The sequence below is a fragment of the Stegostoma tigrinum genome, chromosome 8 (assembly GCF_030684315.1).
Source record: "Stegostoma tigrinum isolate sSteTig4 chromosome 8, sSteTig4.hap1, whole genome shotgun sequence".
Lineage (NCBI taxonomy): Eukaryota > Metazoa > Chordata > Chondrichthyes > Orectolobiformes > Stegostomatidae > Stegostoma > Stegostoma tigrinum.
Genome location: NC_081361.1, coordinates 65,451,636 through 65,523,724, shown reverse-complemented (window position 1 = coordinate 65,523,724; position 72,089 = coordinate 65,451,636). Strand labels below are relative to the sequence as shown.

Sequence of the window (72,089 nt, the reverse complement as noted above, 5' to 3'; positions counted from 1 at the left end):
CCGCAGGAGGCCCATGATTGACATGTCATCTAAAGAATGGGAGGGGGAGTGGAAATGGTTTGCGACTGGGAGGTGCATTTGTTTATTGCGAACCGAGCGGAGGTGTTCTGCAAAGCGGTCCCCAAGCCTCCGCTTGATTTCCCCAATGTAGAGGAAGCCACACCGGGTACAGTGGATGCAGTATACCACATTGGCAGATGTGCAGGTGAACCTCTGCTTAATGTGGAAAGTCATCTTGGGGCCTGGGATAGGGGTGAGGGAGGAGGTGTGGGGGCAAGTGTAGCATTTCCTGCGGTTACAGGGGAAGGCGCCGGGAGTGTGGAGCGAACAAGGGAGTCACGGAGAGAGTCGTCTCTCCGGAAAGCAGACAGGGGTGGGGATGGAAAAATGCCTTGGGTGGTGGGGTCGGATTGTAGATGGCGGAAGTTTCGGAGGATGATGCGTTGTATCCGGAGGTTGGTGGGGTGGTGTGTGAGAACGAGTGGGATCCTCTTTGGGCGGTTGTGGCAGGGGCGGGGAGTGAGGGATGTGTTGTGGGAAATGCAGGAGATGCGGTCAAGGGTGTTCTCGACCACTGTGGGGGAAAGTTGCGATCCTTGAAGAACTTGGACATCTGGGATGTGCGGGAGTGGAATGCCTCATCGTGGGAGCAGATGCGGCGGAGGCGGAGGAATTGGGAATAGGGGATGAAATTTTTTCAGGAGGGTGGGTGGGAAGAGGTGTATTCTAGGTAGCTGTGGGAGTCGGTGGGCTTGAAATGGACATCAGTTACAAGCTGGTTGCCTGAGATGGAGACTGAGAGATCCAGGAAGGTGAGGGATGTGCTGGAGATGGCCCAGGTGAACTGAAGGTTGGGGTGGAAGGTGTTGGTGAAGTGGATGAACTGTTCGAGCTCTGGGGAGCAAGAGACGGCGCCGATACAGTCATCAATGTAACGGAGGAAGAGGTGGGGTTTGGGGCCTGTGTAGGTGCGGAAGAGGGACTGTTCCACGTAACCTACAAAGAGGCAGGCCACGTAACCTACAAAGAGGCCATTATCACTCCGCCTATCTGGAATCCATTTTCTCCCCCTTGGCCCAGGATCTCCCTACCTATGTCTGTGACACCACCCATGCCCTCCACCTCCTCCAGAACTTCCAATTCCCCAGTCCCCAACGCCTCATTTTCACCACGGATGTCCAGTCCCTATACACCTGCGTTCCTCAAGCAGATGGCCTAAAGGCCCTCTGCTTCTTCCTGTCCTGCAGACCCGACCATTCCCCCTCCACTGACACCCTCATCTGCTTAGCCGAACTCGTCCTCATCCTCAACAACTTCTCTTTCAATTCCTCCCACTTCCTACAGACAAAGGGGGTGGCCATGGGTACCCGCATGGGCCCCAGCTATGCCTGCCTCTCTGTAGGTTACGTGGAACAGTCCCTCTTCCATTCCTAACTGGCCCTAAGCCCCACCTCTTCCTCTGTTACATTGATGACTGTATCGGGGCCACCTCATGCTCCCAAGAGGAGCTCGAACAGTTCATCCATTTCACCAACACCTTCCACCCCAACCTCAAATTTCCATCCTATAGGGGAGAATCCAAACTCATACTTTTGATACAAAAACAGAAATTGTTGATGAAACTCAGCAGGACTGGTGGCCTCTGTGGAAAGAAAGCAGAGCGAAAATTTTGAGCACACAGTTTCCTTTTCAGAACATACTTCTGATACTGTTGTCAGCAAGGAGGATAAGTGAAACCCTTTAGCTTATCATCCTTTACTGGAATATTGGAGAACTGTTGTTACATTAGAAGGCACAATGACACAGTTATGTTCCTGGACAAGAAATCCAGAGGCCTGGATTAATGAGCTGATGTCAGGAGTTCAAATCCAACACAGCAGCCGGGGAAGTTAGATTCAGTTGCCTAAATAAAGCTAGAGTAAGTTAATACCATTTTGTTACCATAAAGCTACTGACTTATTGTAAAAACCTTGCCTAGTCAACTAATGTCTCATATCCAAGTAACTTCAGCCCCACTGCAATGCCATTGACTTTTAGCTGCCCTCTGACATGGATGGAACAAGCTGGTTAACAAAGGGTAAACAGGGCAGAGAAATAACTGTGGGTTTTGGTAGTGGACATCCATATTTTGAGAAAAACAATCAAAACAAACCAAATATGAAAGCTAAAGATTTCTATATAAATCTTTCTGCTGATTTTCTACCGAAGTTAGAGCAGAACACAGATGGAATTCTTTGAGATCTCTAATAGCCAATCTGAATGTTCTTCCATTTTTGCTCAGATTTCACCCTGCCATGAGAATGGCTAACCCATCCAATTCTATCATCAATATGAAATGCCTTTGTTGAAAAGAATTGTGAGCTGGATTATAGAAATAAACTAAATCCCTCCATGAAATAAATATTGAGGCAGAGGTTTTCTCTGAAATCCTTACAGAATTATCTGTGACATTTCACAGACTACTTCCATGGAAATATAAAATAACTATTTTGTTTCCTCAAACCCGCATTTGTACTAGGCTTACTCAATGGGATAGAGATAATCACGGGTAAATTAGACAAATGCAATACCTGTTCAGTAAAATAAACACAAATTTTTACTTGGCTACTCAGAAATTGACGACTGAACAGAACAACAAAAACATGCATTTTGATGTCAAATATCCCTCATCAGCCAGCAATCCCTAAACCTGCAAACTTTTCGCTTCACCCTAACAGGGACATACAGTCCCTGGACTCTTGACGTCACCCTTTTAAAAGCCTCCCATTTGCCAATCATTCCTTTTCCTTCAAACAGACTCACCCAATCGACCTCTGCTAGATCTTGCCTGATGGCCCCAAAATTGGCCCTGCTCCAGTTTATCAACTTAACCTGTGGGTCTATCCTATCTTTTCCCATAACTATGTTAAAACTAAGAGCATTATGGTCATGGGACCCAAAGTGCTCTCCAACTGACACTTCAGTCACTTGCCCAACCTTGTTTCCTAACAGGAGGTCTGGTAATGCACTGTCCCAGGTAGGTCCCTCCACATATTGATTTAAGAAACCTTCTTGAACACATTTGACAATTTCCACCTCGTCTGGGCCTTTTACATTCTGGGTGGTCCAGTCAGTACAGGGGAAATTAAAATCTCCAACCAATCCAACTCTATTATTCCCATAGCGATCTGCAATCTCTCTACAAATCTGCTCCTCTAGTACCCCCTGGCTACTTGGGAGTCTATAATACAGTCCCAACAGAGAGACCACCCCCTTCTTGTTTCTAAGTTCTAAGAATATGGCCTCATTTGATGTACATTTATATTGTACTTGGATTTCCAGAAGGCATTTGACAAGATGCTACGTAGAAGGACATTACACATAATAGGAGTTTGTGGTGCAGGGGTAATATTTTAGAATGGATGGAATATTGACAACTAAATTTTCAGATGACACACAGATAATTTTTTTAAAGTATATTTTGAAGAAGAGAATGAGGAGGATTCCTATCGAAGATAGATATTGTTCAAAGGCACTTTATATTTAATATTGCTTGGAGGACTTTGTTTTGACAGATTGTGAAAAAAAGATGGACTGATATTAAGTTTGGTGAAACACTTTAGACTGTAATGCTGAAATGATATTAAGTGACATGGAAAGGTCTGAGATTATTTTTTGCAGTGTGCTAAATGGACATTCCAAAGGAAGCGGCAGAAGGTATGCTACTATTGACCTTGACATCAACGAATCATGCAGTCATAGAGATATACAGCACGGAAACAGACCCTTCAGTTCAAATCATCAATACCAACCAAACATCCTAAATAAATCTAGTCCCATTTGCCAGCATTTGGCTCATATCTCTCTAAATTCTTTCTATTCATGTCCCACCCAGATGCCTTTTAAATGTTGTAACAGCCTCCACCACTTCCTCTGGCAGTTCATTTCAAAGAAGCACCACTCACTGCGTGAAAACATTGCACCTTAGGTCCCTTTTACATCTTTTCTTCCTCGGTAATATGGACATTTTTCAAGATGTTTCTATTTATTTCCCCACATTCTATATCTTCCATATCCTCCTCCACAGTGAACACTGATGCAAAATACTCATTTAGTATCTCCCTCAGCTCCTCGAAGTATCTAGGTTAGGGTGAACTAAGTTACCACTTTAGCTTGCAATTCAGTGATCTCTGTTGAGTAGTATGTGTACATACATTTCAACAAAGATAGGAATGTTGTTAGCTCTCCTTAGTATTCCCTGACTCAGTCCACACATTGAGATACATCACTTGGGACTGACGACATCATTAGAAATATGAGGAAACTTTAATAGTTCCCATCGGAAAACAAAGTTCAGATGGAACACAAATCAGAAATTGACACATCACAAGGGTATTCACAATCCACTGCCTGAATCAACAGCCACAGCTAACATAATTCACTACCTGGTTTTGAGTGAGTGGAACTGGGTTTCCAAGAGAAGGGTGTTGGTAAATTTTAACATCCTGTGGTCACCCAGGACAGAATCAACTTACCATAACAAACAGTTTATAAAACTGGAAATTTCCTGTTATGTATTGCTGAACTATCTGCTGTAATCAAATCTATCAGGCACTAGCCTATTATGTGTTCATGGAACAGGAACACTTACTGTGGACCTGGATTAGTCATCCTCTAAACATTTCCTGTATCCAGAGTTGGCGTCCATGTCACAATGTGCAAATTTGTTTTCTAGCTATCAGACCTTTCTTAGTCATTGGAAACCACATCAATCAACAACGTGACCAAACTAAGTACTGAGCATTAGCAAGACAAATAAGGAGTCTGTTACCAATGGACTCAAGTGTTTCTTCTGTTGCCCCAGCTTTACTACTTCCAGTTACATGGAAATCATTGTTGGATTTCAGGACCTCGGAACCAGCAGCACTATCTCATAGCACTGCTACAGGATTCTGTAATACATCCCCATAGATATAAAGCAGAGATGTTTACCAACAAATTAGGATCTTACTGTTCTTAACAAATTTACTTTTAAAACAAATTGTATTTGGAATGTTTTCATTTCCTCTGAAGAATAAAGGGTTAAAATAATAGAGGTTTAATCTGTGGCAAATTATCAGATCACTAATGATTAAAACATTTTATTTGTGTGACTATCAGCTTAATGGATTTATTCAATCATGTTGGCTTCAGGTGCTATTTAAGACCATCTTGGTAAAACTGAGTGTGTTATATAGTATGATACTGCTCTGTTTATTTAACCGATGAAAAAGTTTCCAAATAAAAAGAACACAAGACTTTATTGCTGTGGATAGCTATTGATCTGGATGTGGAAAAATGAGCACTCCTGATTGTGCTTCTGTGCACAATGTAAGCAAAAGAGTAATATGATATTGCAGGCTTATACATTTACCATTGTAGGTGACTACGTCCTTTTTAAATACAAGTACCATGACCCCTGCTGGAAAGTGAGCACATGCAATTACAAGAAAACGATGGAACGAACAGCTGTAATTCAATTAAATATTAATATCAAATGCTTCCCAAATGTACACATGAATTATTTTGTAAGGGGAATGTATAAATCTCAATATTAGAAGAACTTATTTCCAGGATATGTCTCAGGGATTAAAGGCTATGGGCTAAAAGCAGGAACAGGATATACAGGGAGTTGGATGATCAGCCATGACTGCTGGACTAGGCTCAAAGGGTATGTAGTGATTAGAACCGTGGCCAGGTAGATCTCATTGAATATGAGATTCTTGATTGGGGTTGTTAACCTAGGCCAATCAGGGAGTCCTGGCTGATAGATACAACAGGAGATTGAGAAGGTACAGTGCACATCTAAATAAACGTGGCAATGGATTACAGCCTCTTTGTAGTTATTTCAGGGCCTAATGGTCCACTTAGGAACAGGAAGAGGACATTGGTCCCCCTGACCGCGCTTTGAAATTCTGTTTCCCACATGTCTAATCTGACTCCACCTTCTCCCTCCAAAAACCACAACGGAGTTCCACCTTCCAACAAACGTCACGTTTAAAAGATTATTTTCCATCACCTCCATCATGACGTCATTAACCCCTTTCCCTTTCACCAAGCCAAATAAATTGTGCCCTCTAAATTAGAAGATAGAACCTACATGTTGATTACTCCTGGAATGCGGGCGTGCTGTATTGGTAATGTCACTGGGTTAATAACACCATGCTCACACTCTGGGGGTATGTCTTCTGATCCCACCATTGCAAAGGATGAAATTTGAATTACAGGCAGGAGGTTTAGAGAGAATTTGAGAAAAAAACGTCTTTGTCAGGAGGGTGGTGATGCTCTGGAATACATTGCCTGGGAGGGTAGTTGACGAAAGTAATCTCACAACCTTTGACAAGTGTTTGGTTGAACAATTTAAGTCTCATAACATTCAGGGCTGTGGGCTCAGTGTAGGACTAGCATAAGTAGAAGGGTAATTTTTGGCAGTACAGACTCAATTGGCCAATTGGTCTCTTCTGTACTGTATGATTCGCTGATCCTTTGTTCTTCTCACCGCAACTTTTCTTACAACGGCAGGACATACAACACCCATTATTTTGTCTCCTTCCTTTATCAATGGCCGAAGCCCTAAATAGTTCTTTCTGGTAAAACACCCACTTACATCTTTTAAAGTTGTAGTCTATACTGTATTTAGTGCTCATGACACAAACTCCAATATATTGATGAAACCAAAAACCCTACCTTATGAACAGCTCTATTCATCCACATGTGTGACACTGAGGTGCCAGTCACTTGTCACTCCACTGCAACCTCTGTGTCCTGAGCATTCAACATTGTTCCAATGAAGTTTAATTTTCATTTAAGAAATAAGAACTCTTTCTTCGACAGGATTTTTAAGGATTCCTGGATTTAGCACCAAACTCACAGATTTCAGATTATAATCACAGCACAATTTCTTTTCTTTCCTTTTTGAATAACATCTGCTGGTGATGGTTCGATTTCTCATTTAAACCTCTTCTAGATGTATATTTTCTTCCCTTACTTGTGACATTAGTAGTTCCTTTTGGTTGCACCATTATCCCTTTTGTTGTTTAATCTCCCCTGCCCTCAACCCGATCAGATGTGTCATGATAGTAGTAAAATTTAGACTATCAATTTTCAACTCCATCATCTGATTTGGGATTGCTGTGAACTGAAATGGATCTAAAAAAGAAAAAAAAATATATAAAATACTGACGGCAATACTTACTTCACATCTGGTTGAGCCAAACTTTATTAATAAACGAAAGCACAGACTGAACATTAGCAAATGGGCTGAAACCAGTCAACCACACTTGGATTTCTTGCTTAATTTTACACTTTATAGAAAGTAGTTATGCCAGTGGTAAAAATGGACTATCAATTTCGGCTTCTGTCATCTGATTTTAATACCTGGACACTTTTATGGATTAAAATTATTTTTAGAAGGGAAGAAGCATCTTAAGATGGCCATGGTGGCCACCTGACCAGGCTGAACACAGAAAACCATCAATAAACATGACCCAGTCAGAACTGAAATTAATGTACCATTGAAACCAATAATTCAGATCTGTATTGTTTGTTTGATGTAGGATTTTTTGGAAGTTTCATATATTGGGATAAAAGACTCTGAAGAAGTAAATTGCATTTTTAAAAAGTGTAACATAGCTGTATGCCAAAAAGAATTATAAATCTTTGATATGGCCAACCTAGGGGATTAAGAGAACTAATTTGCCCCTCCTCAATGGGTCACAAAGTTTGTAAGTTGAAGATAAAATGCACCACCTACAATTATCCAGTTTGTAGATAATAAACCCAGGTATGAGACGACTCACATGCGCTGTATTTCAAGTAACTGCTTTAGCAAAGCTTAGGTGACATGGATTTGCAACTGGAACTCTCAACCTCTTGAAGGACAATGCAGCTGATAATATTGCAAACTACAGAGAATCAGCTGATCAGCAAGAACTCTGCAATTATCTTCAATTTCATATCTGATATTGATCCAGGACCATGGTTCCATTGATTCCTAAACAACCATGTTCTCAGGTTAAAATATAATAGCTAAACAATGCTCTCAAGACTTTTAACTACAAATTCTTTTGTCGTCTTTTTGGTACTGGACATTATCCTCTTTTAAGCATTTCACCTACTGTTGTGTGTGCTTGATGTTCCATTTTTATCACTTTTCTCAGCATTACACAAGAGTAAAATAATTGGGTCCTTAATTGTTTCTGGCGAACGGGTAAACAATTTGACTGAAGTCAGGTATTGTTACATGCCAAATATAATATCTCTTCATTCATGGGAGGTGAGCATCACTACCTGGGCCAGCATTTATTACATGTCCCTAGTTACCCTTAATAAAGTGGTGATGAGCTGTCTTCTTGAACCACTACTTATTTGAGTCCCCTTCCCCTCTCTCATTTTCTGAAGAAGGGTCCAAATCCAAAATGTCAGCTTTTCTGCACCTCTGATGCTGCTTGGCCTGCTGTGTTCATCCAGCTCTACACCTTGTTTTCTCAGACTCCAGCATCTGCAGTTCCTACTGTCTTCTTGAACCGCTGTAGTGTTTCCATCTAATATGGCTTAACTCACAATACCATTCGAGAGGGAATTCCAGGATTTTGATCCAGCAACAGTGAAGGAACAGTGATATAATCAGGATGGTGAGTGGCTTGGAAGGGAACTTGTGGGTGGCGGTGTTCACATCTATCAGCTTCCCTTGTCCTTCTAGATGGAAGTTGCTGTCTAAGGATCTTTGATGAATTTCTGCAGCACATCTTGTAGCGAGTCCACACTATTACAACTGAGTATCAGTGGTGGAAGGAGTGGATATTTGTCGATATGGTGCCAATTAAGTGGGTTACTTTCACATGAATGGTATCAAACTTCTTGAGTGTTGTTGAAGCTGTACCCATTCAAGCAATCAGGGAGTATTCTATCACAATCCTAGACTTGTACCTGATATGAAGTCGAGAGGTGAGCTGCAGCATTTCTAACCTCTGACCTACTCTTGTAACATTGCATTTATGTAGTGGGTCCAGTTGAATTTCATGTCATTTGAAATCCCAAAGATGTTAATAGGGGGATTCAGTGATGGTAATGCCAAAGAATGCCAAGAGGTGGTGATTAGATTGTCTCTTATTGGTGATGGTCATAGCCTGGCATTTGTGAGGTTTTGAATGTTAATTGCGTCTAGTCAGGCCAAGCTTGGATATTGTCCAGATCTTGCAGCATTTTGAACATGGACTGCTTTAGTATCTGAGGAGTCGTGAATGTTGCTGAACATTGTACAATCATCAGCGAACATCCCTCACTTCTGACCTTACAATGAAGGGTAGGTCATTGATGAAACAACTAAAGATAGTTGAGCTAAGGACACTTTTACATGAATGTAGCTGAAAATAGTGATGATAGAGACTCCAATTTTCTTTTCAGCATGTGGCGACCAAATATCTCTCCCAAACTTAGCACCTGCCATTGGCAGATGTTGGGAGGAATTGTGGATAGACACTTTTCTTGTTTGGGTGCATTATGAAAGCATCTTATTTAGTTATCAAATCTTGGGTGGGATTCAAAGCTGGAGCTTCTGCCACAGAGGAAATGATGCCGTCCACTAAGCCTGCAATGGATCAAATAGCATGCTCCTGCGTTGCATACATAAAGTCTTACAGAGTTGGAGGCCATCATCCATCCTACTGTTTCTGTGCCAGCTATACGATTTCACCGCATAAGTATACTAACAGACTGTAACAGCTTGGGTAAGTAGGCCAGCCATCAGTTTGCAATTGAGGACTGTAGCGGACATAATCTGATGATTAGTCTCAGTCATCCTTGTGACGATAGATAAAGCAAACAAAAATAGAAACAGAACTCAGGAAGGGTCACTGGACCCAAACCATTAAGTCTAATTTCCCTCCACAGATACTGCCAGACTTGCTGAGCTTTTTCAGCAATTTCTAATTTTGTTTCTCATTTCCAGCATTCGCAATTCCTTGGTTTTTATTTAGATAATGTAAAACCTATCTCGCAGACAAATTGAGGCTTGTTGCTGTATTCTTTGTGTAAATTTTAACTGTTCAGAGAAAAGGCAAGTATTCCTGCCAAGCATAACAAATTCACTTTCATCTGCAAGTACTGGGTGAGATTAAAGGTTTGAGTCTATAAAGATATCCTTTATCAGGTATGTGGGTATTGTTCTATGCAATGGAACAAATTAAATTCAAAACAACTATGTCAAATCATACCATACCCAACATTCTATACGACAATGCATCAAACTTTGCCACAATAGTCCATTAAACTTGGCAGCACTGAGCATTATCTACCACCTGATCCAACCCATCATCTGCCTTTACTAATTGTCTTTCAAGAAAACTGAAAAGCACTGGCCCAGCTACATTGATGACAGCAATAATTTATCGAGAACAGTCAAAACCTGTGACATTCACTCAAATTGTAAATGCATTTGACTAAAAGTTGAAATGGTCAATGGGAAAATAAATGATTTTAAAACAGAAATTGCTGGAATAACTCAATTGGTCGAAGTAGCTTTGCTAGAGACACAAACAATATTCAAGTTTCAGCCTGGTGATCTGTCCGTCTAAAGATATGCAGGTTAAGTGAGTTATAGGGGGATAGATTTGGGTGGTTGCTCTGAGGGTCATTGTGGACTTGTTGGGCCGAAGGGCCTGTTTCCACGCCATAGGGATTCTATGATTATGATCTATGAACAGGTTTTTAACCAGCAGGGATAAACAAGCGAGGGCAGAGCAGAAGGAAGGTCTGTGATAGGGTGGAAGGCAGCAGAGATTAAACAACAAAAGAGATGATTCTGAAAGGTAAATGAAAAGCGAGTGATAGAACCACCACCTCAGTCAGAACTCATCTGTACTTGGACTGTCCCAGCTGATGGTTACACAGGGCAAGTCGGATAGTAGAGTGAAATTAGGCTTGAGGGATGGTAAGTTTAAATTTTTACAGTTGATTACTGTGGTGGTTGGTCACAAACATATTCACATAGGCCATGTAGGAATTTAACTTTAACAAAAAACACAAGCTCATTACACAAAAGAAATTAAACAAGTGATTTTTAAAAAAAAATTATATGACAGTTTAGGAAGATCTTAACAGAAACTTTATTTTCTGTTTCAACTTGTTTTTGAGACCAGAACAAGATCAGCCATGACCTTAGCAAGCATGAAGGGCTGAATTGCTTACTCCCGCTCCTAATTCCTGTGTTCCCAAACTGTTTCCCAGCAATATCAACAACAGGTACTACAACCCCGGAGAAATACTACTTATTAAAATCCTTTAATTTCTTATTTCTGTCACTGTTCAGTTGTCCTTCTTGCACTGCTGGCATAATCCTTGTTTCAGTTCAGACAATTTAAACTTCTCCAGACTCCCACAGCTTGGCAACCTCACAGGCTCAAAGATTTTTATAAGGATGATTGTTCTCCTAGACAAGTGGATTCTCCTGCGAGGAGATAACTTCTCTTCTGAAATGAACTCCTGATTCTGGGCGTAAGACAAACAGAAACAAAGAGCATTTGATATGTTTACTTTTTTGGTCATTAATTCAGCTGAGAAGCTTTGCATCAATTAACATCACGTGTCCTTTGTGATACTTGAATAAACATGTTTTCTTGGAAATTACGTATTTAGGCCACTGCTCCAAATAAATAAACATCTTAAAAATAATATCTTCATAGAACAAAAAAATCATAAGTCACCTCCCTTTAAAAAGTTAAATTTCCAAAACGATAACAAAATACACATTTATCACTGACTTCACGCGTCAAAAACAGCTGCACGCACCAACCTGAACTGGACCAAGTGGTTGCACAAAGGTGAGCTTGGTGTTGGAGCACTCCTCACAAGGAAGACTGTTATAGGCACAGATCAACACAAATATTTCTAAATCCTCCCTGCTTTAAGACTCAAATTAAAGCAGCAGGTGCCATTCACTTGTATGGTTCTTGTACCCTGATCTCCTGGGATGTTTTAATTCCTGTTGTTTCAAATATTTATCTTATTTCCTTTTAAAGAACATTCTAGACTCCTACAATTGACAATTTTCCACCAGTGGAGACATTGTGCCATTGTTAACCTGAAGTAAATTCCCCACATTTCACATTCCTTTGCTGGTCACACAGCCTCACTCCTGCAGCCTCACTCACCATGTTGCTGTTGTTCTGTTGAAATTACTTATGTCTGAGTCCACTCCATTTACCAGTACCTCTTTCTTTCTTCCAAGCTTTGTACACCCCTCTCTTCCTTGTTGCCATTCCCTTGTGATTCCTCAATACTCACTGTCCACCCTCCAAAGTGCTAATCTCCACAACACCATCCCTCTTTCCATCCCCAATCTGAAACCATTTCTATTTCAGTGACAAATCGCTATTCATTCATTTCACCATCCTAGCTCCCACACCAATGCCTGAATAACTGGTGCAAATTATTAGTCAGCTACACATTTCATTTCCAATGCTTCTGTTGCACAGTTAGCTTTTCTTCATTACTGATGGACGTATGAAAATCTTCAAAAATGCAAGAAAACGTATTAATGGACCTTGGTGATAAGGTCCACCAACAATTTTAAAGTCAAATTGATCAGCAACTTCACACCTTAATGTAAGTCATTTCTGTAATGCTGAACTTTGTGATCTCAATTAGTTAATGAAACTGGATATTAAGAATTCATTGTAATGGCCATTGTTGAATGGCATTGTTAATAAGAACATTAGCCATTGACGTGAAGCAAAATATTTACATTCCAGCCGTTTCTCAGAGTACCCAAGTGGATTTTCTGATTGTTAGTATGATTAAATGTTTCTATTTTAAAATGTAACATTGTATTTAACTCTGGAGTTTTTTTCATATTCATCACATCCTTCTAATAGTAATTTTAATCTGCCCTAATGCACTATTCACAGAAACTGGTAGGGAGGTCATGTTGCAGCTGTACAGGACGTTGGTTAGACCACTTTTGGAATACTGCATGCAATTCTGGCCTCCCTGCTAGAGAAAGATATTGTGAAACTTGAAAGGGTTCAGGAAAGACTTACAAGGATGTTTCCAGGGTGGGAGTGTTTGAACTACAGGGAAGAGGCTGAATAGCCTGGGGCTACTTTCCCTGGAGCACCAGAAGCTGAGCAGTGACCTAAAAGAGGTTCATAGAATCACGAGGGGCATAGATAGGATGAATAGTCAAGGTCTTTTCTCCGAGTCAGGGGCAGTCCAAAATTAGAAGGCATAGGTTTAAAGTGAGAGGGGAAATATTTAAAAGGGACTGAAGTAGCAACTTTTTCCATGCAGAGGGTGTTGTGTGTTGGAATGAGCTGCCAGCGGAAGTAGTGGATGCCGGTACAATTATATAATTTCAAAGGGTATATGAATGGGTATGCATGGGTATATGAATAAGGGTTTAGAAGGATATGGGGCAAATGGGACGAGATTATTTTAGTATATCTGGTCAGCACGGACGAGTTGGACTGAAGGGCCTGACTGCATGATGTACAGCTCGATGATTCTAATCCTGGCTTATTAATAATATCTATCTGACTTGATGTAGAGTGCATCCCATTCTATTCTGTACTCTATACCTGCAAAACTACAAGCATCACTACAATACTGCATTATGACATGATAGGTATAACCAATTTGACTATTAAAGCAGATGTAGCTAAAATCAATTTAATAATTAATTCAGCATTCGGCTTGAAGGGCTATAATGTGTCATTTTCAGTTGCAGATTTTACGAGCTGATTTTACTTTGAGAACATAAAACTTCAAACTGCTTTGCTCCAGTTGTAACTTATGATTCCACAGAGCTGATTCTACTTGCACAGCAAACATTAAGGCAAGAGTTATGTTTCTATTAATTCTTCCAATTAACCCTCATATAAAGTGTGTCAAATTTCTGTTTGTGTTTTAGCTATCACACCTCATTTTTAAGAGTGTTTTACCAAGTTAAATATACATAGCAGTACTTATTCAAGTATGCAAATATTCACAAGGGACTGGATATTTTATTTTAGAAAGAATCAATGATCTACAAGAAACATTTCTGGGTCTTTTTTGCTCTAGGACATACATATTACATTTATCATTTAAAAACTTTTAAAAAGAACATTCAAAATCTCTGGCAAAGGTTCTTTAATCTTACAGTCAGATACCAATTTTAACTCCAGCCAGTTTTTGTCATACACATTTAAAACTCAAGAGTGCTACCTTAAAATGCACTTACAGCAGTCAGAAACGGGCTTGGTTACTATTTTAACTTCCCAGACTCAAAGGAATCATATGGGCTGGATTTCACCAATCCACTGGCAAACCCACACGTGTAGCATATAGTAGATAGTGACCCAAGAGCCTATTTAGAGTGGGAAAGCAAAACTTAAGGCAAGGCTGCAAAAGCTGGTGTCAGGCTTTGTTAACTGAGTGAGATACTGCATTAACTACATAAGATCAAGAAAAGCAGGCACCTGTGTTTTTTTAAAAAGAGAGTTTGCAGCTAAGTGCCACTTCAGATTAAGCTTTGAGTCACCTTGCTTCATTTTGTAAAGCCAATGCCATTATGTTTTACACAGTTGGACAAGTGAGCAGCCTACACATTTAAAGTGGTACAGTGATACAAATTATTTTAGCAGAAATGTCTGTGACTGGCTGTTTCTGGCAGAATCAGGCTGACTCACAATGATTGTCACAATTACATCTACAAATTGGAAATTTAAACACCAGTGTGTTCAAGATCCAGCTGACTCCCTGCAGGAAAAGATTTTTCTCACGTCACTGTTGTTTCTTGTATCATTCACCGCTCAATCCTTGGTTCTTCAGCTTCCTGTCAATGAGGAGAGTTTCTCCTATTTACTTTGCCCATACCGCTTATGATTTTGAACACTTTTATTCAATTTACTTTAAACTTGCTCTTTCATAAGGACAACAGACCCAGCTTCTCCAATTCATCTGACTTTAGTAACAGAATTGCCATACCCAAAGAACTATTATCATAAGAGATAACAAAGTGTGGAGCTGGATAAACACAGCAGGCCAAGCAGCATCTAAGGAGCACAAACGCTGACATTTCGAGCCTAGACCCTTCTGATGCTGCTTGTCTTGCTGTGTTCATCCAGCTCCACACTGTGTTATCTCGGATTCACCAGCATCTGCAGTTCCCATTATCTCATACAATTTTAACCGTTATCATAATCCTTTTTCAGTCCTTTAAACTTCCACAACCTTTCTAAGGTGCCTAGAATTGGGTACAATACTTCAGTTGATGCTGAACCAGTGTATTGTGAAGAAGGTTACTTATAATATCTGTGGTCTTCAATAGCCTATACCTCTAGCTATAAAGCTTAAAATACCAAATGCCTTTTTGGCTGCTTTTTCAATCTGTTCTGTCGCCTTCAATGATTTGTGTGCAGAACCTCCCCCACTCTCTGTTCCTACATCCCATCAGAACTGAAGTTTACACTACCAAACACACATCTGCATTCAATTTTATCTGGCATCTGAACTCCAATATTCTCCTGAAATCTATCACCATTTTCCTCACTGTTCTGCAAAACTTGTAATTTAGCCCATCATAGCCAAGTCTAGGTCATTAATATAATTGAAGAAGAACAGCAGTCCTTATACGGATTCCTGAAGCGCCTTACCGGGCACATTCCTCCAATCCAATAACAACTATTGTTTCCTTTCACTCAACCAGCTTCAGATCTAGGGTGTCAGTATCCCTTTTATTTCACGAGCCTTAACTTTGCTGGCAGTTAGGCTGTGGTATGAAAATTTGTGTATAGCACTGCATTATTCTTATCAACTCTATCCTTTATCCCGAGAAAAATGAAACTTAGTCAAGTTAAACAGGGTTTTCTGTTAACAAGTCCATGCTGGCTTTCCTTAATTAATGCAAAATTTGTCAAGATTATCACTCACAAAAGCATTTCCCCCAAGAGGTTAAACTGGCTGCTCTGCATTTGCTCATTTTACCTGTACACCTTTGGTGTTATAATTCTCTGAACTGAACAGGAATAGACATTTGTTGCCTATGCCCCCAGAATATCCTCCCTCACTGCCATTCATACCCTTGGATACATTCTAGACATGGAGCTGCATTGAGGTGGCAGTAGACTCTCCGGAATAACAAAACTTAAAAATCCTAATACTAAAACAACAATTACATGCAGTCACGCCGATTTTCAACCATGCTAGTCTGAACCAATAGCTTATTTCATTTTGTGAAGGCCTATAGAAAACCATTTGACATCTACTGGACACTAGCACTGTGCAAAAGCACGAACTGGAAAATGCACAGATTCAAAAAGGGAATTAACTTTCCCCATAGTACAGTACTTGCAAAACCAGCAATCTTCTGGTTACTTTATCTAACATGGATTGATAGTAGATAAGTGTTTTTTTGGGATATGCTCGACTGGCTGAGAGGGTAACACAATCAAGCCGTGCAGGTGCAGGGGTTCGTAAATGGCAGTGAGAGCCCTCTTGTGATACAGCAGGAATATCACTACTCCAGGAGACCTAGGTTTAAATCCCACCTGCTCCAGTGGTGTCCAATAACATCCCTGAACAGGTTGATTAGAAAAATAGGTTTTTAAAAAAAAAAACACAATTGAACGGCAGTCTGAAATAGGTTCAGTTAACTGAAAACATATCTGGATGCTCCAGTCTGTTAAGGATTGGTGTTACATTGTACAGAATCCTTACATTCAAAAAGATAGTATTTGTGGCATCCGGCTAGATAGCTGCAAGATAGCTACATGCACCACGAAGCTGAGTGGCAAAAAAAAGTGCGACCACAAGTTCAACTTCAATATTCCAGTTTTATATCAAAGGTTACATAAACTAACAGTGTATTCGTAGTGGTTTATTCACATCCAGAATTCTATATGGTAACACAACTTTGCGTTAAAATTCAAATCATCACTCAATTAAACAGTACAAAATTCAAATATGTGCAAAAGAGTTACTGTATAAAAGACAAATTCATGATACAAGGAAATAAAACAGCAGTTTGAAGGAGTCTCATTTTGTCAAATTGTCCACGTATTATTGTAGTGATATTTTGTAATGATGAATTAGAGCTCACCACAATTTCTGGAGTTCGCTAGTTCAACTTTCTAACATGATTGATGTCGCCAGTATTTCAAAGAAAAATGCACACATTTTCCACAAAATAAATATTTGAAACCATAAGTTACAAACTATGTATATAGTAGTTTTACACATCATCAAGTATTAGCTGTAGATACAAATTTGCTTTCTTTAGTTTAAGCAGACAGTTATAAACCAACATGTAAACACCATGATAAATAGTACATTAAATATAGTGGTTTAAAATTGCCATGCTCTCCACAGTGGGTTTTCTGGTTTGTTCACCTTCAATTCAACTCCACATCTTCCTTTGGAGGTGGTTCAAGGTATATGGGGGTAATGGAAACTGATTTCTTTGACCTATCAAAAAGCAAACAGAAAAATACAAATCAATAATTGTCCTTTGATTTACAATAGAACACTTAATACTTATATTGTTCAGTTTTAGTCTGCTAAAAGCTTGAATCCTATCATATTAGAAGGACAAAATTAATGTGCCCCCTCCCACTACATCTACCGTTCCTGAATAATTAAACGTAAAATTGATGCATTTAGTTCTTGAAGGATGCTGACTAATCAATTTATTTGTTACGAAGTTGTGTAGCGTACTCATGAATTCAAAGGCAGGAAGCTAGAACTTGTTTGTAAAAATGATAGGGGAGAAAGAGTACATGCCTCCTTTAAGACATAGTGATTTTCCAAGCTAAGAGATTTATACAGGGGAAAAAACCGTCTGTATTGAACTGAAGATGCACAGCCAGCTCTGAATTTGAAAACTGTATCAATTGGTTGTGTGATTGGAAACCTTAGGCTTGTTGAGACGTTTTGGCAACTAGCTAGAATCAGCTAATTGATATAAGCCAAGCACTTAGCAACTGAAAGTCAATTGTATTTAAATCTGATTGTCTTGGCAACCTCAAACAAATGATATTGTTAGAAAATTGATACGTCATCCAAGGTATATAAGGAGAGGGCTTTTGAAAATTGGTGTGAAAGCGAACCACCATCTGAGAAATAAGCATCTAGCTCTCACAAGAAATCATTAAGCTCTCCAAGAAAGCACCATCTATTCATAAGACATACCACGGTACTTCTTGCTAAGGGTCCTCACAAAAAACTACACAGAGAAAATGTCCCAGCTGGATCAGCAGAAGAAATGCATTTATGACTTGAGAACTACAGAAGAAAGACACGTAGACTTTGAGAGACTAAGATTTATTTTCTTATTACTTGGGTTTATAAGTGGGAATTGTGTTTATTGGAACATTTAGGGAACAGGTTAGTAGTTCAGGTGGAATTGTTCGGTTTGTTAGTAATTCTGGTAAGTTGTTCACTGTTAGGGTTAAATAAATAAAGTTACTTGCCAGTAATAAAGGGAATATCAGGGATTTTCTTTCAATTAATCACTCTTCATAGATTAAGGAAGTGAGGTGAGGGCTACAGGGAGAGTGCAGGGAAATGGAGGTGAAATGCCCATCAGCCACGATTAAATGGGGAAGTGGATGTGATAGGCCGAATGGCCTTACTTCCACTCCTATGTCTTATTGTCTTATGGTGAGCTTCTCTGGGTGTTTCCGGTTTAATTATTAAAAACAGGCCTCTACTCCCACCGTAACAGACTGGGGCTTGCTTTGTGCTTCGATTTTAATTATCAGAGGGGTTCGACCTCCCCACTGCGTAACAAAAGAATATTCTACTGGATCAACTAAGTGCTAAACAGACAAAATACCAAAGAATGAGTTGAAGTAGTATTCTCTTCATTATGAGTAACTGATTCATCGGTAATCAGTACTTACGAATAAGGAGAGAAAGGTGTTCCCACAACAAGCAAGTGGTTCTTCTTTCTGAATAGCCGCCACATGCCTTTGTGATTACCTCGGACATCTAGATCCCAAATGTGCAGGCACTTGAAAACATAATGTGAGTTTTTTTTAAATTAAAGGGCCTTAAGATTCACTACCAACAAAGCATGAAATATGTATTGAATCTCACAGCTGATGTCAAGTTTGATGTAAAATAATTATTTTCAGTTTTTATCATACATGTTTTCTTACTTGCAGAGAGCAGTGTAAGTTGTTGCATAGCAACTGTCACAGCCTCAGCCTTACATAACTTACTAAGAGTCAAAGTGGGAACAATTTGTCACTTCTACTTTTTTTTAAAATCAGGCTTCCATGTGTGATCACATCTACTGCATTGCCCTTAATAAGCTTATTTGTAATGCAAATCAAGTTTGTCAGACATGATAACACCTTGTGGAGCTCGAGGAACACAGCAGGCCAGGCAGCATCAGAGGAAATTTTTGAAGAAGGGTCCCGACCTGAAAAGTCAACTTTCCTGCCCGGCCTGCTGTGCGTCTTCAGCTCTACGCTGTATTATCTCTGACACCAGCGTCAACAGTTCTTACTTACTATGTCTTGTCAGACATGATCCTCCCTCATGAAATCCATGTTGCCTTTCTCCAATTGATTTTCTAAGTGAAGATATATACTGTGCCTCAGAATTGATTCCAATAATTTGCAGGCAACAAAAAAACCAAGTTAAGGGCTTTTTACTTTGATTATACAGTCTTCTCTTTCTGAAAAAACACTGGCTTATCATTTGTACTCCTCAAATCTCGGTGTGGTATGCACATAAATCTTCAAAAGTGGCAACTCAAGATGAGAAACCATAAGAAATCCTGCATTGCATTATTAATTTATTAAATAGAGCATTAAAGCAAGGAAATTCACTGAAGCTTTATTAAGAGAATGGTTAGACCTCAGCTAGATTACTGTGTTTAATTGTGAGCACCATGAAGGAGGATATCAAAGCCTTGTACAGGGTCCAGAAAGATTTACTAGTATGGTAACAAAGACAAGGAATTTCAGTAATACTGAGAAGTGGAAAAACCAGGGATGTCATGCCCAGAATAAAAAAAATTGAAGTGATTTGATAGAAGTATTCAATATCACAAATAAAGGAGAAACTAGAGGACAGAAATGCAATAATCAATAACAAGTACAACAGTGAAGTACCTGAAAGCCAACTTAACAGTAATTTACAAGAGTGATCTCATAAATCCTTGGAAGGGAAACTACACAGCCGCAGGGAGGAGCAGAGAAGAGAGGGGCAAATTGGGTTGCGCTCTCAAAAAGTTAGCAGAAATATGATGGCCCACTTCTGTCCTCTCTCACCCAAAAGTTTTACAGAAGTCTTAATCTCACATGAGATACTTCCATTCATTGCCAAAATTTAAAAACCAGACTTAAGGTTACTTTTATTGAAAAGATATACGGTGCAGTGATGAAGATTGTCCCAGAGTACAGTGGGGCCTTGATCACATGGGTCAATGGGTTGAGGAGTGGCAAGTGGAGTTTAGAGTAGATAAATGTGCGGTGATGCATTTTGGTAAGGCACAACAGGAAGAACTTATGCACTTAACAGAAGGGCCCTGGGGAGTGTTGCTGAACAAAGAGCCTAAGGGTGCAGGCACACAGTCCCTTGAATGTGGAGTTGCAAGTAAACAAGGTGTTAAGGAAGGCATTCATTGGTTGTAACACTGAGTATAGGATTTGGGATGTCATGACATGGCTATACAGGTCATTGATGAGGCCACTTTTGGAATACTGTGTACAATTCAGGTAGCCCTTTTATAGGAAGGTGTGAAACCTGACAGGATGCAGACAAGATATCCAAGGATGTTACCGGGATTGCAGGAATGAGCTGTAGGGACAGGTTGAATAGGCTGGGGCTTCTTTTCCTGCAGTGGCGGAGGCTGAGGGACCACCTGAAATGATTTTATAAAACAGAGGGGCAAGGATAAGGTGAAGAGCCAAGGTCTTTCCTAGGGTGGGAGACATGGCTTTGAGGTGAGGGGACAAGATTTAAAAAGGACTGCAGAGCATCCTGCATGTCTGGAATGAGCTGCCAGGGGAAGTAGTGGAGGCAAGTACAATTACAACATTTAAAAGGCATCTGGATGGGTGTATGAATAGCAAAGGTTTCAGAGGGATATGGGACGAATGTTGGCAAATGGGACTAGTCTGGTTGGAATGTCTGCACAGCATGAATGAATGAGTTGGACCCAAGGGTCTGTTTCCATGTTGTATGGCTCTAGGTCAAGCATGAGCACTGAACCATTGCAATATTACCCCATAATTCAATGGCATTTACAACTGGTGACTTAATATAGCCTTGACTAACATTCCTACGAGTTTGATATCTGATAAGTTTAAATTGAAGGTATTTTAGCATTGTTCCTAAAACAACAGATAAACCGGTATTCCTTCAACTATTAGGCAGAAGAATCTGCCAAAAATCTGGGGGAGCTTTCTCAATTTCTTGCAACGATAATGTGGGCTTTTACTGACAAGAGACTATACACAACTTCTAAATTTGGATTATTAATATCACTTAACCTTCTCCTTCATCTACTTTACAAAACCACTCTGCTACTCATGCTGGAAACTACCCTGGAGGATTGTCTGGCCTAGGGTCACCTACTTTTTTTGTTAAAATTATAATTCTATGCTTACCTTGGCTAATTGTGTCCATGTTGTAAAATCAGCCTCCTGTTCCATTTTAATGTACATTATATAGACTTTTCCTTCAGTGTCTGGAATAAAACTATCTTCACAGGGGTTTTTGCTGTGGTCTAGAACCTTGGCTTCACTGTGGGAGTAATAATTAATTAGTAGCAGTAATCTGAATGGTCTACAGAAATAGAAGAAACATATGAGCAAGGGTAAATCAGTTTTCAGATGCGTTTTCCAGGACACATTGAGCAACACCAGCTTCTGGAGTTAAAAATCTTTTAAGCAATACCTTTTAAATTTGATAAGAAAATGTGAGGCTGGATGAACATAGCAGGCCCAGCAGCATCTCAGGAGCACAAAAGCTGGCGTTTCGGGCCTAGACCCTTCATCAGAGAGGAGGATGGGGTGAGGGTTCTGGAATAAATAGGGAGAGAGGGGGAGGCGGACCGAAGATGGAGAGAAAAGAAGATAGGTGGAGAGGAGAGTATAGGTGGGGAAGTAGGGAGGGGATAGGTCAGTCCAGAGAAGACGGACAGGTCAAGGAGGTGGGATGAGGCGGTAGGTAGGAGATGGAGGTGCAGCATGGCGTGGGAGGAAGGGATGGGTGAGAGGAAGAACAGGTCAAGGAAGCAGAGACAGGTTGGACTGGTTTTGGGATGCAGTGGGTGGAGGGGAAGAGCTGGGCTGGTTGTGTGGTGCAGTGGGGGGAGGGGATGAACTGGGCTGGTTTTGGGATGCGGTCGGGGAAGGGGGGATTTTGAAGCTTGTGAAGTCCACATTGATACCATTGGGCTGCAAGGTTCCCAAGCGAAATATGAGTTGCTGTTCCTGCAACCTTCGGGTAGCATCACTGTGGCACTGCAGGAGGCCCATGATGGACATGCCATCTAAAGAATGGGAGGGGGAGTAGAAATGGTTTGCGACTGGGAGGTGCAGTTGTTTATTGCGAATTGAGCGGAGGTGTTCTGCAAAGCGGTCCCCAAGCCTCCGCTTGGTTTCCCCAATGTAGAGGAAGGCACACCGGGTACAATGGATGCAGTATACCACATTGGCAGATGTGCAGGTGAAGCTCTGCTTAATATGGAAAGTCATCCTGTTCTTCCTCTCACCCATCCCTTCCTCCCACCCCAAGCCGCACTTCCATCTCCTACCTACTAACCTCATCCCACCTCCTCGACCTGTCCGTCTTCCCTGGACTGACCTATCCCCTCCCTACCTCCCCACCTATACTCTCTCCACCTATCTTCTTTTCTCTCCATCTTCGGTCCGCCTCCCCCTCTCTCCCTATTTATTCCAGAACCCTCACCCCATCCCCATCTCTGAAGAAGGGTCTCGGCCCGAAACGTCAGCTTTTGTCCTCCCGAGATGCTGCTGGGCCTGCTGTGTTCATCCAGCCTCACATTTTATTGTCTTGGATTCTCCAGCATCTGCAGTTCCCATTATCACCCTATTAAATTTGATGTCTGCTTAATAACATTGTTACACTAACGACAATAATGTTCACTTTTCTAGCACAATTTCTAGAATGTTTGAAAATGCACAAAACAAATTTCTCCACTAAAACAGTAGAAGACTAGAATATGCGCTCTTATTCCCTACAAAGACAGCTTGAAACACGAACATAAACACAAAGGAAAGATAGCTTTGCATTAAGTCAAATCACAATCTTACCTTATCAGTTGGTGAATTTCAATTTCATAGGCATCCTTTTTCAGACTGTGGAAGGTGTTAAAAATGGAGTTCATTAGCACATGTAACAAAGTTTAAAAATGTTTACATTCTGAAAGATTGCAAAAATCGTCATAAAAGCTTAATGTACTTCAAATCTAGAAAGTTTAGAAAGAAAGAAAGTTAAACTCAAAAATTCATTAACAAGACCCATTAGGGCATGCAGAGATGTATCCAGCATACATGAAAAAGAAACAAGCAAAGAAACAGGGAGATGGATAGTTTCACACATACCTGTCCACGTTTTTGAGTTGCACATTCGGAACAGTGTTGAATTTATGCTTCTTAAAGTAGGCTTCCTTAAACAAGTAGTTAGAATATATTTAAAAATCATTACGTTCTGCTTATTATGTCATTCAAAACTGCATAAATTTTGTTTCATATATATTTGGAATGTATGTAACAGAGCTACTGGTTCAAAAGTACAATGAATAGTAAATTATTCAACAAGAAGTCCCTTAAAGTTACAGAAGTTTATTTTAAAAGCTCTAATCTATGAATGAAGTAATTATTGATTTTAAATTCCATACTGTTAACAGCATTCATATGTGCAAACCCAACACAGCAGAAAAAGCAAAGCTTTTATCTGCAGATATATCATAATCAAAATAATTGGTCTTATTTTTCCTAAAGTGTCCAGTCATTAATGCAATCAGAAACTAAATCTTATCCATTACTCACATGGAAATAGCCATTCATATTGAGTCCAACAATGCCAAAATGATAAGATCTCGAAACATCAGGGATTATACACTCCCGACCTTTTCTTTGCTCAGGCATTCTCACCCACATGTCCCAGTCCCAGAGCTGTAAAGAAGTCATTAATTAATTAAATCTGTCTTAATCTCAGTAGTAATGGTTTTATTTGCTCCTTTTTGTCACGATATGGCTAGGCCAATCAATGAAGAATCTCCAAGATATTGACGGCAATCAGACTAATGGAAGATTTGGATTTCTTTTTAACCATAGAAGCATTGAAAACAGGAACAGGAGTAGGTTATTTGCCACTTCAATCCAGCTCCTCCATTCAATCTGATGATGGTTGATCATGCAACTGTTCTCACTTCTACCCCATACCTTTTGATCCCTTTAGGCCCAAGAACAAGACATAAATATTCTACAGTAGAGAATTCCACAGACTCACCACTCTCAGGGTTAAAAAATAAATTCTCACCCAAGCCCTAAAATGGCTTACTCAGTCTCCTGGCACTGGCTCCTTGTACTGGACTCCCATCATTGGGAACACCCTTCCTGTGTTTACCCTGTCTAGTCCCATTAGAATTTCATCAGTTTCATTTTTCTGGACGCCAATGAAACTAGTCTTAACTGATCTGGTCTCTCCATTTGTCAGTCCTGCCATCCCAGAGAAATCAGTCTGGTAAACCTTCATTGCACTCCGTCTATAGTCAGAGCATCCATAGTTTTCTAGGAACCATCAGCTCTAGGGGTCATTGGGCTCCAAATGTTAATCCATTTTCTCCCCACAGATGCTGCCAAACTTGCTGAGTTTCTCCAGCAATTTCTGTTTTTGTTTCGTGAGTAAAATCCAAGTCTGAAATCTAGGAGGAAGTTAAAGGTGGAGAGTAGTGAGGTCATGGCATGGTTGGAACGCAAAATTATTAATGAGGTATGGGGAACTGAGATACCAGGACAAAGTGTGACATAGGATATGAGCAGCAGAATTTCAACAGCAGAAGACACCAAGTGTGCTGACTGGGGGTTACAGAAAAGAAAATGCAATGAGAAAAAAACTCATGGGGCTTGGGGGTTGTTTGGGGCGGGGGGGGGGGGTCGTGGTGGGGAGAAAAATGTTCTTCGTTGATTTTCTCCAATTCTACTTTCTCTATCAAATGTGCTGTCTATTCTGGGTTGTATGTTTCTGTCGTGAATAAAGCCTTTTTTTAGAAAAAAGGTCCACTTGAGATTTGAGGGTTTTTACATGATTTTTAGTATGGCATTTTGGTTTTCAGGGGCTTCTTTTTCAATCCGACCAACTCCTTTATTAGGTGATGAAGTTATGCAGCAATAATACCTTCTGTATTTGTGCTGGTACATGGGGTATTTGGATTCACGAAGATGCAGACTGCATTCCAGAATGCTGCCATTTACCTCATTAAGTTGTTGTGACTCAAAGCAAGATACAGCTCGACGAACGTTTTGAATTACTGAAAGTAAATCCCTTTAAGGTATGAGATGTGAATGCTGCTGCACTACAAGAACTTCAGGCTGCCTTTGAAATGTTCTTTGTCCTCCTCAGGAACGCTGACCATTTCAGGAGTAACGCAGTGCCCGGCAAGGGAGATGCTTTTCAACCGTCCAGCCATCATGTCCAAGTGCATCAAAATTGATTCAGCAAGAGTTTTGTCTGAATGCTTGCAGACCTAGCTTTGAGTATTTGTTCAACAATCTCCACTTGAATCTGGAAAATGTGGTGGAAGCACAGCTGAAGGAATTACTCTTAAGTGTTGCTAATACACTGTCCGGTCCCATTGGAGTACAGGTATGGTGGTGACAACCGCTCTGTACAGCAGAACTTTCATTACCTTACAGAAGCCTTTGTTATCAAATACTTTCTGTCATAGGTTGTATGAGTAGCACAGCTGATCCAGTGTTGGAATTCCTTATCAACGGCGGCCTTCTGAGAGAGATGGTTGTCAAACTATAGGAAGTGTTAAACACAGTTTAGAGTAGCACATTCAAAACTTATGGAGGTGGAATGTTTGGCTGATTAGCTGCAGGTAAATGAGAGTTCTGTTTTGTCATCATTCAACAGTAAGTCAAATTTTTTATTGGAAATATGAACAAGTATAATCGCTACACACCTCCGAGATAAAGTTCTGGCTTATATGACAATGTAACCCTTGGAGTCAACCACACACAAATCAACTGTGCTCAACAGGTTCTTTCGTTTCATAAAGTATAGGGAGACTTAACTGTACCATCCCTTAAACCCAGATCTCACTTCAGCAGGTAAAGGACAGTGCTGTCAGAGTCGTGAAGAAAACAATGGTGTACAATTTCTAGGCCAGCAGATCATACCAGTGGCACATATCACTTCAAACTTTTCACAGTCCACCATTAATCACTGTTTCATAGAGGTAACAAAATCCTGCACAGCATGCGAGCAGGGGGACTACTGCATCCTCTTCCGTACCAGTAAGAAGCAGAAATGTTTTATATGGCTTTGCCAGACCAGGGGGATGCCATCAATTGCTCACATCAGGCTCTGTGCGTTACATGCATTAACAAAATCCTAAATTGGAGTTATGGTTAATATAGCTAATGTGTGAGGAGATTCCCATCTGTCATCCCTGATTGGATAGAAGAACCAGAGGCTGGCTGCTGTGTGACAAGGATCGCAAGCTGTATCCCTGGCTCAATGATTCCCTTCCACCCGCTGACAAAGGAGTAAACAGCACATCTACAATGCAAGCCACAGAGATTACATTAAATGTCACGGAATAGAGTGCCAACTTTCTGTAGTATTAGTTCCACTGCCTGGACCACTTAGAGTCAAGTCCTTTAGTTTTCACCATAAAGCACTCGAAGTTCTGGGTGATCTATTATGGCCACCACAACCATTTCACAAGAGCAATTCATCGGAAAGGTGAAGACTGTAATGTGATTCCGTGCCAGATTTCAGGTCGAAGCAGTCTTCTTCCCCTCAAATAGCCTTTAGCTTCAATAACACTAATTTCTCTCTAGATCACAAGGTGGATATAGTTAATTAATTTTAATCAATCTGTTCAGATGTGTTGTGTGATAGGTCTGGGCAGGTGGGTCTTGAATATATACTGTCTGGCTCAGAGATAGGGACATTACCACTGTGCCATTAGCACATATATAAACTAGGTACAAACAACAATCCATAAACAGTATGAACAAGCTGATTAAGTCACTATGGTTTCTCATCAATTATGAGTAATTAACTGTAAGGTAACGGTTTCAAAAGGAACACATTTATTTAACAGAAACGTCAATTAATGATTTGATCCAGATAAAACTCCAGTGTGCAGATTATTTCTGACTGAAAATCCACTTAATGGTCTATTCTGAGGAACAGCCTAAAATCAATAACACAAAAACAGAGGAAGACTTCCTCTCTGCTGTGTTGTGTCTGCATTCTTTCCTGTTTGTGTCTCATCCCAACTAGACAACAGGACTTGACTTTGTCCCTTAAATTTGGCCAGTTACACTGTCTGACAAATGTCTGAAAGGAAATCTGTTAACTTGAAGACAAATATTCTGCAGCTAAAGCTTGTCTTCACTTTTTTCCTCACCATAAACCTGTAACACGAAGAACGAAGACAGAATTCTTCCAGTGCTCGTCACTGCTGTTGGCCAGATTATCACTCAGGAATGGAAAATCTGAAATATAACCATTGATAGAGAACAATCATAGTTTAAAGACTTCCAAAATGTTAAATTGTACTTTATCACTCTACCTTCTCTGGTGTTGGCCATTTTGGTTCCAGCTCATCTTTATAAAGGCTCTTCTTTAAAACCCAGCCAAGGCCAGGCATGCTTTCTACTCGATAGAGCAAACTAATATCTTCAGCTGTGTGCTCGTAACCCTGAGTTTTACAAAGGCAAAAAAGGAGAAACAAAAATCATACAATATAATTACTTCTCATTCTCAGCTATGGAGAGTTAAGAGCTTAAATAGTAAACTATATTTCTGTCAGACAATAATATATTTTTAACCTGCACAGCAGCAAGAAAAAGAATAGTATACAAGAAGGGAATGCATTCCTGTGTGTATCAATAATTATCAAAACTTAGGTTTTAGCAAGCATTTTTTCATTCTGTTTTCCAAAACCTCTAAAACATCTTAAAACTTTGATTGAAGAGATATCTTCATCAGAAGGGTGGACACAGACCACACATGGCATCAAGGATCATTAGCACAATTAAGCCCACGTAAAATTGGGGGAAAACAGGAATTTGCAGTTATATCTAACAGGTGAAAAAGGATGGGTGTGGGACATTAGAGGTCAACTATTTCAATTCTAGACATCTCATTGAGTTCTTCAAGCAAGATGATACTTTCGAATCAACCTGCTGAGAGATTTTATTGCACACCCCTTCAGCAGGTGGGCTGAACCCAGGTCTCCTGGCTCAGAGGCAAGTATACTACTATGGCACTACAAACACTCAAGTTCCCCAGGATAATGTCTTAGGCCTAACCACCTTCAGTAGCTTCATCAGGGACATTCCCACCACCAGAAGGTCAGGGGTGTCGGGATGTTTGCTGATGATTGATCATAGACCATTGATCGTAGAATCATAGATCATAGAAACCCTACAGTGTGGAAACAGGCCCTTCAACCCAACAAGTCCACACGGACCTACAGACCATCCCAACCCCAGTGTCATCCGCCTATAACCCATCTAATCGACACATCCCTGAACACTACAGGCAATTAAGCAGGCCAATCCACCTAACCTGCACATCCTTGGACTGTGAGAGGAAGCCAGAGCACCGGGGGAAACCCACGCAGACAGCTGCCCAAGAGTGGAATTGAACCCAGGTTCCTGACGCTGAGGGGCAGTGATGCTAACAACTAAGCCACTGTGCCGGGGTACTGAACAAGAGTACATTCACAATTCTGTAGATACTAAAGCAGTCCACATCCAAATGCAACATCTTGGCACAGACTGATGAATGACAAGGAACATTTTTGTCACATACAGCAGGCAATGATCATCGCCAATTATCACGATTCTCAGAAAAGGTAATCGTCCTTGACTTCTAATGGCGTTGCCTTCATGGAATCCCCCACTATCAACATTCCGGGGTATACCACTAACCAGAAATCAAACTGAATCAGGCCTACAAACACTGTGGCAACAAGAGCAGATCAAGAATCAGAATTTTGTAACGTGTAATTCGTCTCCTGTCGGTCTCTAGACTATCTACAAGACACTATACAGAGGTGCAATGGAGTATGCTCCAATTGATTAGATGACTACAGCTGCAAAAATACTGAAGCAGCTTGAATCTGTCAAGGACAAAGTAGTCTACATTATTGGAATGCAATCCACTCTCTTCCATATTCACTCCCTCCAGTGACTCATAGTGGCAACAGCACAAGTCAGCCCCAAGATTCTGTGAAGTAACTCAAAAAGATCCTTAGATACCAACCTCCTAGCCCATGGCCACTACCATAGAGAAGAGCAAGGGCAGCAGATACAAAGGAACATCAATTTAGGGGGGTTGGTTAGCTCAGATGGCTGGATGGCTAGTTTGTGATAAAGAGTGACACCAACAATGCAGGTTCAATTCCTGCAGTGACCAAGATTATCAGGAAGCATTCTCCTTCTCAACTTCTATACCCTACTACACATGGTGACCTTCATGCTAAACCACTACCAGTTGTGTCTCACTAATGACAGCAGCCCTATGGTCTGGTAAGACTATGGTGACTTAACCTTTACTATCTACAAGCTCCCCTCCAAGTCATCCATTATGCTGACTTGGAAATACATTGCTGTTCTTTCAATGTCACTGAGTCAAAGTCCTGGAAATCCTCTCCTATCAACGTTCATCCCAGGAACTGAAGCAATTCAATTAGGCAGTTCACCACCACCTTTTCATGCACAACTAAGGATAAGTAATAAATCTGACCCACGTCCCAAAAAGAGAATTTCTTTTAAAAAAGTTACTGTCATGACTTGGTAGTTGTTAATAATGAAACATTTTCCAACCTGTCATTGATTATCTTCATCTCCTTCAAGGAACCAAGTGGAAGAAACAAAGAATTCAAATGCACTGGCAAGTTAGTTATTTTGAGCAGGCCATTTTGTTGAAAAGTGTAACAGGTCATGTAAAACAGGAAAGACCTCACAAGAGTCACACATTTTTAACTAAAATTTCAATTAAACTTCTGTTTTCAGAACATTCAGCTGGCCTACTTCAATAAAAAGCAACTGTTTGTTAAAATACTAGAACAGCATTCTAAATCAGGGAAGTACCAAATCACAAACTGAACATAATGGAGTTGCATGATCGTGATCCTCCACATGCCGAGTTCTAACCTAAGACAAAAGGCACCAACTAGAAATTCCCACTATCTTGTGACAAATTCATTCCAGAACTGTTGTGAATCAGGGTGGAAACAGGAACTATAACAGAACAAACTGAACATTTATCAAAAACAAGCAATTGAGGTATTCAAATATGCTACCAAATGATTTATTCTGAATGGATTCTAAGGATTTATCAGATCTGGATTACAAAAAGGGGTTTTAAAAGGAGGAAGAGATCTTTGCAGGGAATGGGTGGAATTCCAACATGTGGACCAGACATCTAAAAGGCACGGCTCGAACAGCATGTCAAGTGGGAGAGGAGGGGTGAATGTGCCAGAAACAAAGCAAATGATTTTTTGCAGACAGAGAAAAAGGAAATAATCACACTGGACAAGTTTACAAAGATAGGAAGGGGCAAGCAAGTAAAGGGATAATGATCAGGGGCTCAAACATACCAACGCAGGGAGGAAGCAAGTAACGTTTTGTGGGTGCAAGTTAGCCTTAATAATGGAAAGGATATAGGGACAGAAACTAAACCTAAGGTCAAAAAGAAAACTAAGCATGAAAACATTCTGGTTAGATCTAACATTGTCCAGGAAGAGTAGTTGAGGTGACAGTAAGGGGATAATTCATGATGGACATCAAAGACAAAAGTTTTACTTTCCCAAAATCTAGCTAATGGACATCATGATTCATGCAAGAACAAAATCTGCTTTCTCTCTATGGATGCTTCCAGAGCTGTTGAGTTTCTCCAGCAATTTTTGTGTTCCAGATTTCCAGCACTGCCAGTTCTTAGTTTTACAAATGTCTGGAGGTTTTGCTAAAACTATACAAGGTGCTAGCCAGACCACAACTGGAGTACAGTGAACAGTTTGGGCCTCTTATCTAAGGAAAGACGTACTGGCATTAGAAGCAATGCAGAGAAGGCTCACTAGGCTGATACCAGATATGGAGGAACAGTTTTACGAGAGGACGAGTAGTAGGCTGGCCTGTTTTCACTGGAGTTTAGGAAAATGAGAAGCGAGAAACAGACAAGATTCCTCGTGGACTTGACAGGACTGATGCGGAATAGCTTTTCTCCCCCTGATGGAGAGTGGGTTTTAGGGGTGATTCAGTAATATTCCAAGACCGAGATGGACAGATTTTCAAACAGCAAGGGAAATCAAGAGTTTTGGGGGAAAAAGCAGGAATGTGGAGTGGATGATTACCAGATCATCCACAAACTCAGAGTAATGGAGCACGCTTGAAGTGCTGAATGGCTTACTTCCATGCTTTACGGGCAGGTAGTAACGAAGAGTTAAAAAACCCATGTTGTTGGTCTTCAATTTTTTTTATAAATGAAGGATTGTTAATTTTATCTTCTAGGTACTTTGTGTAATTTATATTCTTCTTCCCTTATGGCAGCTCACTTAAAAGCCTATTCTTCAATGGAACATACCAAAAATCCACAAACTAGTTAAGTGAACCTAGCCTTGTCCTCACCCAGCATACGTACCATTTGACTTTTCATTGGATAGTGATAAGGGAGATCATTCTTGCACTCCAACAGTGGCTAACCTTTAAAAGTACTTCAATTGTTGTAAAGCACTTTGAGACACCCAGCAGTAGTGATAACAGTTATCCAAATACAAGCCTTTGTTCCTTTTTTCAAAAAACAATGCCAAGAGGTCGAAGCGCAGAATCGAGCTGCATTCAAAAGGCACCCATTGTATGGCTAAATTCCAGAATAGATATGAACCGCTTTGTATCAACAAACATATTTGGGAACTTTTAAATGAAAACTTTCACACCAGATCAAACAAAACCAAACTTTTCACTTTTAAAAAACAATTGTAGTTAGCTTTAAAAATTTATGTCAAGTAAAATATTTCGGCTATGCACAGCAAAAGGCTCTCCCTTAAAATCTACAGGTATTTAATTCAATTTGTCCAAATATAATTGAGCAATGCCCTACCTGATCGTTCCAAGCAGATATGCAATATAGACTTTCATCTTCTTCAAGTAAATGGATTGTTTGGCTGAGAAAACTAGCAAAAGAATAAAAACACATTCGATAAGTAAATGATCAGCTATCAATGGAGGCAAGAATTTAGCTAATTCGTGCAGCAAATGTACAAAATCATATATACAATTTTGTGTAACAATTTTTGTTGCACAAATATTGGCTGGCGTTACGATCAGTTAAACTCTGGGCTGTTGAAGAATGAAAATTTGGACAAGAAAAAGTTCAAAAAACCCTACTCATCAACTATATTGGAGTGTTTAATTAATGAACTATAATTAAGGCAATTCTTTTCAACACTCAAAGACCTTTCTTTAGCTGAAGTAAGGAAGAAATTGGCACCTTGTACTTACCCGAAAAAGTCCACTGAAATATCCAGGTCTTCCTCCAGTACCACAGCAAACTTTGCATCCTAGGCAGGAATCATCCCAAAATAAAGATTTTAACTTGTGGAATGAAAAACTGATTATAAAAATACAAAAGCATAAAAAGGTGGAATGTTAAAGTTTATTTTATAATTGTTCATTAAAAACGGTCAAATCTCATTCAGCATCCAGTAGGAAAAAAGATAACCTATTTCACCATTAAGGGATGGATGCAGGCCAAGACATTGGAAGCATACCTACAGATAATTTATGTACATTTGTGGAGGACAGGCTTGATTTACCCAAGTTCAGAAATTGAAAGGATGATGATGCAAATGATTTGGATGAGAATTATAGGAGGCATGGTTTATAAGTTTGCAGATGACATGTCACAAAATCGGTGGTATAAAAGGTCAGCGAAGAAGGTTATCTAAGAGTACAACAGGACCTTGATCATTTAGGCCAATAGGCCAAGGAGTAGCAGATGGTCTCATTCAGCAAATCTGTCACAGATCGAAACAGTTTGCATATGCTACCTCCCAGAGAGAAGTCAGAAAAGATGGTATGCTTTAGATGAATGAGGGGTATTGGATTTTGGTAAGACAAGCTAGGGCAGGATTAGACATTTAACGGTAGGGCCCTGAGGAGTGTTACGAAACAGATAGACCTAGGAATGCAGGTGGGCAGTTCCTTGAAAGTGGCTTTGCAGGTGCACAGGTGAAGAGGGTGTTTGGCACACTTGCCTTTTATCGGTCAGAGTGTTGAGCATATGAGTTGGAATGTCACGTTACATCTATACAAGGTCACTGAGAATATTGCATACAATTTTGGTTGCCCTGCTATAGGAAGGATGTTAATAAACTGGAAAGGGTGCAGAAAAATTTACAAGGATATTGCCAGGACCGGAGGGTTTGAGTTATAAGGAGAGGCTGGATAGGCTACGGTCTTTCCCCCTGGAATGCCCGAGGCTCAGGAGTGATCTTATAGAGGCTTATAAAATCATGAAGGGTATTGATAAAGTGAATAGCCAAGGTCTCTCTACCGCAGTCCCCATAAAACTTGGGGCAGCCCAGAACCAGAGAGAGCACAGGTTTAATGGGAGAGGGGCAAGATTTAAAATGGACCTAAGAGGCAATGTTTTCACACAGTGGATGTGCATGTATGGGACAAGCTGCCAGAGTAAGTGGTCGATATAGATCCAATTAAAATATTTTAAAAACATTTAGATTAATACGTGAATACGAAGTGTTTACAGGGATATGGACCAAACACAAGCAAACAGAACTATTCAGTTTCGGACACCTCGCCAGCACAGATGAGTTAGACTGCAGGGTCTGTTTCCATGTTGTACCACCGTGTGGTAAAATTTTTTACTAGGGATTGTAGGACACAACACAATGGAGAGCAAATAATGCAGAACAGGCAAACAGACAAAGGTTTAAAATTCATTGGATAAGTGTAAGGTGATATTTTAAGGGAAAAAAACAGGAAGTGGAACATGCAATCAACTGAAAAATAAATGTTTCGAATGAGTAGAAATGATCAATGGCTCAAAAATATGCTTCAATAAACTACCCCATTCTGGTTATGCCACAGGGTGTAGCATAGAATTTGAAAGGCATATGTGCACAGAGTACACAGTACAGAAGAACAGCTGTATTTAAGGGATTTGAGGTGGTTGCATTATTTCCATTGGGGCACAGAAGGCCAAGGTGGTTTGAAAATTAAAGGTGTGATAATCCCCTTTCTGGAAAGTGGCAAGAACAACTGAATTGGATCAGCTGGCCGTAGAGATACTCACCCTCTTCTCAGAAGCTCAGCAATTAAATCGAGAGTCACCAATTAGGCCCTTCAGTGGTAAATCAACAGCCCTTAAGAGTCTAAACTGTTACTAACCTGATTACCCATCATCTTGGAGTTTCTTGCTTCAATTATAAAGGGGTTTGGTGAGACCATAAACTCAAACATTCAGTAGACAGTTTTGGTGTCGCTACTTCAAGGACACAAATGCACTGTTGGTGCTTCAGATGAAATTTACAAGGTTAATATCTAGAAACCAGTGAGCTGTCTCCTGAGGACAGGTCGGGTGGGCTGGATTTATTTCCACTGGAGTGTAGAAAAATGAAGGGTGACTTGAATGAAATTTAGTGTACAAGATCTTGAATGGACTTGACAAGCCGAACATGTTGTAAGTGAGTTCTGAACTTTAGGGGCATGGTTTTAAACTAAACGGGCTTCAAGACAGATGACTAGAAAATGGTCAAGTGACTTTGAAACTCTCTGCCTCAGAAGGTGATGGAGCTAGGGACATTAAATGTGTTGAAGAATGATGTAGACTATTTTGTTAGGCAAGGGTATCAAAGATTACTAAGAGTAATAGGAATGTGGAACTTGAAAACAAACAGATAAGCACAGATCTTATTGAATGGCAGAGCAACTTCAAAGGGCTGAAAGGCCTAGTTTGGCTTCTATTTCATATGTTCCTGACTAGGAGGCTGCCTGCTGCTGGGCTGAGGTCACTACACTTATCCCCAACACCACAAGCCTCTGAGATCCAAAAGAAAATTACCTTCCGTCTCACCACTGGATCCCCTGACACACGGGCCCCCAGCTACAAATTTCCAGGGACCTAAAGCTGTCGGCATCTCTATGGTAAGGCATGGCTTCATTGTAAAGTCTTGTGGCTTGCGAAGAAGCTCACTGTCAGCTCTTACGTAGCTGCCTAGAGCATGATCCAGCAAGCTCCCTCACTGTGGGCAGAGGAATCAGCCTCTTGAAGCTGGCATCCCACCACTTAGTGCACACAGCATCGAATCTCAGCCGAGCTGTTTTAATTGATTTTTTAAAAATCCCGAAATTCAGTGGTGGTGATCATCAATTTAAAAGTTCTGAGAGTGAGGATTTTATTCTTAATGCAGGGAGGTGATGGAGCATAGAATCCTTGAAACAGAAGCAGTGACGAGTCTGTGTAAATATGGTGCGCATTTCTACGGTTTTGTCAAATATTAAAACCAACAGTTTTAATTTGAAAAGATGAAAACCAATTCCTCACATTCAAATGAAATGTTAAACAGCACCCCTGAAATATTAATAGAAGGGAAATACAACACTTTTCAAAAAACAACCCAAACTTTAAGTATTTCCACTACTTACCGGGTGCAAATTGAATGTGGCAGTCAAGCTGGCTTTGTAGTGCTACGTATACAAAAAAAATTCAAGTAAATGTAAATGTGATACTAATTCAATATATAGTTGTTACTTGTGATCAGAGATAATGGGAACTGCAGATGCTGGAGAATCCAAGATAATAAAGCGTGAAGCTGGAGGAACACAGCAGGCCAAGCAGCATCTCAGCAGCACAAAAGCTGACGGGCCCGGAACATCAGCTTTTGTGCTCCTAAGATGCTGCTTGGCCTGCTGTGTTCATCCAGCTTCACACTTCGTTATCTATATAGTTATTACTTGTAATGTTTCAAATCACTGGAGCTTTATGTAACGCAGGTGGTGGTTGAGCAATCATGATTGGCCAGAAGTAATATCAAAGAAAACCAAGTGCAAAATATTTTTGAATAATAAGCTTCCTGCTCAGAGGTGTGTTAATTGCCCCATCGGCTAGCAGCACAGTAGCACCAGAAACAGCAGTGCCCTGAACTACTGAGCCAAAGTGCCCAATTCTACAGGACCAGGCTCTCGCAGCAAGTACTGAAGGGGAGGGGGATTCATGATGATAAAGTCATGCAGAGACAGAGGAACTCCAGATCACGACAAGAGGCCAGTGATGGAGGCATCCCCTCTTAATTTCCTGCTCAAGCAGAGTATCCCCAAATGGGCAGCCCCAACCCACTCTGTCCCTGAACACACAATATTAGCTGAACAACTAGAGCCAGCAAGGCAATGTAAAATAATGCAAAAAAATTCAGGCAGAGATTTTGGGGGAAGTTAGAGTGTAAAGACTTACTGGCAAATTTGTAAATTGTCTATATTGTGATATAGTATTCATTTCAATTTTAGGTTCATGATGTTAGTTTTGTGTGGAATTGAAATCAATAATTTAAAGTCTTTCTGTAGCCACAGTGATTTGTTAATAGTAGTTTGAGACACATGCTTTGACAGCACTAGTAGGTTTTTGTTCACATTAGGATATTTTACATCTAGCAAATTAAACCATTATGCTTTAAGATATGCTAGACATTTGTAGGCTTCGATTTTGTTTTAAGTAGGGACAGACTTTATTAATTTTTTATTTTGTTTTGGGCAATTCTGTGAATTCCTTGGATGTTGATGGTCAGTACAGATATACATAGTAGTGCTCCAGAGAAGAGGATAATATAGAGAAACTAGATTATTTCAGGGTAAGAAGTTAAAGATGGCCCCAAACCAGAAGTGTTGGGAAAAAGCCCTTACGAGGTTACTTTAAGCCAAGTACATTTAAGCTCGGATGCACTACAGCTCCAGAAAGAAGCTATCCCCATTTCTAGTCAAGAAATTAAAGTTACAATTACCTTAAGACAATCATGGCATGAAGAAATTTATCATCATCTCCGGCCTGAGTAGTATTGTGGCAGGATTTTTTTTTGGGGGGGGGCGGGAAATTGGAAAAGATTGTTTTGGAACAGGCGGTAGAATTATATTTTTTCAGTGTATTTAAAAGTCTTCAAATTTGTGTTTCAAGTAAAAAGCTTGGCTTATTCTATTTGATGTTCATTACTTTTGGTTAATAAACTTCTGTTTTATTGTTAAAACACAATCTGCAACATGGCATGCTTGCATTTCAGTGACAAGATCACCTTGTCAAAAACGGGCCAGAACGGGCAGGTTCTGTAGACCTCATCCACCAACATCCAGTAAAATCACAGATGGATCAGGATGGGTTAGAGGGTGGCGGGAAACCCACTTGTGGAATTTTATGGCCTATTCCCTACCAGCATGTTTGTAGGCAATCATAAAATTCTGTCTTGTGTCAGTCTCAGGATACCAAGTAGGACAATTAGGATAGGGATGAGGATATTAGTTTTCACTCAAAAGGGTGGGAACCTATAGAATTCTCTACCACACAGAAGGCCAAGTCACCAAATATATTCAAGAAAAAGAGTTAGATAAGTATTAAGGGCATAAATGGGAGAAAGTGGGAATCTGGTAATGAGACAGCATCAGACACGATTCAACTGAATGGCAGAGCAGATTCAAAGGCCTGAATAGCCTACTCCTGCTTGGGTGCTATGTCATTCAGAATTCAATCTTTTTTTTAAAGTTTAAAACCCCACAGTGGCCACTTCATCCATGGAAAAATGTTCCCAAACCAAATACAATTTAAATCCTCCTTTAAAACTTTTGTTTAAACTCATCAAATGGGGCTTAATAACTGATATAAACCAACTGTTATACTTGTAACTTCTAGATAAGTCTTTTGACCTTTAAAACTATCAATCAGGCAATAGTCTTACTGAGAAAAGGAACTCTAGCCACACTTTTGCTAACACAAGATAATATGGTAAAACCCAGAAGACAGCCAGATTATAGAAACCTGAAATTCCTACCTGAGACACTCGGGCATTCTTAATACTAATGGGAGTGTGTTGAATGCCTTTAAGGCCAAACAGCTCGACCACGTCCATTGGCTCCTGATCAAGGAAAGTATTCAGTAAAACCATGCTTCAGATTTGAATATATACAAAAAAAATTTATTTATTTTAGAAAACCTTTTTCTTTAAAGCTTAAATATGGTCCTAAGAATTGCAGAATAATAAAAGAGTTAGAGAACAGACAGCCAACTTGTTTGCATCCACTGTCCGAATGTATCATTCCCCTGACTTCTCCCCATAATCCTGCACACTCTTACTTTTCGGATAGCAATCCAACTTCCTCTTGAGTGCCTTACTTTGAGCTTGGCTTCATCACAGTGAGGTACTACATTCCAGATTCTAAGTATGGCAATTCCAATCTCTCACACTCATCCTTCAAAACAAATCCCTCGATCACTTCACTACCATGTATATTTTCTTCAATCCTCAGATTTCCATGCTCTTCCATCTCTGGCTGTTGACATTTCCCATTCCTTGATTTTCTTTGTTGATTTGCCTCACAGCGCTCTCTCTCCTGCATTCTGTTTAGCCTCAAAGTGATCAGGTTTCTTGCTGTTCTTGCAATGCTGTTTACAATTCCTTTAGGTTCTAAGGCAGAAGAATTTAAGAGTGTTTTTCTTTCCCCTTACATGTCTTCTGGTATTATTTTCCTTAGTTTATTTGTCTCATTCAGAGATTACGTGCTTGTGATGACAATGGGCATGCAGTAGCTCAGTATAAAGGCCATCATAATTATAGAAGGCTTGACAATAGCTAGTGTTTTCTGTCCCTTTATTTCTGGAAAGCTGGGCTATTTGAGTGTACAATCTGATCTTTCTCCTTCCCTCCCATTAGCTGCTGGCCAGGCATCAACATCCCAGCACTTGCTAGAGAACAGGAATGAAAGTAAAATTGTTTACTGGTGCAACAGTCATTCTCTGTTAAACACCAAAAAGTAATACAGAAACATGAATAATAATTGTGGAAGCACTGTAAGCTACACATTGAGGAGATACAATGCCTGGCTGCCAAAGAGGAACAAACAAATATGGCTACTGCTGCAGCTTGTAGCTACTCCTGACAGGAGACTGCTGTTGTGGCTAGCTTATGCTATCCTCGTGTATCCACAATAGTCCATTTTCAATCATTCTATAATATATGGTATCCAAATACTTTCCAGTTTCTAAAGCATACAAGAACGTGGATAAAGCACAGCATGTTTAAGTTCTTTTTCTTGTTAAAAGTTTAACTCAAGTTTTCTTGTGAACATCCTTCATCACCACAAAATTACTTCTGTCCATCTCTGTCCTGCTTCTAACTTCTGCAAACTGCCATCTTGTTATCATTTGTGCTAAACAGCAGTAGCCACGTAGCAATTTTCTGTCCCCACCCCCACCCCCAAGTGTGACACCATCCACTTCAATCTTCTCTGGTTTCTTCTCATGTATTATTTCTAACGACTATCGTCTTTGTCTTTTTTGTGTTCACAATCAATCCATATTTAAACATTTGCAGATTTTACAATGATTTACAATATTTTATCAGGCTGATTCTGATTTTCAAGTACTGCTGTAATGTCAATGTACTAGAAGTTTGTTTTAATATATTCAATACATTTCTATATTCTTGTCTCCAAATTTTACCATTGGCTTATTTATCCTTCCAAACAGGATTCAAATCATATTGCATCATTGATATGACAAACTACATGATGATTTTATTAGGTTAATTGTACTAACAGCTATTGCCTAAAAGGTCACTTGCAGTCACAGAGTTAATTTAGCCTGGTGATAACAGTTTAGAATCCCTACAGTGTGGAAGCCGGCCCTTCAGCCCAACAAGTCCACACTGCCCCTTGAAGCATCCCACTCAGACCCATCCCCTATAACCCACACACCCCTGAACACCACAGGCAATTTAGCATGCCAATTCAGCTGGCGTTCACATTTTTGGACTGTGGGAGCAAACCGGAGCACCCGGAGGAAGCCCACGCAGACACAGGGAGAATGTGCAAACTCCACACAGACAGTGACCCGAGGCTGGAATTGAATCTGGGTCCCTGGTGCTGTGAGGCTGCAGTGCTAACCACTGAGCCACCGTGCCACCCCATTTTTAAATTAGAATTTGATTTTTGTACAGGAGCTGTTAATAATTTTTTAAAATCTAGAAAGTTCTCACCTCATAGTAACCATCTATGAAGACAACAATCATTTCTGGGTTCACACCCTGTGCAGACAGCAGTGAACGCAACATTCTGTGGAAAAATAAAAGTTTGATTCTAGACTGATTAAGGATTGTCAGGTCATCAGGTCAGTGAATAAACTTGAGCAATATAAAGAGATCAATAAATGGAAAATTATTTCTTACCATTTAACTTTAGACCCATTGACGTTAACAGCACAAAAGGCAAATAATGGTGTCTGGCTTTCCGCTAAAACAATACATAAAAAACTCCTGTTTCCCTGCGTCTTCTTTCTAACACATATTGTTTTTCTTCCCCCTTTCAAAAGTAATAGTCTCTGCCTCAACTTCCCATGCCAAAGCATTCAAAGCCACAATATTTCTGCATACAGAAAATCATAGCAATCTCAAACTGACGACCTGTTATATTTGAATCCAAAATAGTGAAAATTGCTTTTCCCAATCCCCCCATTAAAAACTTCATAATTATAAAATTTTACTACATTGCCTTTCTGCCTCATAATCAAAGGCAAGTAGCTCCAAATTATTTATTCAGATGCCATTTTGACAGATAGAGGCAAATCTTATACTTTTCTGAGAACAGTGAAGAAAACAGGACTTTAACAAATATTTTTTGCACCACTCTTTGCTCAGGCACCCCTATAGAGTGCCATGCAATACTCACAGGTACAGTGGGTACAAAGGATTCCAACTACTTTCGTGATGTTATAAATAAGACAATGGCTTTATTTTCATTTGCTTTTGCACATAACAGTCTAGGTGGACAATTTGTGTATTACTAAGTCTTCTAAAGCCTAGGTCCAAAATAATACTATCCCAATCCTTGTTGAAGCAGCTTTAGGCATCCTCAGTCATTTTGGACTTTTTCAATTGTACAATTTTTTTTACTTCTTTATCAGATTCGATGCCTACTATTGTACATGAGTTCGAAGAGAGAACACTTTGCTTACACCGCTCAGCCAATTTGTCTTATCCAGTGACAATGCCAATTAACCTCACAAATGTTGTTTGGAAGTTGTAATGCATTCTCTGTTCAGAGCCTCTGTTTAAAGTAGTGTCTTGCAAGGAAACCATTTAAGTAAAGATGAATTTTATACTTATTGCAACATTTAAAAAAGTCAAATCATTCTGCAAAAATAGTTATTCATGCTTATCACTCTAGGAGATTAGTTTTACTTTGGAAAAAGCAATTACCAGTTTTGCACTTGAATGGAATATAAAAGTACTGTACAACAACAAACATTGATTAAGCATGCAAAAAACGTGTAATACCTCATGTTGCAGACTTGACGTATATCCAAAAGTAACAATGTTATCCATATGTTGAACCTCACATCTCACCTGTAAAGGTAGTTAGGTCTGTTACCAGCTATCACCGCCACCGGAACATCATAAACTTTGTTATCTTTTAACTGCGAAAATAAAGCATAACACTCAATCTTACTTCAAGTACCAAGCTTCCCATTGTAATTGTAATTCAAATTTCACTAGACAGTAATCTGCAAGTTCTGATGTTTTAGTTTGTATGAAAATTATCAATTCCCCTCTGGATGTCCAAATCCTCATGTCTTATTTGAATAAATGAATCTTGCATCACTTTCTTATTGTTTATGCGCATCTCAGGAAGAGAAAGCATGGATTAGTCATCCAATCTCTGTGCAGACCCATATCAGACACACCCTGTAGCTGACCTGCTGTTAGGTCAGTCTCAATGCCATTCTGACATTGCCAGCAACATTAGTTCAACCATGCCAGAGAAACAACTTGGTCTGGCAAGGCTCTCATTCAACATTTACCTCCTCCTTATGCTGCTACATGAAGCATAACTAAGATTGGTATTTTAGCAACATATAAATCAAACTTTTTACAACTGTTACAACGCACTGCCCCAAATATTTCATGAAGTCTTGGAACTAGTACAGTGTAGCAGTCCAAAGTCCGAGACAGTAAATTGCAACAGCAGAACTGCCCATCAGTGGAGCTCAACTTGTCTTCAGCAGGTTTACTTCATGGAACAAGAGAAAAATAAATTTGTACTTGCTGCAAGATTACCACAAGTTGAGCAGAGATCATGAAACTGATTTGATGATAAGCAGCTGGTAAAGACAATGGAAAAGTTCTCAAGAACTACGATCAAAACAACTGTAACAGAGTGGGGGGATATAGGGTCATGCTGACAATTTTCCTCTACATTCCTGCAGCTGTTAGATCATGGATGTACTTCCTTTAAAAGGCAGAAAGGGAAGGGAAAGAGATGGTAGAAGAAGAAAAAAAGAGAAAGCTTGAAAGACAAAATTGCTCCAAGTTAAATGAACTGTGCCTGCCTACAGTAACAGCTCATGAAGTTGATGTTCTGTTTTCAGTTAGGTCACTGCTTTTATTCACTGTAGCAACTACCACTTCAAACAATGGGTATCAGATTACATATATTACAGGGAATTTAATATTCATTAAGGTAACCACTGATTTCGATCAGGCTACCCAAAAAGTCAAGATTACCTGCTACTCACTGAACAATGTGATCCCACTTAGACCAACACTAGCTGAGGCAGTCATTTTAGAAAGCCCATTTCATACATAATAATTGCATGGAGTCAGCTGAAAGATTGACTAAAAATCATGAAAACACCAGGGAATGAAGCAGTTTAACAGAGGCAAACTTACAGGCTCAGGGTTAAATTCAATGGGCGCTGGGTCCTTACAGCTACAAATGCTCCCATATCCTTCCACTTTGCTGCAGAAAGTCTTCCTCCTCCGATTGGCAATTGTATCTGCCCAGTGACACTCAGCATCTTCAAAACAAAAACTCAAGTCTTTAAGAGACACATATTGATCTTTAGTGATGTCACTTAAAAAATAACTGATTCGGAATATATTTTTATTTATTCCCTTCAAGGTTTGCTAAATTGATGTTATAATAAAAGCTACCCTACAGTTGGAATTCCATACGGCATGGAAACAGACCCTTCGGTCCAACTAGTCCACGCTGACCATGTTCCCAAATTCACCTCATCCCACGTGCCTCCATTTGGCCCATATCCCTCCAAACTTTTCCTATTCACATACAACATTTAAAAGACGTTTAGACATGTAACTGTTCCAGCATCCATCACTTCCTCTGACAGTTCATTTCCGACAGGAACCACTGTGTAAAAAGAAGTTCTCAGGTCCTTTTTAAAACATTCTCCTCTCACCTTAAAAATATGACCCCTAGTTTTGAACTCCTCCACCCTAGGGAAAAGACCCTTGTTATTCAACTTATTTATGCCCCTCATTATTTCATATGCCCCTAAAAGTCACTTCTCAAATTCCTCTGTTCCAGTGAGAAAAAATTCCAGTCTATTCAGCCTCTCCTTATAACGCAAGCCTCACATTCCCAGCAACATCCTGGTGCCATCCGCAAACTTATTAACCATGCCACCTATATTCTCATCCAAGTCGTTTACATAAATGACAAACAACAGCAGTACCGAGCTCTGCTGTTCACTGGCCGTCAATCTGAAAAACAACCCTCCACCAACACCCTGCCTCCTACCACCAGGCCAATTTTGTATCCAACTGGCAAGCTCACCCTGAATCTCATGCAATCTAACTTCACTAATTTGTGGAACCTTGTCAAAGGCTTTACTAACATCCATATAAACGTCCACTGCTCTGCCCACAATTTTTTTGGTTACTTCCTCAAAAAACTCAACCAAGTTTGACAGACACGATTTCCCTTGCACAAAATCATACTGATTAGAGATGATCAGTCCTTGCCTCTCCAAATGCATGTAAATTCTATCTTTTCGCATCACCTCCACAATTTACCCACCATTGATGTTATGGTCATAGGTCTATGCTTCCCAGACTTGTCCTTACAGCCTTTCTTAAAATAAAAGCACAACACTAGCCAACATCCAGTCCTCAGGCACCTCATCCATGCTTATAGATGATACAAAAATTTCTGCTAGGGTCCCTGCAATGTTTTCCCAATGTCCTGGGATACTCTTTAGCAGGTCCTGGAAATTTATCCACCTTTAAATCTTCTAAGACCTCCAGCACTTCCTTTTCTTCAATATGAACTTTTTTCAAAGCATCAATATTTACTTCCCCGAATTCTCTTGCCTCCATTTCTTTCTGATGTGAAAAATTCAATTAGTATCGCTCCCATCTCCTGAGGTTCAACACAGATGACCTCGCTGACCTGTAAGGGGTTCTACTCTCTCTCTCTCTCTCTCTCTCTCTCTCTCTCTAGTTGCTCTTAATATATTTGTGTAATCTCTTTGGATTATCCTTAACCTTATATGGCAAAGCTATCTCACATTCCCTCTTTGCCCTCTCAATTTCTCTCTTAAGAATGGCCCCACACTCTTTATACTCTTGCAAGAAATTCATTTGATCCCAGTTATGTAATAGTGGATTCCTTCTTATTCCTGACTAGAACCTCAATCTTTATTCATCCATTGTTCCCTACTCTTACCAGCCTTACCCTTACTCTAACAGGGACATAAGGTCTCTGAACTCCCATAATCACAGTTTTGAAAGCATCCCACCTGTCAGTCAACCCCTTACCTGTGAACAGTCTACTCCAAATAACTTTTGAACCTTAATAAAAACTGAAAGAACTGCAGATGCTGTAAATCAGGAACAAAAAAGAACTGCTGGAAAAGCTCAGCGAACCTTTGAACCTTCCTGTCTTATACCATTACAATCTGCCTTACTCCAATTAAGAACTTTACTTTTTATGGAAGATTTATCTTTTTCCATAACTATTTTACAACTAAAAAAATTATGATCACTAATCCTAAAGCATTCACCAAATACATAGGTCACTTGCCTACCTCATTTCCCAGGAGAAAGTCAGATTTTGCTTCTTCTCTAGTAGGTACATTTACACATTGATCAAGAAAATTTTCTGGAGCACATTTAATAAATTCCTAACCATCCAAGCCTTTAATACAATGACAGTGCCAATCAATGCTTAGAAAATAACTCTTAAATGTCTGAGACCTCCTTACATATTTGCTTCTCAATTTCCCTTTGACTACAGGTTGGGGGGTGGGTGGTGCAATAGTGCAATCCCATCAAGGTGACCATCCTTTTCTTATTTCTACCCATATAGTTTCACTGGATGATCCCTCAGAACTATCCACTCTAATTATAATTGTAATGTTTTCCCTTAGCAAAAACACAACTCCCCATCTTCTCTCGCTTCCCTTTCTATCTTTCCTGTAACATGTAAAACCCAGAACACAGCTGCCAGTCCCATCCTTCCCTCAGCCAAGTTTCTGTACTAGCATGACATCCAGGTCCCATATTCCCATATATGCCCGCAAGTTCATTAGCCTTATTTATAAGGCCCCTTGCCTTGAAATAAATAGTTTACTTTTTCAAAGTTACCTCATTCTGTGATTTGCTCTTGTCTGCCTTTTCAAATTTGGATTGCTCTTTTCTGATTTAGAATCATCCTCATCTGTCTTTCTATTTTACTGCTACTTAGGCAGCCCACCTCCCAAGCCCCCTCTACTAGTTTAAAGGCTCCTGAACCAGAACTAGCAAATCTCTCTGCCAGGATATTGGCCCGTTTCCAATTCTGGTGAAACAGGCCTTTTGAGGTTTTTTCTGCCCTAGATGAAAGCCCAATGATATAAAAATCCATAGCCTTGCAACATTGCACCATCTTTTCAGCCACTGGTTTATCTGCCATATCTTTTTATTCCTACTCTCATTACAACTATCCTATGAAAGGGACACCTCAGCACTCCTGATGGAATTATATGATCTATGAAAATGTCCTTTAAAAAGTAAATGCTAAATGTTTACTATAAATGTCATTAAAAAAATATATTGACAGCAACTTAATCCCATTAAGAACACAGGAGATTTGAAAAAAAGATTGAATGGTTAGATCCCAGTTCTGAAATAAGAAAAAGCAGTGTATTTTTTTTATTTGCTTTCCAATAATCTCTGCTAGAAACAGATTGCATGTCACTGCTCCCTCGATTGTGGGGGAATGGGTGAGAAAGTGGTAGAGAGGTAAAGACTGTCATATGCTTCATTTGGAATATAATGTACTCTATGCAATGGGCTTTCCGTTAGGTTTCTCATTTAAAAAAAAAGTCATTATTACGATTTCACTAAACATTTTTCAAATTTTCCCAAGGCTGTTTCTTCTTCGAAGAAAAAATCAGTAACAAACAAGGTAATAGAAACTGCAGAATAAGTATTATAATGTGAGCCTTAGATCACATACTTACACATTAAAAATCACAAAATGTAAAGTTCACCTTCAGCAGAGGATAGCTGAACTTCAGTCTTCAACAAAACAGGATCTCCCCAGGTGGCCAATGCTGGAGACTTTGAATGCTTTTCACCATATACTTGGCCTAACAATAAAAAATGTGAACAAGTTGTAAAATTCAGATTTCAAATGAATCTTACCGGCCATTTACTGCTGCTGGACACGTTGCCACTGGGATCTTAAAAATTCTTTTTTTTTACAATCCATGCTTCAATGTGACAACATTATGAATTTTTATTCTCGGGACAAAGTTCTAGTTATTTGGATATAGCAGTAATCAAGGTTTGCTTGTATCAGATTTTCAAGGAAATTTACATATACTGCACCTCCTTTCTTTACCACAAAAGTCCACATGTCTCGCCAACTGAGTGAAGAGGCAATCTGACTACCCAGTCCTTTAAGTAGACTTTTGGCTGTGTCTTTGAGATGGAAAGATCCTTCATCCTGAATCATTAAAAAAAAGATAAAAAAGTCAGTTATTTCCTACAATACATATATAGGCGACTACAGAAATAATGAAGCATTAAATTGAACATAGCAACATAAACAAACAATGTTTGACTTTAAAATCTCAATTTTCCCTTATGCTTCTGTACACATTCAGCACCTATACCAAGTGACTGAGGCATCCTGGGCTTATTTCAGAAAGTCCAAACTGTAGGAGCACCCCAAGACACAGGCCACATTAGGTAAATAAATCATTGGCTTTACAAATTCAATTCTTGCTTAAAAAAAAATAAAGTTCCTGGAAGCTGTAAAGCACAAAGTACAAGATGTAAAATTTTATCTGACAAAATTGCTGTGGAAGCGACAGTATATAACACCAGCAGGTTACTTTGATTTTACTGGTTTAGACTTCAATTTCAACTAAACCAATTTATAGACAAGCTTGGGAAAACCAAGGATCAGTTAAGCCCTTACAATGGGCATTCTCTACCTTCTGCTACCACAGAATTAGTACAACTTTGATCATCTGCATCTCAACTAGTGCCTTTATGCATTTAGACCAGAGTGTTGTTGAAATCAGTGTCCAGCACAGAAGCCTTTGTGCAAACCTGGGTACCTGAAGAATTTTAAAATAAGCCAACCACTCCCCATTTCATATCATGACTTTTTTTAAAATATGGCCATTGTTGGTTGGTCGGTCAGCAACCCCAAGCAGGGGATTTGATGGCCTAGTGGTATTATCGCTGGACTGTTAATCCAGAGACCCTGATAATGTTCTGGGGACCCAGGTTCAAATCCCAACATGGCAGATAGGGGAATTTGAATTCAATAAATATCTGGAATTAAGGATCTAATGGATGGCCGTGAATCCATTGTTGATTGTCAGAAAATCCCATCTGGCTCATTAATGTCCTTTAGGAAAGGAAAATGCCATGCTTGCCTGGTCTGGTCTACACATGACTCCAGACCAACAGCAATGTGTCTGACTCTTAACTGCCCTTTGAGCAATAAGTGCTGCCAACGATGCCCCCCTCATCTTGTGGATAAATTTTTAAAAAAGCATTTATTGTTCATCTCCAGTTGCCCTCAAGATGGTGGTGGTGAGTTGCCTTCTTGAATCACTGAAGAAATATGCTGTAGATAGAATCCTTTAGAAAGGAAATTCTAGGATTTTGACCCAGTGACACTGAAGGAATAAACAATATAATTCCAAGTCAGGCTGGTCAGTAGCTCGGAGGGAAGTTCAGGTGGTAGAATCCTTGTCACGAAGGGTAGCGAAGGTCAAAGGTTTTTAGCCATTAAACTTTGGCCCATGGATACTCCCTATTTTTATCTTTTCCTTCCTCTCCCGTCCAACACGCACCCCCACACCACATGCACCTCTGTTCCCCCGCCCCATGACAATTAGAGCCACCTGGCTGCATTCATGAACAAATGTACTGAAATAATAGTGAACAAAAGCAAAACAAAGGAATCAGTAATAACGGGAACTGCAGATGCTGGAGAATTCCAAGATAATAAAACGTGAGGCTGGATGAACACAGCAGGCCCAGCAGCATCTCAGGAGCACAAAAGCTGACGTTTTGGGAAGGGTCTAGGCCCGAAACGTCAGCTTTTGTGCTCCTGAGATGCTGCTGGGCCTGCTGTGTTCATCCAGCCTCACAAAAAAAAGGAATAATGGGTTTGAGAAACAAGTAAGCTCGAGTCTATGGAAAGATTTAAAAGTTTACATTTTAAGGATGATGCCACTCTGCTTCATTGGGACACCTTACAACAGGCTGAACAGAGATTATATCTTGAGATCATGGTATGAGGGGCAGTGCTATTTTTGTTTCTAATCAAATAATTTTTTCCTCCCAAGCTTGGAAAATGTGTCTATATTGGCCTATCTGCCTACCCGCCTGCCCTTGGCAGTGCCTTTTGCTGGAATCCAGCATTCAAGCTCAAGTCCACTGGCTCCTGGGCAAATATTAAGCGTACATCAGAGGAAGTGGCAGCATGGTGATAAAGTCACTGGACTAGTAATCCGGAGGTCCTGGTTATTACTCTTGGTGCATGGTTCAAACCCTATCCGGGCAGCAGGTGGAATTAGTCAATGCCAGTGTCAGGAATTGCAACCATGATAACTATCAACACTTGCTGAAACCCCGTCCGGCCCTTTACAGGAGAACCCTACCATCCTTACCTGATCTGGTCAGCATGCAACTCCAAATCTACAGCGATGTGACTGTCTCAAGTAACCCATGAAATGGTCCAGAAAGAGCAAATGGGGACAGGTTAATAAAAAGGCCAGCCTTGCCAGAAATTCCCAGATTCCATAAGTGAACAAACAGAAAATTCCCACAGTTTGAGGAATTGGCGGCTGCATTAGCAGAAGGCAGGCAAGTGGGACAAGTACGGGCATAGTTGATGCAAGGTGAACAGTAAGAGCATGTGGGTGTATTTTGAAAGTGAACTAGACTCATAACACCCAATAAAAATGACTGCTGACCTGGTTCAGGAAATGACTGTAACCTCATCAAGCACATGCAGCAATGTAGTTAAGCCTATTAGTAACTTTACAGAATGTTTAAACAGATTTAAATACATGGCCAAATGATCAGATCCTTCATTGCTACCTCAGCAGAGCTCAGTTCTAAGATTAAAAAAAACTACACCACTCTGGGCGAAACCACACAGGACAAAGCCTATTTAAAATGAAAATTTGGAGGTCCATGACTGACCTGCACTACTCCACACCATACAGAACATCAGTATTGTGGGATTCCAATACAGGTTCAAACTAACTTTGGAATAGACAAGGAACATGTGAAATGTTTAGTATATAGCACCCTCTGCTGGATGATCTCGCTTGTATAACTAGGTCATGGCCAGGAATGAAGCACAAAAAATTAAACACCATCAAGTTTTCCTGGTAAAATAAGACTCACCTCTTGACTCCCAAAGCCTGCCTACTTGCTACAAGGCACTAGTGAGGAGTGTAATGGAATACTCCCTGGCTAGACACCATCCAGGAAAAAGCAGCTCACTCAATTGGTACTGCATCCACAAACATTCAGTCATTCCATCAACAACACTCAGTAGCAGCAGTGTGCACTATCTACAAGATGTCCTACAGAAATTCTTACATTCTTTGGTCAGTACCATTCAAGCCCTGACCCGCAGCCACCTGATAGGACTAGGGCAGCACTTAAATAGGAACATCAACACCTACAACTTCCACTCCAAGCCACTCACCATCCTGACCTAGAAATATATCACCATCAATTCACTGTCTATGTGTCAATCTGAAATTCCCCAAGGACATTGTGGGTCTACATATAGCGGTTCAGGATAGGAAGTTCACTATCATCTTCTCAAAAGGCAGCTAGGGACAGATAATAAATGCAGTCGGACCCAGTGACAGCCATGTTCCACTACAGAATAAAGGCTGAGTAGGAGTACAAGTACAAACACTAAGCAACTTCATTGTTGTTTAATATTTTAAATTCTAGGATCTCATACAAATGAACCTGGTGATTTCTGAAAATTATATAAAAGATTCATTACTGAAATCCATTGATATTGCAGTGCAAATTGGAACAGTTTAGTTTATGGTTCCAAACCACTAAGTAACTTCAGGTCAGTTAAAAGGCAAGAATTTAATAATAAATTGAAATATACTACCTTAACCAGACCTGGCAGGGAAGACAATGGATCACCAGTGGAAGGTGTTTTTGGGGCAATTTAGCAGGTATAGCCAAAATTCATCCCAAGAAGGAGAAACATATTCAGGGGAGGATGAAGAAACTACGACTGACAAAGGGACAGCATTAAAGCAAAAGAAAAAAAGCATACAATGTGGCCAAGATTAGTAGGATGCCAGAGAATTGGGAAACATTTAGAAGCTACAAGACAATTAAAAATTGGGTTGGGGGAGGTGGAGACAAAATATGAGGGTAAGCTAGCCAATAATATAAAAGAAGATTGCAAAAGATGTTTAGATTTATGGAAAAGATCGGAGAAGTGTGAATATTGGACCGCTGGAAAATGAGACCGGAGAAATAGCAATAGGGGATAAAGAAATGGGGGGAGAACTGAATAGGTACTTTGCATCAGTCTTCATAGTGGAAGATAGCAGCAGCATATTAGAACTTCAAGAGAGTCGGAGGCAGTGGTGAGTGTGGGGGCCATCAGTAAGGAAAAGGTGCTGGAAAAGCCAAAAAGTCTCAAGGTGGATAAATCCCCTTGATCAGATGGACTACACTCCAGGATTCTGAAGCAGATAGCTCAGGAGATTGTGGAGGCATTGATGGCGATACTTCACAAATCACTCTTGTGAGGGAGGGTCCTAGAGGACTGGACAATGGCTAATGTAACACACCTGTTTAAGAAGGGAGGGAGGCACAAAACTGGAAGCAATACACCTGTTAGCCTGAGCTGAGTCATTAGTAAGATTATAAAACCCATTATTAGGAATGAGATTGCAGAGTACTCAGAAACGCATGGTATAATAGGACTGAGTTAGCACGTCAAGCAGAGGTCTTTTGACACATCTGTTAGAATTCTTTGAGGAGGTTAGACAAAGGAGAGCCAGTGGATGTTATCTATTTGGATTTCCAGAGACCTTAGACATGGCGGTGCACAGTTAGTTGCTAATTAAGAGCCCATGGTGTTATGAGCGAGGTACTGGAACGGCCAGAGGATCGGCTGACTAGCAGAGGCAGAAAATAGGGATAAAGTGGTCTCTTTCAGGATGGTAGCCGGTGACCAGCGAAGTTCCATATTGGCAAGTGTTAGGACCCTAATGATTAATGCCAAACAATAACGATCCGAATGAAGGAATTGGAGGGCATTGTTGCAAAGTTTGCAAACAACACAAATGGGCAGGTGGTAATCAGTGAGCAGGGAGATTGCAGAGGGTTCAGACAGGCTAGAAAAGTGTGCAGGCAAGTAGTAGATGGAATACAATTTAGGAAGGTGCATGCTTAAGCACTTCGGTAAGAATTGAGATAGACTATTTTTTAACCCGGAAACACTTCAGTAATCTGAAGCGCAAAGGAACTTTAGAGTCCTCGTCCAAGATTCTCTAAAGGCTAACATGCAGGTATTGTTGGCTGTTAGGAAGGCAAATACAAAATTAGCATTCATTTCAAGATGCCTTGGACACAAGAGCACATATGTACTGCTGGGGCTGTATAAGGCTTTGATCAGACACGCTTGGAATACTGAAAGCGGGCCCCAAATCGAAGGAAGGACATGCTGGCATTGGAGGGCTTCCAGAGGTAATTTACAAGTATGATCTTGGGGGATGAAGGGCTTGTCACGAGGAGTATTTGAGGACTCTGGATCTATACTCGTACAAGATTAGGAGGCCTTTGATACGGTGCCTCACGGGAGGCTGCTGAGCAAGGTGAGAGCCTATGGTGTTTGAGGAGAGCTACTAGCTTGGATTGAGGATTGGCTGTCTGACAGAAGGCAGGGAATTGGGATAAAAGGCTCTTTTTCGGAATGGCAACCGGTGACGAGTGGTGTCCCGCTGGGTACAGTGTTGGGGCTGCAGCTGTTCACCTTGTATATTAATGATTTAGATGAAGGGACCGGGGGCATTCTGGAGAGGTTTGCCGATGATACGAAGATAGGTGGACAGACAGGTAATACTGAGGAGGTGGGGAAGCTGCAGAAAGATTGAGACAGTTTAGGAGAGTGGTCCAGGAAATGGCTGATGAAATTCAATGTGAGGTTTTGCACTTTGGAAAAAAGAATACAGGCATGGACTACTTTCTAAATGGTGAGAAAATTTGTAAAGCAGAAGTACAAAGGGATCTGGGAGTGTTGGTCCAGGATTCTGTAAAGGTTAACTTGCAGGTAGAGTCCGTAATTAAGAAAGCAAATGTAATGTTGCCGTTTATCTCAAGAGGGTTGGAATATAAAAGCAGCGATGTGCTTCTGAGGCTTTATAAAGCTCTAGTTAGGCCCCATTTAGAATACTGTGTCCAATTTTGGGCCCCACACCTCAGGAAGGACATACTAGCCCTGGAGCATGTCCAGCAGAGATTCACAAGGATGATCCCTGGAAAGGTAGGTTTAACGTATGATGAATGGCTAAGGATCCTGGGATTGTACTCATTAGAGTACAAGGCAGAGATCAACAAATTCTTGATCTCAGAAGGAATCAAGGGCTACAGGGAGAGTGCAGGGAAATGGAGTTGAAATGCCCACCAGCCATGATTTAAATGGCGGAGTGGGCTTGATGGGCCAAATGGCTTTACTTCCACTCCTATGTCTTATGGTCTAGGATGAGGGGAATCTGACGGAAACTTGCAGAATATGGAGAAGCCTAAAGAGAGTGGACATGGAGAAAATATTTCCTGTAGAAGGAGAGATTGTGACCTTAGTGCACAGCCTCAGGGTGAAGGGGCAACCCTTTAGAACTGAGATAAGAAGGAATTTCTTCAGCGAAAGAGTAGTGACTCTGTGGAACCCGTTGCTGCAGAAGCCCAAGTCATTGAGTGTATTAAGACAGAGGTATAGATAGTTTCTTGATTAGTAAGTGGATCAAGGGTTATGGGGAGGAGGCAGGAGAATGGGGTTGAGAAACATATCATTTAGGATCAAGGAGTGGACTTGATGGGCTGAATGGCCTAAATCTCCTCCTGAATCTTATGGTCTATGCTATTCTGGGTGTGAAACTATGTACAATGCATATGCTTATTACAAAGAATAAAGCCTTTAAGTTGCAGTTTTAAGTCTCCTACACCCAAAATACAAGAAATGAAAGGCATCGTTTCATATTCATAGATGTTCTTTGCAGCACTCTTAGCTGGAAATGACTAATTATGTTTGTGTATAATAACAAAAATGACAGTGAGACTGACCAAAAAAAAACTCCACTAGGTTAGTTCCCAAGTCAGGAAAAATGTGGAGGAGTGAGACCAGTCAAGACTAATTCAATATGCATGCTCCAGGCCAAATGATCTCCTGAGTTGCAGCATTCTGTGATTCCATTACTGGTACACAGCAAGTTAAAGATGAAAGTTAAGAAGCAAAGGCAGTGTTACTGTTAGAAGATATCGGAAGGTGACCAAACGACAGATACATCATGCTGACATTCTGGAGTCAGACCCAAACCGAGAAAGGCCAAAACCAGAAGTCAAACCATCCACACAACTCGGAAACTAAACTGCATAAGTTCCAGAAGCCTTTACCAATGCTAATCAGCAACTAACACACTGATTTTATAACTGATCTCACTTACACGTATTTTCCAATATTAAATATTTAATTGTTTTAATGCATGTCACTTTCTTCAGGTGTTCCTGCTTTTATAAATCTTAGGAAATTATTAAACTTACAACTGGCCAACGTAGAAAGTGACCACCTTTCAACCAAAATTAGTTAAAAATGCCAAATATGCACAGCTCTTTTGGTCTTCCACGTGTGTACGTGGAAGATGTTAAATTACACTGACCTTGATGGTAAACAGAAGGATTCTTCCACGAGAGACCATATTTAAGAATAAAATCATTGCTTCGTCTTCATGGGGTGAATACGTATCAAACACACGTTTAGCCATCACATGACCCTGTTCAGAAAAAGAAACAATCATTCTCTTACATTATTAGCACTAACAGTAACTGCAGAAAGGTATTTGATAAGATTTCAAATATCTTTACATCCTAAAGATTTAAAATCATCTTTCAGTCCTGGATATACATTGGAACATAACAATTTTACTCAGTCTCTCAATCAATTATAGTCTGACTGCACATCAAATACACTTGCTAAAAAGGCAAAACATACAAAAGTGAAGAGATTTCAAAGTTTTCCACTGCACATGGAAAAAATGTTTTGTTTATTTTCATTAAGGCTGGAAGTCTCTAAGCCAGCCAATACAAAATATACGGCAGCCACTTCGCTCCCCGATTACTTTGTTTCAGCAACATCACATTCAAATGTGAATGGGTTTTTTTTCAAAAAATATTTTTTAGAACTTTTCTTTTCCCCCTAAAATGAAATCCAAGAGTTCTAATAATGAGATCTGCACCTATGATGAGGAGTTTGATGAAGTAAATCAGGAGTAGTCGGTAATGCCACTGGACTAGTAATTCAGAAGCCCAGGCTATTGCTTGGAGGACAAATTATGGCATTCTATGGACTTCCATGATGGTACGTGACGGAATTTAAATTTGATAGGTAAGTTTGGAATATAGAGTTAGTCTCAGTAATAGTGATGATGTCAACTATCATTAATTTTTGGAGAAACTCATCTGGTTCCATTCTCAAGGAAATTAGATCTTCCATCCCTACCCAGTCTAGTCTAAATGAGACTTCAGACATAGAGCAATGCAGTTGATTCTTAAGTGCCTTCTAAGATGGCCTAGAAAGCCTTCACTCAGATTGGCAATAAATATTGGAACTTCCAGCAACATGAAAGAATAAAATATTAACAATTTACACCAAACAAGGCTTTGGATTATCAGTGCAGTTATAAGTAACCACAATACTGGTTGTTAATCTGAACCTCAATTACAGAGATCTTTTGCAGCTAATAACAGGTGCATAGATTCAGTCATTGGTACTAAGTTATGGTACCTACACCAAATCAGTGTTTTACTGGCGGAAAATAGAAATCTAACAATAGTAAAAGCTCAGGAATAAAGTGCTCATGCTAATATTTTTAAGGGTGTCACAACAATTGAAGACAAATGGAAATACAGAGAGTGTGGATTATATCTAAAAACTTTAAAATACAAAGATAACTACCTGAAAGATGACAGTACATTCCTTTCCTTCCACTAAATTCCATGCCATTTTATTTTCTTCTTGCTCCATAAACACATTACATCCCACTTAAATTCAGCTATTAGTGATTCTTTCTGCAGGCTCCACTGGTTAATCAGATACATTGCTACTCAATTTTCATTTATATTCCAATTGCATACTTGAAGCCTCTCTCCATGAAGCTCACGATAAAACAATGCTATGTCTAAGGGGATTTACACTGGACTTACTTTTGCACCAAAAGTTGTCTCTCAAAAGATACAATGATAACCACAAACAAAACAGATTATTATCCTATACATTTAAAAAAGCTACTTATAAAAAAGTTTGCACATACTGGTAATCCAAAGAATATTTTTACAAACTCTGCCTTTTCCATAGATATGCCTTCCATTTGTAGAGTTTGAACAGAATTTTATTTATTGAGCATAACTCTTTTAAACTGAGGGCTAATATCAATATTTACATCGTGATTCAACCACAGAACTTCTCTCAACAGTGACAATTCTTCAAAAGAAGTTTTGGGGACATTCTGAACATGTGAACGGCAGTTTTTGAAAACCGAAGTTCTACTTTCACAAAGGCCTTTCTATCTTTTGCTTCACAGGTTAAAATGTGCTTAATGATATTACTTTCACTGATTCTGAAAGGCTTTTGGGTATCGCAAACCATCTGTGGTACTATGTACACAATAATCCAGAATCTACAACATGGAAACAGGTTCAACCAGTCACTGTCTGCATTCATCCTCCAGAGGAACAAAAGAAACTCTAATGAAGTTTACTCACCTGTACCTGTAATCCTCTTATTTTCAAAACCTTTCAAACCTAAAACGTTGACAGTTTCTGCTTCAATTGCTAAACCCTGAGGCGGGTTGTAAAGCCTCACTAGTTTCTCCTGAATCTTAGATTTAACCTTGTATCAGAGGTTCCTCTTTCAAATCACTGGAAGCATTCTTCTTCCTTTCTACCCTGTTTGCTGCTATCCATTCCTTCATAATTGGGCACACCTTAACATAATGTCATGTCATGTAATGCCAAAATAACTCCAGGAATTTTTCATATTCACATTTTCTTTGTATTCTCCTGACCTTGTTAATATGTTTTGCTGACTGAACCCAAAAGGCTCTTGTTTGCTGTGGGGATACAAATCACAAATCGTTCAATAAAGTACGAAGAGATGTTTTCAGTGGGAGAGAGATCAGTAACCAGAGGAGGCAAATTTAACATTTATGGTAACAGACCAATTGAAAACATTAAGAAACTACTCTCATATAAAGAAGGCAAATTATCATAAGCTAAAATGTGCTGCATGAAAATAAAATGGAACTAGACTTAATAGAAATATTCAAAAGAGAATTGGATAAACATTCAAAAAACCAGAACATTAGAGGTCTGCAGGGGGAAAGGAGGGGTGTGGTTTCATTTGATATAACTACCAAACTATCAGCACTGAAACAAAGGTCAAATGGCACTCTTGTGGACCATGTCATTCTAGGATTCTAGATGATGCATGCATGTTATTTGGTTAATATCTGAATTGTGTCCCTTATACCCTGTTAGTGTTTGAAACTAGGCACAAAATGCTCGTTTATGTGGGTGGATGAAGTCTTACTCTTCCTTGTGCAGACTACTTACTGTAGCTTGATTCAAAACAATGACGTGTATTCCTCGACCCTGCTCTTTTACTTCATCCTCAAGGACCTATAACAGTAAAATATGAAAGTGCATCCAATGAATCAATAAGCAAGGAACACAGCATGATTGCCTCTTCCTCCCATGAAAAATAAGAAGGGCTCTTTCATGATACTTGAAAGCAGATAAAAAGCACAAAGGAAATACAATTAGTTACAATACATCTGATGTCTTTATTTACTATTTCATAGACTATCTTCAACTGACAAAAGAAATTCTCGACTTCCCATAATTATTCCCTTATGTACAGTTCATATTAGGAAGAACACTACAGTTGTACATGAATGTACTTCTAGGATTAAACAAAGCAGTGAAATCGCACTTACTGTCGTTCCATCAACAGCAACATAGACTTTTGATCTGCTGGAATAGACTTCAATGTCCAGGACCTTCCGGCCATGCGATGGCCTGCGAGCAGTTTCCATATTGGGTATGATATTATCTGCCATAGGAATAAGAAAATAAGTCCTTTAAACCAAATCCATAATAGACTGACTGTAAATAGGTAAAAGAACTGATTTTTACACAATAGCTAACTCTAGCATAGTAAACTGTTGCACAATATCCATTTTTAAAAATATAAACATTGCTAGCTATCTCAAAAGCTTTGAGAAGGTCATGGTAGTTGGAGGCCTTTTAAAGCTGTTGATTCAACAAGAGCACTTCTCAACCACTTCAGAAGGCAGCTAGAAGTCAACCACTTTGGTGACAGACTGAGACATATAGGCTCATCGAAAGGACACTGGTGAGTCAATTTTGTTCTAAACAATAATCTTATAGCTTCATTGTCACTTTTACTAATGTCAGTTGTTCCTCTTCTAAAAAAATACTAGTCCAAACATAAAACCAGTAGGTTTTGATGTTTCGATCGTTGATCGTTAACGAAACCATCTAAAAGATGTTAAAGAATTAATTAGCATAGAAAAGGTTCTAGTAAGTAATACAAACTCCAAGAACATTTTTACTGCAGGTTTACTAAACCAAAATAAACAGGGCCTTACTTCCTGCTATTCACTTGTAGAGGAGGATCACAGACCAAAGATGTGCAAGCTAGGTGGATTGGAAATTGCCCCATGGTGTCTAGGGATGTGCAGGCCAGATGGAGTGGCTATCAGAAATGCAGGGTTACAGGGATAGAACGGGTCTAAGTGGGATGTTCTTCAGAGGGTCAGTGAGGACGTGATGGGCCAAATGGTCTCCTTCTGCAATGTGGGGATTGTATGAATTCATATATGATGCTTATATTACTGCCATTAATGATTGATTGCAAACATCTTCATACACCAACTGGATGACATAGCAACCATGGCACTCACTAACATGCTAACCTATGCCATCACAAAAACAGAGGGAGATACAACAGTGATTTTAAGATGACAATTAACGAACAAACCTAAATTGGTTAGTCATGGTAGCTATAACACATGAAATGCAGGTGTTCAAAAATATTAGAAATAGGAATAAATGAAGGCCATTTGGCTCGCACGCCAGATCCATCTTTCAATAAAATGCTGGTTGAACTATGACTACAACTCTACAAACTAATCCCCATACCCTTTCATTGCCTATGACCATATCAATTGAACAGTCTAAAATATATTTAAATATTGCGCATTCACAACTCTCTGGAGTACAGAAATCTCAGATTCACAGTTGTCCTGGGGGAAAAAAAAACCTATATCAGTCCTAAATGGCTGATCGCTTACCCTAATATTATGACATTGCTTTAGGCTGTCAGCTGAGGGAAACTGCCTTTTTGCACCTACTCTCTCAAACTTTTACTTTATTTCATTGAGATTAACTCTCACTTTTCCAAACTAAAGAGAACACTGTCAACCAGGACAATGACTCCTCATAAGTTAACTCTCTATTTTCAGCAATCAATCCAATAAACCTTTGTTTTAGGTAACTCCCTCCCCACCCATCCCTTCTCAAGTTACATACATTTTTTGGCTAAGAAAATCAAAACTTGACATATTACGCTGGGAGTGGTCTCACAAATTCGCATCTGATTGCAGCAAACCTTGGGAAGACTTGGAAATTATGCCTCTAATATAAATTTCAAATGCCGTATGCGGTGAGGAGGATGTTAACAGAACTTCAACAGAACAGACAGACGGGCGAAGTGGGCGAGCACATTGCAGGTGAAATTTATAACAAGTGTGCCATGATGCCTTTTGGTGGGAAAAACGGGAGATAACGTAAACAAAATGGTAAATTTTAAAAAGTGGTGCAGGAATCTGGAGTGCATGGACAACTAGTCTTTAAAGGAAGGACTGATAAGTTGAGAAGGCTGTTAAAAAAACATTTGCATTCCTTGACTTTATTAATAATGAAACAAGACTATAAAATCGAAAGAAGTTGTACTAAACCTTTATAAAACAATAGTTGGCTTTCAATTAAAGTATTACGTTCAATCTTTGGCACCTTTCTTGGGATTTTTTATAAAGTCTCCAAAGGCATGCAGAAAGAGAGATCAGGACTCCAGATATGAGTATTAGTAGATATCGTTGTTCCCTTTACAGCAAGATCTTAATCTTCACTGCTGTAAGTGTACACATCATGAGTGGCTCAATAAAGTAAGGAAAACTTGTTTCCAGTGGCAGACAGATCAGTAACCAGAGAAGGCAGATTGAAGGTGATCAATAAGAGACCCAGTGGCAGCATGAGGAAACTACTTCTCCAGATTTAAGAGAAACATTCAAAAGAGAATTAGATAAATATTTGAAGGGGGAAACATCAGAGGAGTGCAGAGATTGGGGGGATGGTTGGGGGGTGGGGGTGGTGGGTGGAGTGGGTTAATTTAATACAAACTACCAAACAGTCAGCACTGGAACAAGCCACATCACTCGAGGTTTCTAAATCGTGTATCAAAATAATTTAAGGTAGGTCACTGGTATGTTTTAATGTACAATACTGTGTTCTTTAAATCAAACACTAGAAATTCCAATATTAAAAACACAATGTAACATCACAAAGCAAAATCTACTTCCTTTGACTTATAAAAAAATTATACATGCATTGGAATTTAAAGAGATGGTATGCCCAGCGTGCAATTGGATAATTATCGAGTGAGCTGTGCACAGGCCACTCCTAAAGAATAACAAATTAGAGAAGAAAAAAAGCAAAGCTGCAATATCAGTTATAAACCCATGGATCAACATATTACCTTATAATCAAGCTTTTGCTCTATTAATATTTGATGTTGACTATTGTGCAAAGATAGTAAAAGCTGGTTCTAGACTCAAAAGGCTACAGTGACCTGTACTACAAAAGAAATAAGCTTGCCAACTTGATTGCAAGATCACAGTTTTTCAGTGTAAATCATTACCTTCTAAAGTGCATTGTTATATTAGGAGTCAAAAGATGCACTACTGACCACTCTCTCGTCATTAGGAAGGTTGTACAATTTCAATTCAATAGAGAACTAAATGCATTCTTCTCTCTCTCGCTGTATCCCACCAATAATGAACTGTTTGTATTTATATACAGTGGCACCATTAACATAGGAAATAGATTATAAAGCAGCTCACAAAATCTTACCATAATCTTCTATTAATTCCTCCTCAGCTGCAGCTCTCCTTGTATCTAAAATAAGTTTGATGTTGACGATAACGGTCACAAGTAGAAACAGCAATGCAGCCGTCTGGAAAATAAATAAATGCCTATTCAAATTGGTGCTCAGTATCAGAAGGAGCAAACATTCGAGTTGAAGAATAAACAACAACGAACCACTAAAACGAATGTATTTTATGGGTTATACAGCCATTTAAATAAAAATAATTCAAATAAATAAACAAACTTGGGCATGGTCCAACTCTCAAGGATAGCTAGCACACCAGAATTATTAAATCAGACTTCAGCTGTTAAAATGACCTTCCATCCATCATAAAGATGAATTAAATTTCAACAAGGACTGCATAATGTTCAGCATCATATATTACACCTCAGGTACTGAAGCAGTCCATATTCAAATACACTAAGAGCTGTCCAATACCCAGGTTTGTGCTGACAAGCGTCAAGTAACATTCATGCCATACAAGTGCCAAGCAATGACCATTTCCAATATGAGAAAATCTAACCATTATCCCTTGACATTATATACTATTACCTTCATTGAAATCACCAATATGACCATTCAGGGTTTAAAATGGACTAGAAACTGGTCTGGACTAACCATATATATGCAGTGGCTGCAACTGTAAGTCAGAGCCTAGGAATCCTGCAGTGAGTATCCTATTCCAAAAGGTCTGCCCACCAACTCCAAGGTTCTAGTCAGGGGTGTTATGGAATATTCCCCATTTGCCTGGATGTCTGCAGCTCCAACCATCCTGAAGAACATCCCAGGCAAAACAGCCAGCTCGGTTGCCACTACATCTATAAACATCCAGCACCCCACCACCAACCTCAGAAGTAGCAGTGTGTCCCATCCACAAGATGCACGACAGAAACTGACTAATGATTTTCAGACATAACTTTCCAACCCTGCAACCACTCCAACCTGGAAGGACAAGGTCAGCAGGTACATGGGTACAACACATCTGCAGGACCCCTCCAAGCCACTCAGCATCCTGACTTGGGAACATATTGCTGTTCCTTCAGAGTCACAGGGTCAAAATCCTGGCATGCCCTCCCTAAAGGCATTGTGGTCTACCTACAAACACACGGACTCAAGCAATTCAGAAAGGAAGCTCACCATCACCTTCTCAAAGGCAGCAAGAGATCAGCAATGCTGACATCCTAATGAATTTACAAACAAACAAAAATCAAACAACTAATGAGCCATGTACTCCACTTGGGCTAACAGAAGCATCCTCAACTGAAGTAACTACGGAGTGCAGCACAGCTTAGTGAACAAATTGCTATGACAGATTTAAGTTTGTTGTCAAACGCTGACAGGATTCAGAAAACGCAAGTTCTAATGCGAACTGAGATAACAAGGTTTAGAGCTGGATGAACACAGCAGGCCAAGCAGCATCAGAGGAGCAGGAAAGCTGATGTTTCGGGTCTGGGCCCTTCAGAAATGGGGGAGGGGAACGAGATTCTGAAAGAGAGAGAGAGAGAGAGAGAGAGAGAGAGAGAGAGAGAGAGAGAGAGAGAGAGAGAAAGAGAGAGAGAGAAAGAGAGAGTGGGGAGGCGGATGGACGATGGATAAAGAAGCAGATAGGTGGGAGAAGACGGACAGGTCAAGGGGGCGGGGATGGAGCCTGTGAAGGTGAGGAGTATGGGATGGAGGCTGGTCAGTCAAAGGAAGACAGACAGGTCAAGGATGCGGGGATGGGTGTTAAGGTGAGAAGAGTGGATAGGTGGGAGAAAAGACAGACAGGTCAGGGAAGCAGGGTGAGCCAGGCTGGTTTTGGGATGAGGTTGGGGACAGGGAGATTTTGAAGTTGTGAAATCCACATTGATACCATTGGGCTGCAGGGTTCCCAAGCGGAATATGAGGTGCTGCTCCTGCAACCTTTGAGTGGCATCATTGTGGCACTGCAAGAGGCCCAGGGTGGACGTCATTTAAGGAGTGGGAGGGGGGGTTGAAGAGGTTTGCAACTGCGAGGTGCAGTCGATTGTCACGAACTCGGCATAGGCGTTCCACAAAGCGATCTCCATGCCTCCGCTTGGTTTCCCCGATGTGGAGGATGCCACATCGGGAACAGCGGATACAATATACCACATTAGCAGATGTGCAGGTGAACATCTGTTCCATGTGGAAGGTCTTCGTGGGGCCTGGGATGGGGGTGAGGAGGGAGGTGTAGGGGCAGGTGTAGCACTTCCTGCAGTTGCAGAGACAAGTGCTGGGTGTGGTGGGGCAGGAGGGGAGTGTGGAGCAGACAAGGGACTCCTGGAGAGAGTGGTCCCTTCGGAAAGCAGATAAGAATGGGGAAGGGAAAACATGCTTGGTAGTGGGGTCACACTGCAGATGGCATAAGTGGCGGAGGATGATACGTTGAATCTGGAAGTTGGTGGGATGGTATGTGAGGACAAGGGGGATTCTGTTTTCGTTGTTGTTGCAGGGAGGGGTTGTGAGGGATGAGTTGCGGGAAACACTAGATGCGGTCAAGGGCGTTTTTCGACCGCTGTGGAGGGGAAGTTGCTGTCCTTGAAAAACGAGCACATCAGGGATGTCCGGGGTGGAATGCTTCACCTCGGGAGCAGATGCGGTGGAGGCCAAGGATCTGGGAATAGGGAACAGCATTCTTGCAGGAAGGTGGACGAGTGGAGGTGTATTCTAGGTAGCTGTGGGAGTGGGTGGGCTTGAAATAGATATCGGTTTCAAGGTGGTTGTCAGAGTTGGAGACAGAGGTCCAGGAAGGAGACAGAGGTATCAGTGATGGTCCAGGTGAACTTAACGTTGGGGTGGAAGGCGTTCGAGAAGTGGATGAACTGTTCACGCTCCTCGTGAGAGCACAGGGCAGCGCCGATACAGTCATCAATGCAGTGGAGGAAGAGGTGGGGTTTAGGGCCAGTGTAGGTAGGGAAGAGGGATTGTTCCATGTAACCTACAAAGAGGCAGACATAGCTTGGGCCCATGCGGGTACCCACGGCCACCCTTGTTGTCTGTAGCGAGTAGGAGGAGTTGAAGGAGAAGTTGTTAGGGGTGAGGACGAGTTCAACTAGGTGGATAAAGGTGTCAGTGGAGGGGGGCTAGTCAGGCCTGCGGAACAGGAAGAAACGAAAGGCCTTTAGGCCATCTGCATGGGGAATGCAAGTGTACAGGGACTGGCCGTCCATGGTAAAGACGAGGTGTTGGGGACCAGGGAATCAGAAGTTTTGGAGGAGATGGAGGGTGTGGGTGCTGTCATGGATGTAGATGAGGAGTTCCTGGACCAAGGGGGAGAAAATGGAGTCGAGATAGGTGGAGATAAGTTTATTGGGGCAGGAGCAGGCGGAGACAATGGGTCGACCAGGGCAGTCAGGTTTGTGGATTTTGGGAAGAAGATAAAAGCAGGCGGTGCGGGGTTGGGGAACGATAAGGTTGGGGACTGTGGACGGGAGGTCACCTGAAGTGATGAAGTTGTGGATGGTTTGGGAGATGGTGGTTTGTTGGTCAGGGGTGGCATTGTGATCAAGGGAGTGGTAGGAGGTGGTGTCAGAGAGCTGGCATCTGGCCTCGGTGATAGAGGTCAGTGTGCCACACTACAACAGCGCCTCCCTCATCTGCAGGTTTTATAGTGAGGTTAGGGCTGGAGCAGAGGGCTGCACGTTCTGTGGGTGAAGTGGTTGAGGCGATCGATGTCTCGGTGGAATTTGGAGACGAAGAGGTCGAGGGAAGGTAGGCAGCCTTAGGGTGGTGTCCAGGAGGTGGTGGTGTGTTGGAGACAGGAGAGAGGGTCAGTAGAGGGGAGGATTAGGTTTGCGATTAAAGTAGTAGGTGTGGAGACGGAGGCAGCAACAGCAGAAAAACTGTTTAACATCCAAATGTGAGCAGTATTCGTTGTCGTTAGGGTGCAGAGGGATAAAGGGGAGTCCTTTACTGAGGACTGACCATTCATCCTCAGAGAGAGAAGTCTGGCGGCAGCGGCTGGAGGGGGGGGGGGGTGTAGTAGAGATGGTGAAGACCCGGCAGCGCTGGGTGTTACTGTATTCTCTGGAGCTGTTGGCTGTGGAGGCGGTGGGCAGGGCAGTGTCAGCTCCTGGATGTTGGCAGCGGCAGCAACGGTAGGTGCATCTTCGATATCAGCAGTCATCAATAGTCTCAGAAATGGAGGCAACGGTATCGACAGCATTCGCTGTACTGAAGTGACGTACCCAGCGGAGTGGCGTCATCCAGTGCTCCAATAGTGGCCACATAGCCAATGGCGGCGGGCACATTGTGGGGAAAATCCGGGGTAGGGTTGGGGATTTAGGGGGCGGAAGAAGCCTGTGTTGGGTGGCAGGTACCAGTAAGTTTAGTATACTTACTGGTTTTTAAGTGTCCAATAAGGCAGAATAGAATCATGAGTTGAGGTTGTGGATCCTGCAAAGAATGAAAAACACGAGGTCCTTTGCAGGCCTGGGAGAGGAGGCTCTGAGCTGGGATAGGCTTGATTGTAGTGCCAGGAGATGCCGGCACATTGCTGCAAGTGTGTGTTTGAGTCGTCGCAGAGAGAAACAATTTTGAAGGATCTGAATGTTGTGTGTGTAGCGGTCGTTGTGGTTGGGACCAACAACGGAAGGCCTGAATGTATACTGTAGTCCATTGGGGATAATCCAATTCCGTAGGCAGGTAACCAAGAAATGCAATGTGGCTGTAGTACCAGGTTTGCTTCAGGACGTGGTTGAGCAGTTTCAGGGCCAAAGAGATTACGAGGGGTTTGCAGTGGAAGAGAGAGCCACTGAGGTCTTTCAGAGGGAGGAGGGTAACTTCTCCAAGGTAGGCATCCTTAGAAGAGGCTTCGCAGTGGGGTTAAAATTGATTCGGAGATAGTAGGAACTGCCAATGCTGAAGAATCTGAGATAACATGGTGTAGAGCTAGATAAACACAGCAGGCCAAGCAGCAGAGGAGCAGGAAAGCTGATGTTTCGGTCTGGACCCTTCTTCAGAAACAGGGATGGGGAAGAGGATTCTGAAATAAATAGACAGAAAGGGGGAGGTGGATGGAAAATGGATAATGGAGTAAATAGGTGGAGAGGAGACGGACAGGTCAAGGGCGCGGGGATGGAGCCAGTAAAGGTGAGTGTAGGTGGCGAGTTAGGATGGTGGTTGGTCAGTCAGGGGAGGACGGACAAGTCAAGGATGTGACCGTGAACTGTTTCCTGATCTTCCCAGGAAGAATTCACAGTAAGAGTGACAGATCTTGCCACGCCAGAAGCAATCCTCCAAAGCAGAAAAAGAGGAAGTGAATATGGTGGCTTCACTAATACTGCCTCAGGCTATTTGAAAGGTTACAGCCTAATCAAAAAGTTAAAATAAACAATCTATCCAATTTAGCAAAGAATTAATAGCAGATTGAAGATGTGATGATGTGGTCTATACAATGCTACGGAAGCCATCACTAAGAACCGACAACCCATGTTTAGCAATCCAGGACACTACATGAAGTAAATTGCCACTTACAACAGTGCAGTGAACATCCTCTGTTAAGGAAAGGTCAAAATCGTACAGCACTGACAAAGGCCCTTCGGCCCACCATGTCTATGCTGATCTACAAACACCAAACTACACTAATCAAATTTACCTGCACTTGGTCCAGAACTTACTCATGATTTTAAGTCATGAATTGCAAAAGTTGGTTTGAGTAGGAAAGACATTCATCACAAATGAAATCCAAGACATTAAAGTTCCTCTTGTGAAGAACAGAATATCAACAGTTTGCAACCTAGAGAATGACCAGTTTTCTCAATCCAGATAGAACATGGTGACAGAGAACGCGGAAACATCCAAACTACACGTATTTAAGTCACAAACTTGGAGGAGATGGGGTGGTGATAAATGTAGTTACGTACACAAACTGAGAAAATTAAAAATGAGTTTTAAAAAAAGGTTGGAGAAAGTGTCATATAGAGAGGCGAGGTCTGAAATGGTTAACACCAACGAGTGTCTTTAGCATCAACTAATGTAATATGAAATGAATACGGTGGGAGAACAGGTTAGGATCTCAAATGAGTGAGAACTGCTATCCATGTCATCCTCACAGTCCCTGTAACATTTTAATTATTACATCAGTGTAACTTGTACTTAGTTGGTAATATGAAATGAAGAGCATCTTGTTTAAGGCAAGAGTCTGCTCTCATTGAACTAGCAAGTGGTTTTCATTGACCATTCCATACAAAACAAAACCTACATATCCCTGCCTTGAGGGGAAGGTGGCTGCAAACCTACCAAAGATGAGTAATAATGTACACAGCATGTGTGGTGGCCTGCGATGAGGATTGCTCATCAAATATTTGTATTTTGTGATGCGGAGAAATAAATAAAGACCAGAACATCAGGGCTAACTCCTCTGTTCTATTTCATAACAGCACCACAGACTCTCTTACACCAACCAGCAGGGCACGTGGGACCTCAGCTTAATGCTTCATTTAAAAGACAGAAGCTCTAACACAGTGCAGGGCTAACACAGTTAAATGGCCTTCACATTGTTGCGCCGACATGTAAAACCATCGAGGGCTGAAGAGTCTGTACTGCGCTGTAATGTTCTATGTTCTATGTAATACTCTTTCAGTACTGTGTTGGTGTGTCTGCAAGTAACTTATGCTCATGTCCTGGAATAAGAGGCAAAAATGTTACCAAGCCACAGCTGACATGTGGCACAAGTTGCAAATACAGCATAAGCCCTTATAAGCTATCTTGTTAAATTAATCGTACTAACTTTGATTAACTTTTTTTAAGACAATAAAGTTTGTTTTGTTTTGAAACGTAATTTTGAGACATAGTTCAACAGCCAATTACTGCATAATTGTATTTTTTCTTTCTTTTATACATTAATGGTCTCCAACAGGATTGTGACACATAAAAACCCATGTGTGCATTTGATGTTGGCACAAAGGGACAGCACATTGATACATATGAAGAGACAAACAAGGAAAAGTAGGAGGAGTAGGCCATTTGGCCCTTTGAGATTGCTCCATCATTAAGCCCATAGCTAAATATAATTTTAACTCAAATCCACATTCCTGGCTACCCAATAACATGTCACCCCTTGATCCACTTCTCAGTTAAAAATATTCAAAGGCTTTGCTTTCACCACTTTGCAGGAAGAAAGTTCTAAGACTTCTTACCTTCTGGGAGATAGACTTTTTTGTTTATCTGTGTTAAATACACAAGCTATTATTTTTAAAAGTGATCCTTACATCTAGATTCTTCCAGAATAGGAAACATCTTGTCCACATCTACCCTGTCAAAACCATTCAGGAATTTCCTTATTTTTATGACAGAAACTGAAAAAGGCCCAGAAAAAAAACATAGGAGGACACTAGATGAAACAGCATGAGAACACTAAACAGATAAGAATGGAATAAGCTGACAGCAGTCTGAGACCAATTAAGCAATATTGTGCAGGAATGTAGGAGAAAGATGTTGTGGTAAACCATGGTAAAGGTCACAGAAAAATCAGGAGTGCTTGCCTGTAAAGGGAGACAATGGCAATGTCATTGGGCTGATAATCCAGAATGCCAGTTTAATACTCTGAGGACATGGGTTCAAATCCAACCACAACACAATCTGAAAATCAGCAGGGAATGGTAACATAGTGCTCATATCATTGGATTGTAGATGCATGGATCTTACTAGTGCTTTAGAAGCACAAGTTCAAATCCCCCATGACAATAGAAATTTATAAGAGGCAGATAAATCTTTCTACATTAAAAGGCATCAAGAGCGAGCTCAACGGGCTGAAACGCATACTTTTTCTCCTAGTTTCTGTCTTTCATGTATGTGACAAAGTACATTACAGGCTACTGACAGGCACTACATAAAGGACATAACTAGAAGTAGAATTATGCAATATAACTCTTCATGTCTGTTCTGCCATTCAACATCATATATGAGCTCATCTCAATCTCAACTCCACTTTCCTACCTGCTCTCTATAACCCTTCAATCCATTATTAATTTAAAAAGATCAGACTGACTGTCTCCTCAAGTTCACTCAAAAGTGCAAGTATCCACCACACTCTGAAGTAACAAATTCCAGAGATTCATGACCCTTCGAGACAAGTAATTGCTCCGTGTGTTTTAAATCTGGTCCCCCTTATCTAAAAACTGACATCTCGGTCTAGATTACCCCACAAAAAGGAAACATCCTCTCCATGTCTACTTCGTCTATCCCTCTAGCGTCCTATTTTTTTCTAAACTGCAGAGTGTTTTGGCTTAAACTGCTCAATCTCTTTTCCTAAGACAAGCCTCTCATGTCTGCAGTCAAGCTCGCGAGCTTTCCCTAAACTACCTCTAATGCAACCAAATCCCTCCTCAAGCAAAGGGGACCAAAACTGTATGCAACACTTCAGATGCAGTTTCACTCATGCCTTGTACAGGCACAGTAACATTTTCCTGTTTTTTTATACTCTTTTGCCATACGTCTACAAACACCGACCTCCCACCTCCCCCACAAACTCCTACGGGCACATGAGGCCTCCTTACCTGGCACAGCCTCCTCACCGACCGCTGTCCCGTTAACCTGTACTTCCAAGCGATGAACCAGCTCCTGTGCCGCCGCGGGACGAAGGGCTTGGCCCGCGGGTTCGGCTTCCACTCGTCCATCACCCGGAGTGGGGGACAGAGCTACTGCCAGCCCGGGGCCTCACCATAGAAACACCGGCGTCGGCCCGAACAGGCCGAAGCCCCGCGATCACCGCCGTTTACTGCGGTCGACAGATCATCCCCATCCACCCACCCGCGCCCGGGCTCCGACCACTACCCAAACCTGGAGCCCCCCCCTCCCAGCCAGCTTTCACTTCCGGGTCCGGTCACCAGATAGACAGTATTCACAAGCGCCATCTTGAACTCTGCGCCCCCTGCCGTTCGAGTCACCCGTCTCACCTGCTGAGGGGAACCACAAAGCAGAATTAACTGGTACCTTTATTGCAAACAATTATCCAAAAAAACTAGATCATCGTGTCCGTGTTTTGTTACATTAAGGTTATCTTATTTTTGTCCAGGGATAGTAGGAATTGGAGAATCTGAGATAACAAGGTGTAGAGCTGGATGAACGCAGCAGGCCAAGCAGCATCAGAGGAGCAGGAAGGTTGACGTTTCGGGTCTAGACCTTGTTTTTTTCCTCACTTTATCCAAATGTTTGCCCCACAACCCGGTTATCTTATGTGTCCTCCTCGAATATTATTCTGTTGTATTTGTTTTAGCAAGATCTGTCGTTGAGGTCCATTGTGTTACAATTCTAAATTCTAAAAATATATTTCAAGCAGTTCACTACTTCGTTTAAAAAAAACCTGTTTGAAGGCTTTAAATGTATAGTAGGCTAGACATGCCGTTTCCCAGTTGAAATTTGCCTGTAGCCTAACTATGCTTCATGAACTGTCACCGAGGAGAGAATGTTCCAATACTGTCTTACATTTAAAAGTGAGTCAGTCCAAGCCGGAATTTTCAGAGGGTACCAAATTTTGGAAATTAGACAAAAATAAATTATAAAGGCTAGCCTGAGCCGTTGAGGAAGTTGACATTAACATCGAGATCAATGTGAATTATTGCACTTAACAAGGAAAACTAAAATCATTAGAAGATAAGAAACATAATGGGGTAGAAGGCCAAAGGGATCTAAGGGTAGACATGAACAAATTGCAAAATCGCTTTGGGCCCTATATCTCAGGAATCTAAGGACGAAGATGATCGATGAGGTAGGGCAGTGGATGTTGTCTACATGGACTTCAGTAAGGCCTTTGACAAGGTTGCTCATGGCAGACAGATACAGAAGGTAAAGCTGTTTAGGGTCAGAGGTTGCAAGATGGATTAAAAATTTCCAGATAGACGTCTACAAGATTGTAAAGGGCATGGACAGAGTGGGCAGTCAGAAGTTTTTTCCCAGGGTGGAAGAGTCAGTTACTATGGACCATAGGTTTAAGGTGTAAGGGACAAGGTTTAAAGGGGATATATGAGGCAAATCTTTTATGCAGAGAGTGGTGGGTGCATGGAACTCTTGCCAGGAGAGGTAGTGGAAGCAGATACAATAGTGACTTTTAAAGGGCATCTTGAAAAGTACATGAATAGATTGGGAATGGAAGGATATGGTCCCTGAAAGGTTAGGAAATTTTAGTTGTGACTGGCAGCATGTCGGTGCAGACTTGGAGGGCCAAAGGGCCTGTTCCTGTGCTGTAGTTTTCTTTGTTCTTTGAATAATGTGCTAGCATTGGAGGGAGTCCAGAAGACGTTTATAAGAATCATCCTGGGGCTGAAGGGCTCATCATATGAGGAGCGGTTAAGGACTCTGGATCTGTACCCAATGGAATTTAAAACGGTAAGGAGGCATCTGATTGAAACTTACAAAACACTTAGACGTCTTGATACAATGGACATGGAGGAAGCGTTTCCATTAGTAAGAGGACCCAAGGGCACAGTCTCACAGTGAGGCGATGACTCGTAAGAACTGGAGTGAGGAGGAATTTCTTCAAGCAGAAAGTAGTGAGTCAATGGAACTAATTGCCGCAGAAGGCTGTGGAGACAAAGACATTAAGTGTATTTAAGACCGAGATACTTAGGAGATCAAGAGTTATGGGGAGAAGGCAGGAAAATGGTGTTGAGAAACATGATAGCCACAAGCAAGTGGTAAACAGACTCAATAGGCCTAATTTCTGCTCCAATATCTTATGGTCCTATAGAAAAGCCATGTAAGCATAAAAATGCAAACAAAAAGGGTTATTTTCAGGTGTTCAAAAGTTATGTTGAACTTAAAAAGAACCCTGGTCACACAGAACTTGTAATTTGCTATCTCTATTATATTAGAAAAAATGTACAACCACTGGAGAAAATG

At 40.7% G+C, this 72,089-nt stretch overlaps 1 protein-coding gene across 2 annotated transcripts; it reads right to left on the bottom strand.

Moving 5' to 3' along the window:
• Positions 1 to 16,809: 16,809 nt before the first annotated feature.
• Positions 16,810 to 70,041, bottom strand: pomgnt1 (protein O-linked mannose N-acetylglucosaminyltransferase 1 (beta 1,2-)). 2 transcript variants are annotated; one of them, XM_048538892.2, is made up of 21 exons: positions 69,749 to 70,039; positions 61,235 to 61,337; positions 58,018 to 58,133; positions 57,635 to 57,700; positions 54,685 to 54,798; positions 47,114 to 47,231; positions 46,774 to 46,872; positions 43,169 to 43,296; positions 41,846 to 41,916; positions 40,481 to 40,556; positions 38,279 to 38,362; positions 35,895 to 35,936; positions 32,730 to 32,788; positions 32,329 to 32,401; positions 27,791 to 27,919; positions 24,027 to 24,152; positions 23,580 to 23,644; positions 23,289 to 23,333; positions 21,618 to 21,753; positions 18,897 to 19,006; positions 16,810 to 17,460 (listed from the first exon to the last, which is right to left on the bottom strand). In XM_048538892.2, the coding sequence occupies exons 1-21, from the start codon at positions 69,866 to 69,868 to the stop codon at positions 17,388 to 17,390; spliced, it is 1,953 nt and encodes a 650-aa protein (XP_048394849.1). In that variant the 5' UTR covers positions 69,869 to 70,039; the 3' UTR covers positions 16,810 to 17,387. The 2 variants fall into 2 exon arrangements, with proteins under 2 accessions (XP_048394849.1, XP_048394850.1); XM_048538893.2 differs by lacking the exons at positions 16,810 to 17,460; positions 18,897 to 19,006 and adding an exon at positions 19,523 to 19,573 and having other exon boundaries at positions 69,749 to 70,041.
• Between the last annotated feature and the right edge of the window lie 2,048 nt (positions 70,042 to 72,089).

Coding starts and splice junctions, on each gene's coding strand:
- pomgnt1 (XM_048538892.2), bottom strand. CDS start 69,868: ATGGACGAGTGGAAGCCGAACCCGCGGGCCAAGCCCTTCGTCCCGCGG. Junction 41,917..43,168: donor TTGAATTTAACCCTGAGCCT/GTAAGTTTGCCT, acceptor TTATTTTCGCAG/TTAAAAGATAACAAAGTTTA. Junction 40,557..41,845: donor AGACCTAACTACCTTTACAG/GTGAGATGTGAG, acceptor ATTTTTCCACAG/AATGTTGCGTTCACTGCTGT.